This window comes from Elgaria multicarinata, chromosome 3 (genome assembly GCF_023053635.1).
Source record: "Elgaria multicarinata webbii isolate HBS135686 ecotype San Diego chromosome 3, rElgMul1.1.pri, whole genome shotgun sequence".
Lineage (NCBI taxonomy): Eukaryota > Metazoa > Chordata > Lepidosauria > Squamata > Anguidae > Elgaria > Elgaria multicarinata.
In genome coordinates, this window is record NC_086173.1 from 148,934,384 (window position 1) to 148,990,629 (window position 56,246).

Consider the following 56,246-nt stretch of genomic DNA (forward strand, 5'->3'; position numbering starts at 1 on the left):
CTTTTTTCTTGGCTGTGAGCTTCGGTGGGATCTGTTGTAAGCAAGCCTGACCAGCCCCCTCAAACCGCTCCCTTCTCAAGGGGGAAGCTACCTGGCTCTGGGCTAATAACCGCCCAGTCGATCCACGTTTCCAAAGGCCTCCTTTCCCGAGGTGCAAATTCAGGCCTGTAGCGATGGGGGTCCCGCCCCCCTTAAAATTTATGTGCCCCCTACATTTTTTACTTACAAGTAATTTAAAAAACTTTACCATGTTGTCTTTTAAAGAACTGCAAACTAGATGAACTACCCCCTGCTTTTTTGGGGGGGGGTGCGCCCCCCACCTCCCCCCCCCCACCTCCCCCCCCCCGAACATCTAGGCTGGCCACGGGCTTCCAATGCTAGGCAGCCTCCCGCCTGAGCCTCCCACATCCAAGGGGCGGTTCAGCCGGCTGACAGGAGGGGCCAGTGCGCCTGCGTTGGAAATCAGCTGGCGCCGGGCAACCTGCCGCAGCAGGCTCGCTCCTCTTCGCGTCCCGCGCATGCGCGGCTTCCCTGCCCGCCGACCCGCCAAACCTCCTTTCCTCTGCGCCGCGCGCCACGAGACCGATGCCCACCCAGCCGCCGGCGCCACTGGGCAATACCCACCAATCAGGACCTCCATCCGCCCCGAGCCCTGACTCTCCCTCGCGCGCTCATGCCCGCTAACCCGCCCTTTCCTTATTTCAGCCAGCCACGAAAGAGGCTTTTTCTCCAACCGGCCAATGGGAAGGCGAGGACCCGTCCTTCCTCCTTTCTCCTGACTCAGCTGGGCCAATCGGTGAGCAGCGCGCGCCGCTTGGAGCCCGGAGAGCAGCTTCTGCTGCTGCTGGAGCGGCGGCCGTGCAAAAAGAAAGAAAGGAAGGAAGGAAGGAAGGAAACGCAGACTCCCGGCTCCAGCTGCGGATGTGGCCGCTGGACGGTGTCATCCCCGCCGCCATCCTCGCCCAAGTCCAGGGCTCTAGAACCGCGTGGTTAAGGAAACCGACGTTTTTCTTTGCGTTGTCAAGGCGACGCTGGCCCTGGAGCCCGGGCCCGGAGATTCCTTCCCCCAGTTCTGGAACCGGGGAAAGAGGGGCGTGTCGGAGGTAGCTGCCTCAGGAGATCACCGAGCAGAGAGCCTCGTTGCTCGGAACCCATCAGGGAGACTGAGAAGAACTCAACCCCGAGTATCCCCCGAGCTCCCGCTGCTCCGAAGTACCGCTGTGAAGAGAAGCCGGTGTCAGGGCAACCCAGGCCCGCGTCCTCTCCCTGTCAAGGGCCGGCTGGGCCTTCTGGAAGTTCCGGAGTTGCTGTGCACAGGTGGTGCGAGACCTTAAGTTAGGGGACAAGGCAGGGATTTCGGGATCATTGCACTAGTGGTAGGGGAAGTGGGGGGGCGTGTGGAAGGTATCCAGAGGCAACTTGCAAGAAAAAGAAAAGGACATTTGAGCCCTTGAGTCAGTTAGGAGCCTTTGAGCAAATTGCACTTGACGAATGTCTGAAGCTACTGCACTTGTCGAGAAACAGAAGCAGGTTTAGGGAAGACTTCCAAGAGTTTCCTGACCAGAAACAGGGCCAGGTCTTTGCTTTTCTGTGCAATAAGTACGATCAGGGTAGTAGTTTTTGAGTTGTACTGACAAAACACGTCTATCACCTAGAACCTGCCCTTTGTGTTCAGGGGAACCCAGTTAGCCAAATCTTTCCTGTAGCAATCCCTATTTGCACTGTAGACCATTTTTCTTTGCACCTAATGCTGCTATATCTTCAATAAATGAACAGTGAAGAACTTGATATACTTCTAAAAGCTCACCATTATCACAACTGAAGGTGGATTTGGTGACTTGCTGTAGGGTTGGGTGAAACCTGCAAGTCCTCCTGTTAACTACATATTAATCATTACCATTGGACTCCCATTCCAGTCTATTAGAACTCTGTCCTGTCTTCGCTCCTGAGTGAAGTCAGGAGCCTTGACAGCCATCCCTTCTATGCTTGTGGAAGACCGAGGGAGCTAGCCATGCTTTCTGAGGCCCTGCCCTGCTTCCAGTTACTCCGTATGGGCCCAGCTTCCCCTGTGGATTCACCCAACCGGGATCTCTACACCTTCCGACCTGCCAGGCCCAGCTGCACCTATCGGTTGGGCCGCCGAGCCGAGGTCTGTGATGTCATTCTGGTGTCAGAGCAGAACCCGGCCTTGATCTCACGAATCCATGCAGAGATCCAGGCAGAGAGGGATGCGGACAGCACAGCCGGGGAATGGCGCGTGGGCCTGGTGGACTGCAGCACTCACGGTGAGTCTTTGGAAGTGTCTGCCCCTGAGGAGTGGGGCCAGGGCTGGTATAATAGGTAGGCGTGGTTGGGCATGTGCCAAGGGTCCACACCCCAGCAGGGGCCAATGACAAGAGCCGCCTGGAGTTGTCCCTCCTCTTCACCATTGCTATCCGCTTGTTCACCTGCCTTTCGCCCAGACAATGGTGGTGGTGGTGGTGAGGAGATACCACTGCCCATTTGCTCACTGGTTCTGTCAATCAGGCAAGTGGGTAGCCATGATGAGAAAGAGGATGAGGAGCAATAGCAGCTGGTGACAATGGCAGTGAGAAGGCAGACTCCCTAAGGGAGGGGTCTCCCTGAAGGTGTCTGGCCCAAAGGCCCTCACAGACCTGGAGCTGGCACTGGGATGGGGCTAAACTCAGCCCTACAATCTGAGCACCTAATCTTAGGTGTGTTGAGAGTATGCAGGACTGGACTTGTGTGCTCTATAGTAAGAGCGCAGGGAGGGCTGCAGATCTTTCAGGGAAAAACCAGTTTGAGACAAAAAGTTTTGAATCATTGCTAGTACTGTTGGGCATGCAGCACCAGCCTTTTCACAGAATTTGAAAGTTTAAGATCGCTCCTGAAGAAGGAACCCAGCAAGTGTTAGTTGTAATAACTCAGTATTTGAGAACAACTTTCTCCTTTCATTCTTTCTGGTTTCTGTGCCTCCCTCTTGTTTTGGGGTGATGTTAGAGAGGAACTACATATATTGCAAAGGAATTCAAACACGCAAAAATGTTCATCTGAACTTCCTTCTTCATCTATCCATTTCTGGTTACCTAAAGTACCAATGGAAGCATCCAAAAATATCTTTTTAATCTCACAAAATGAATCAACAGTTCCCTAGCAGTGGAGCTAGGGTCTCTAAAGGTGCCATGAAATTTGTGTGTGTGTGGCTTCAAATACTAATATTTATTTTGGCATAAGCTTTGTGGACTAGAGCCCACTTCTGCAAATGCATAAAATATTATCCTCAGTTTGTATGCTGATATATAAAAAGTTATATATGAGGGGGACTATAATTAGTGGGGCCAAATAGCCATGAAATGCAAGATATACTTTATTCCACTTTTGTACAAACGTCAGATGGCCTCTGGGCTCCACTGTTTACATTTTTCTTTCTATAATCACATGTAAACACGTGTGTGTGTGTGTGTGAGAGAGAGAGAGAGAGAATGAATGACCATGTCTGCATGTCATGGCAGCAAATTAATTAATGCATGACTTGCGGGGATGTGTGCTATGCATAAGCCACTTCCAGTTTGCATAAACAACCTGCGAACACCCCATTAGTAAGGTGCTATCATGATGTCCAAACCTAGACATTCTGGGTTGTTTATGGGTTAAACCATTTAGAGTTAACCTACTGAGTTACACTAGAGTTAACCTAGGTTCAACCCATAAACAACCAAGAGTGTCCAGGTCTGGACATCACACTAACAACCAAGAAACAGGATATTCATCGATTGTTTATGCAAACTGGGAGCGGCTAGCATCCCAACAAATTAACCCACGATTTGCCATTGTGATGTGCGAACTACCCCACTGTGTGTGTGTGTGTGTGTGTGTGTGTATGCGCTCACTTAGGATAACACTTCATGCATCTGATTCTACAAGGCCCTGCCACAATAAAATTGTTAGCCTTCAAAGTGCCACAGCAGTGTGTGTGTGTGTGTGTGTGTGCATGTTTGCTTCAGTAGACTAACATAGCTACACCTCTGGCTGTATGAAGGTACAGCCAACACATGAGGGAGGACCACTGTGCTTCAGAATTCTTCATGCAGAGTCATTCCTCTTGACTTTTAGCACTTAGTGACTATTGCACAAGTGCCCTGAAGCGTATACTTGATACCCACACTTTACAAGGAGATTGTACATGCAGATCCATCCCCAGTACTTCAAACCCCTGCACTGGTTGTATGACTATCATCTCCAGCAAGCTGAGCTAGGATGGTGTTGGGAGTTGTAGTCCTACCCACCTGGAGGACACCAGTTTGAGGAAGGCTGCACTATATAAAGGTTCCCTTCATTTTTTTTATCCAATTATCACTTCAGGTACCTATGTCAATGCCATCCGTGTGCCCCATGGCCGGCGGGTGGACCTGAATGATGGCGATCTTCTGACCTTTGGCCACCCCAACCCAGTGCCCGAGGGTGGTGCCCTGCCACCTCCGCACGGCAGCTCTGAGTTCTACTTCCTCTTCCAGAAGGTCCACGTTCGTCCTCAGGACTTTGCTGCTATCACAGAGCCAAAAGCCCCCTGGGCTTCCTCCTGCGGCTTTCGGCCGGTGCTGCCGTCTGGCAACCACCGCATCCGCCCGCTGTCTCGTCACTTGTCCACCTCCCTCTCCTGCCGCTCCAAAGCCACCCTCATCCTCAGCTCCATTGGCAGCCTCAGCAAACTCAAGCCGCAGCCCTTCACCTTCTCCCTGGGCCGGACGCGGTGCGTGGAGCCCCCTGCCCAGCCGCGGGCATCTCGGAACCGCCGCAAGTCAGCTCACACGCTGCTGCCTGAACTGGAGGACGAGATCACCCGTCTCGAAGAGGAGCAGCCGGCGGCGGCGGGCAAGGAGCAGCGACTGAGTAGTTTCATGCATTGCCACAGCAACAGCAACCACCCCTTGCGAATCCAGCAGAGAGTGCCAGAGGGGAGCAAGAACCTGCAGGAAGATGTGGGACCAAAGCTTCACATCACGCCCACGGGGTGAGCTCCCTTTTAAGTATTATTATTAATCGTAATAACATTAACATTGAACTATTTCCTCACCTGCTGGAAATGCCATCAAGGCGGTGCATAACAATTTAGTTTCCGGGCGAAGTACAAAGTGTCGGTCGTTACCTTTAAAGCCCTACATGGTTTGGGTCCAGGCTACCTGCAGGATCGCCTTCTCCAGTACAATCTGCCCCACACACTCAGGTCCTCTGGGAAGAATTTACTCCAGCCAACAAAAACAAGGCTGACAACTGTTACCCAGAGGACCTTCTCTTCCGCTGCTCCCAGGCTGTGGAATGGCCTGCCAGAAGAGATTCGTCAACTTAACAGTCTACTAGCATTCAAGAAAGCTATAAAGACTGATCTCTTCTGGCAGGCCTATCCAGTGGAATTTTAAGATGTTTTTAGGATATTTTTTAGAATGTTTTTAACAATGTATATTATGTTTTAATTATTATGTATTTTATCGTTTATTGTTGTTCCCCGCCTCAATCAAAATGGAGAAGCGGGCAAGAAATATATTTTTTTAATTATTATTATTATTATTATTATTATTATTATTATTATTATTATTAAAAACCCTGACACAATAAAAGCAAGATTAAAAACAAGAAACAACCCAGTAAAATGTGAAAACTATGTTATTTTAAAAGGCTAAATTAAAAAGATGTGTCTTCATACCATTTCCACAAGTCAAGCAAGTGGGAGCCAACCATAGTTCTGGAGGGAAGCACATTCCATAGTTTGGGCTCAACACAAGACTGTATTCAGCATAGCTCATGCCAGAAGACACCATCATGAGTTGCTGGTTTGGCAGGATTGGGAAAGTTGTCTGACCTCTGAGGCTTTGGAGGGTTGTTGCTTGGCAGAGTAGACTGTACTGTGTGAAATGAACTGATGGCTTCACTCTGTATAATTCAGTTTCATATATCCACGTCCAAGTGTATATGGATGTTGGTTCTAGTGCTGATTCCTTCACCCATCACAGCTGTCTTTCTTTATGCCTTATAAACCTCAGAAACTGCAGCTTCTTTCCAGCGACCAGAATTCTATTGCCTGCTGCAGGTGTGTTGTTGTTCTGGAGATCCAGCTCATAAAAATAGCTGCACGTGTAAAACTGTATACTTATGGATTTTTTGTTTATATTCTGTTTGAGCTTTTATAACACGTGATGATTTGGCAGGAACAGCACTTGGATTAAAAAAAGGGCCATAAGGGACTATACATGAATGAGGGAATAAGGCAGGAAGTCACAAGAGAGGAAACACAAGAGTCTTTTATGGGAAAGAATCTGATAAGAATATAAGAAGAGTCCTTCTGGATCAGACCAAAGGCCTCCCTAGATCGGCATTCTGTTCCCACAGTTTCCAGACAGATAGATGCCCAAGGGAAGTTCAGAAGCAGAACATGAGTGCGACAGAAGCCTCATGCCCATGTTCCCCAACAACTGGTGTACGTAGGCATAAAATCTGATAGTGGAGGTAATAAACAGTCATCATGACTAGCAGCCATCCTCCATGAATTTGTCTAATCCCCTTTTAAAGCCATCTAAGTTGGTGGCCATCACCGCATCTGGTGGCATTTGGGTTTTATGAATTATGTGTTGTGTGAACTAGTCCTTTCATTGGGCAGCTCTGAATCTATTGCCAGTCAATATCATTGGATGACCCTGAGTTCTAGCATTATGAAAGTGAATGGATTTGGGGGTGGGGGGAACGGACACTTCTCCACACCCTGCCCTATTTTATAAACCTCTATCATGCGTCCCTTGAGTCCATCCTTTCCCCTAAACTAAAAATGCCCCAAGCCTTCTAGGCTTGCCTCATAGGGAAGGAGCGCCAACAGCTCTTCCGTTCATTCTTGGTTGCCCTCGTCTGCATGCTCTGCAGCTCCCCACCACCACCAATCTTTCTCTCTGTCTGGTCTCTGCAGATACTTTCTGGCTCAACAGCTTTATAGCCTACTCTTCTAGAAAGGTGAATGCCGTGAAAATCTCAGCAATTGAAATTCTGCACCTGGGGTTGTATTGTATAGATGTGCAATTGTTGAATATAGTCTTACCTCATAGGCTCCTTAGTAATTCACAAACACACACACAGACATACTGTCTTTGCTTTAGTGACAGTGGGTAGGTATGTAAACTGAGAAGAGGGATTAGGATCAATTTACCAGCTGTAAATCCCGTCAGGGCAGTGTAACAAGTTCTTAACGCTGAAGCGGAGACATATGTGGCAATTTGCCTCTTCTCCTGTCAAACAGAAGGCAGGAGGATGAGGCCTTGGGCGTTTGGGACACTGAAGGCCCCGTTGCTGGGGCAACGCTCTCCACAGAAGGGGCAGAGCCTGCCGTGGCAAAGGAGGGTTGGGCGGTAAGCAGCCAGGGAAGGGGGCAGAGTGTGGCAGCTCTCCCTGGGCTTGGTGGGGAGTAGCTGCTTGGAACTGAAACCCTTTGACTATAAGCTGCTTCCCAGAGGACTCTAAATCCCTTTCTCTCCCTCCTCCTGCCCATGCACGAATGGGATGTACAAGAACAACTCAATGTTGAGAGCTTCCCCTCCCCTGACACCTCTGTTCCCCACATTGGGGTGCTGAGGACATGGTTTTCTATGGGATACGATTGGTCACCTCAATGGATTTAGGCTTAATTTTTGAATTAAGTGAATTTTTGAATTGTGAATTTTCATGTTGAAATTGCCCTCCGTTAACTGGTGTTTGATCAATACAGTTCTCCATACCAGAGTGAATCATGGAAACTTCCGAGTTTGACCTTTTTTTTTTAATTATTATTCACTTTTTTAAAAAAAAAAGTGAATAAATGTCAGGCTGATAAGAATGTTGTTGTGGTGACAATTGGAAAATTAGCAACGCTTAGTATTTATTCCTTTCTGTTCCCTTGCAGGAAACGGCGGGGTCGGCCCCGGAAGAACCCTCTCGGGGGCACCTGCCAGGTGTTCTCGCAGACTCTGTCTGCCTCTGAGCCATGTGCGGCGCCCCGGTGCCACCTCCCCGAGGACGAGATGGTGGAGTGGGTCCAGTGTGACGGCTGCGACGCCTGGTTCCACGTTGCCTGCGTGGGCTGCAGCTACAGTGCCGTAAAAGAGGCAGACTTCCGCTGTGCTGCCTGCCGCTCGTAACAGAGGCAGGCATGGCGAAGGAGCAGCCCCCAAATAATAGCAGTGCACCCAAATGGAGCATGCACGCACGCACATGCACATAGGAGAACTTTTTAATGGAAATGCCAGGCAGGCACACATGGACTAGTGAAAATTTGCACAAGGAGTATATTATGCTTTCATGGACAAACAAAATGGTGATCATGATGAGCAGTGTGCACGGACAAGGGACTGGCTGAAAAAATATAATCCATTTGAGTAAGAGTCTCTCAGAGGGAATTGTTGGAAGCTCTACCTGAGTTCCAGCAACCCAGATCCTGTCGACTCCTTTTGCTTTCTTTTTCTTGCTGGTGTAAAGGAATCACGTTGGTCAGTTGTCAACTACGTCTCTCTGAAAACCATTGCACTGGTGAAGACATGCAAGTTAAGCTACAGATATTAATGGGAATGTATTGGGCTGGCTCCTTCACCACAAGTTGCAGATTTCCAAGCACAGAGACCAATTGGAATCGGTTGGCTTGAACATGAAAATGTTTGCTGGGACACTTGGTGCAGATGCGCTGCACTGCTGAATCTTTCAGGCCTCAAAAGCTGCAGAGGATGTGCAGGGAAGAACATGCTTGTAGGTGGAGCGGTTGAGAAGAACGGCTTACGAAACTGAACATAAGAGCCCTGCTGGATCAGACAAAAGGGTCCACCTAGTCCAGCACTCTGTTCATGTCAGCTCTGATTGGCACAAGCTTTTTGACCCCACAAAGTGGTTTGGGTAAAAATGGTCCCCGTAAGCTCGTTATGCTAGTGTATTAGCGCTGTTGTCTGGGAAACCAGCCAAGCAGCCTCCTGCCCTTTCTGGGTCATCCTAGGAGAAACGCCACACAGCCTCAGACTCAAGAAGAAACGAGCTTGTGAGGGTGCAATGTAGCGACTGCGTCTCCTATAATGCTCTCACAGCCGAAGCTACATTAGGCTCATGTGACGAAACAGGCCCTGGAACTGTTGCTGGAGAGCAATAGTGAACCTACAGGGATAGTCCTGCCCTCGCAAGGGACAAATGGGGTAAGAGGTGAAAGTGGGGGTGGGTGGGAGGTGGGAATGTTAGAGAGCTAAATTCCCGAGCGATAGCCACAACTAGGCCTTAACCTGACCTGACGGGGAAGACACCATGTTTACGTATCTGTCCTATTCAAATCAAAAGTGTATGTGGATGTTGAATTTTACCCCAAAGGAGATCTAGTGAGAAGATCTGCTCCATCCACCTCTTTACCTCAACATTGGCTTGCCTCCAATACTGGGCAAGAACCAATGAAATTTGGCAGGGGGTGGGTTAGATTCGCCTCACAAATGTACCTGTTTGATGCTTTAGAAAAACAACCATCTCCTCACCCTCTCCTCCCACTTTGATGAACAGGACTGACACATGGACAATGGCATGTGCCCCCCCCCCCATCTAAATCAGCCCTTTAGTCTTTTGCAACAAAAGCAGCCGTCTTCTAGCACTTTAAAGGCTAACAGGTTTATTGTGGCAGCAGCTTTCGTGAGCCAGAGCCGACTTCGTCAGATGCATGAAATATTCTGTCCTCCAGTGGCGCGGCCCACCCGAATGTTGCAGAAGTGCCGGCACAAAATGCAGCTCCTCCGCTCTTTCTGCTATCTCAGGAGGCGCTACAAGGAGGTGCTCGTGAAGGCCCTGCCTGCTGCACTCTCCCACTGCAGTGAGAACAGGCAGTGTGGCTCTCCTGGAGGTTTCTCGGAGCGAGGCAGAGGGTGGGAGGCAGCCCTTGTGGGAAGCAACAAAGTGAGTTTGCGCTGTGGCTGCACAGGAGGGATAAGGACTGTTTGGGAGAAGTCACTTGCACGCATAGGGGAAAAGGTAAAAATAAGCTGCTCTCCCTGGCTTGCCAAGGCTACTGCAGAGAGGATGCTGTGAATAAGATAATCCCAGGATCTGTTGATAGCAGGAGCAGCGGGTCATTAGAATTTAAAAATCTTAGGCCTAACCGGGCACAACGTGTTGCCAGTGTTGTGCAGGAACCCAGTGGAAGTTGGTTTGTTAGATCAGGATTCTTGCGCTAGCTGGAAGACATTGCGGAACAGATGCTGCGCTTGTGTAAGATGCCACCTGCTCATATAGGGTGCATTCTGGACCTAACCCCCTATATCCTTACAGAGGTATAGAAATACATTTGGGATACCCAGTGAGGCCAAACACTTATGAAATGCAGCATGAAACCGGGGCTGTATGGTAGTCTTAGAGTGAACCCAAATCTATGCAGAAGAACGGAGTGACTCATATTGCAGGCACGGTGATGTTGTTTTCTCAGCCAACCTGGCAAAGTGTCTCTGGTTCACAAAAGCTTATGCTCCAATAAATCTGTTTAAGCAGTGTGGTTTCCCCCCCAGCTTCTTGCGTGTGTAGGAGAGACAGAACAGCTTTGAGGTTTCAGTCTTTTCACCAGTCTCACAACTACTCCTCTTAGTTTCCATTTTGAGCCTAGGGGGTTGGTGAACGTTTAATCCAGTAGCAAGGCACACAATAGACTTCCAGATGTGCACACGCCTGCACACCGAAGCTCCTCTCTAAGGGGTTGTGTGGAGTTGAGGGGAAGCGTCTGCCCCTGGAAATGGTGGGAAAAAACCCCACGTCCTCTTCTTGCACTTCATCGGATGGTGGGTTGGTATAGATAGTTGTAAGTGGGGGCAAACGTACTCCAGCTGCAGAATTGGGGGCCTCCAGGTGTTTTAACATGGTCTCTTTTAAGTTCTAGCCTACAGCCAGGCACCTTCTCTAAGGAACCCACCCAAAAGCCAAGCCCAGGCCTTGGAAGTCCTAGCCCCTGTTAGCAAGGGGGCACAGCATTAGACCAAAGCTGGAGGGGGGGGGGGAGATGCACCAGTTGCAAGGGCCATTTTGAAAAGGGGGGAATGGTGCTTCCTAGGGCCCAGCAGTGGGGCTGCCCCCCCTGTAGCTGGTGCCTCACCTTCCAAGGCAGTGTCAACCGATGCCCTTTGGAAGGAGAAAAACAAACCTATCCTGGTTCAACACCCCACTATTGCTATTTAGCCTGTGTGCGCACCTTTAAGGAAAGATCTTCGCAGCACCAGAGAATGCTCCCTTGCTTTTGCTCTGCCTAGTGTCCAGAGGCTAATATTAGACTAACTGAGAAAACTGCCTTCTAAAATGCCGAATCAAAAATAAGCTATATGTATAGGCCTACAGGGAACTTTCTGCAACAAAAATGAACAAGCAACATAACCAAAGACACCTGCAGTTTAGGGAGGGGAAACAGGGTTTACTCCTGCTAGCATATTCTACCAAGTTGCTTTATCTTTGGGGAAGGAAGGTTTATCCTTTCCCTGCAATAGGGCATCTTGTTTTGCAACAGACATGATCACATATACTGAAATAAAACCCAGACTGCGAACTCTTGTGTCTTTCATGAATCTATTTGTCTTTTTAAAAATCAGCATTTTCACTGGTTGATCTGAAGCATCCTCTTGCCTCACAGTATGAGGTGTGCACAAATTGGTTGAAAACAAAATTGTTAAAAACAGGTCAAACACGTTTCGACAGAGGTGTCTTCTTCAGTGGCCCCTGAAAAGATTAAAACAAGGAGAAACAAATTAGGAGTACTATATTAAGGGTGATAAGAATCAGAGAGATATCAAGCCCAAATTTTAGCCCAATAGGTCATATATAGTATGTTACAAGACTATACTATATATGACCTATTGGGCTAAAATTTGGGCTTGATATCTCTGATTCTCATCATCCTTAATATAGTACTCCTAATTTGTTTCTCCTTGTTTTAATCTTTTCAGGGGTCACTGAAGAAGACACCTCTGTCGAAACGTGTTTGACCTGTTTTGAACGATTTTGTTTTCAACCATTTTGTGCACACTTGTATACTATACGGCTCTTATTAGTTTTTATGTGCTATTTCTGCACTTTAAATGTGTACCAATGTTCATTATAGCCATCAAGCATTGGTGATAGTATTTTGTAAATACACCCATTTTCCTTAACTCTTGTCTTGTTGATATTAGCCTGTTTTGTTAAGGACCATACCCTTTTTTCTATACTATCTATGGCAGGTGTACATAACCTTTTAGGCCATGGTGGGGATCACATGTGTGTGCACATGTACAACTGACAACATACATTTGACAGACACACCACTCAATTCCAACCTCTGCTAGTGTTTCAAAGGCATGATCTCTGCTTTGATCAGCTAAAACCAACACTCCTCCTAGCAACCTCTTTTCAAACCACCCAAGACTCCTGAAGCCCTTCTCCTTCCTGTAATCCACTCTTTAATTGAAGGATCCTGACATCCCAGTCACCTTTTTCAGGAAACCAGAAAAAAATGCTCTAGGAACAGGCTCTATGGTTCCTGCCACAATCCTACTGCACCCTAATAAGCATGTAAGTGCCTTCAAGCACAGCTTCCTAGCACTCTGGGAACAAGGAATCTATGGCAGGGTCCGTAAAACCTCTTCCTAGAGTGTCTTCTAAATTTTGGCTCAAAATTATGGCTTGTCAGCCAGCAACCATTAGTTTGTAAGCTTTGTTGTTTCGTTTTTGAAAAAAGAAGACAACCAGGCTATTGGTCTTTATAAATGGAAGTAAAGCACACAAAATACTTTTCTGGGTTAAAGTAAGGCCCCGGTAGGTCAGGTGACTGAGTTCATGGAAAGGTTTGCCAAGCATTTAGGAAACATAAGAACTTGAGCAATGAATGTTTCACAGTGACAAGAAAGTTGTAAAGTACACGTACTGACAGGACCCTCCTCTAACTAGTGCCAAGCGATGGAAATGCTTGTTGAAATGTGGCCAGAACAAATTGGTGTGTGTGTGTCTGTCAGACCCAGCTTCTCTTCCTAGCTGGCTTTACCCCCTCCCCTTCTGGGGTACCCCCTGCCTTGGCCTCCCCTTCCCAGTGCCTGCACTGTCTTGCTCTCATCTGTGTATCCTCATTCATTCTGTGTACCCTTTCCATTAAGCATGCCACGCTTTGCCCCTCTCCATAATGTGTGGCAATTGCTGGACATGCATGATGATGCGAGGGACTGGAGTCTGTCGATGATGCTTGTCCTAAAGCAAGAAGACCAGCTCTACCATCTCTCAACCCAGCAAGTGAAAGATTGCAGCTTCTCCAAGCCTAAGTCCAGTTTCTCTTCATTGGATAGTGCCTCTCCCAATGTCACCAAAGCAGTTCAGAAGGAATGACTTGCCAAAGTAGATTTGGAAAGTAGCGGACATTATTGCACAAGTTCCTGTTCAGAGGCAACAGGGGACATTTTGAGTATGAAAACAACGGGGTGCTTGAACTGTGGTCAGTGTATTGACTCCAACCTGGCAGTAGAAAGTGTTCTCCTGGTTTTCCAAACAACACACACACACACAAAGACGCAGATGAGGGTTAGCAATTTTAATTAGGATCTCTAATGAGAAATGTCATGCATAAAATCAAGAGTGTCAAGAGAACATTATGAAAGTTAAATCAAGTACAGAGCCCAATTCATGATGATTTTTTATTCCTCTCCCATACTAGAGGCAATAGTAAATGCTGAATAGTAAATATTGAAGGGCAAAGAAGTGGAGAAGTAAGTAAGTAAGGAGACCCTAAATGCCTCCTGCTGGATTTCACCTTTTTCTTAAAAGCATTGCTTACAATGTCTGAGTGCAGCGAGGTAAAGAGACAAGGGCAAATTCTAATGCAATGGAGGGAGGTGTTATTTTAAATATCCTGCATCACATATTTTAGGAAGCAATACAGCTGTCTACAGCAACGGTGGGCAAAAAGGAGATCTCCAGATGTTTGGGACTTCAACTCCCTAAATCCCCAGGTAGCATGGTCAATGATCAGGAATGCTGGGAATTGGAAGTCCAAAACATCTGAAGAGCTACTTTCTGCCCACTCCTGTGATAAGAGCCCCAATTGTTATTATTTTTAGAAGGGAGAAGGCATGCATCCATAGATTCCTCACCTCAACCACTAGGTCTCCAAAGACAACACACTGGCTGTAGTTTTTCATCTCATCTGCTGTTTGGGTGAACAAGACCATTGCTAAGCATTTCTAAGCTTCACTGATTTCAACAGGAGGGTGTCACTTAAACTTGCCTAAACCAGATTGTACTTAGTCCCCTGAAGATTGTAGATACTTTCAATCTTGGAGACAGCAGGGGACACATGTCTAGATTTACAATTTCCTCTTAGTTTAGGTATCTGGTGCTGTAATGGAGATTAGCAGGCCTTGATGGCTCACAGAAACTAACGGCACAATCCTATGTACGTTTACACAGAAAAAAATATGCAGAGGATTGTGCCTGGGGGGCATACTTATAAAAAATGACAGTGAGTTTTAGAAGCACCCTTGGGGATATAAAAATAACCCAATTTGAAAAATCACGATTGCAATCATGCCTAAAGGTTGAGTACCGCTGAGAAGACCTGCATCCCTGATTGAGAGAACAAGGAGAGAGAGACAAAAACTAGACCCGCTCCCCATCCTAAAGGTTACCCTGATTAAAAAAAGAAATTTAAGAAGCAGAAAGTGGCAGAGGTCATCCTCTTGATTAAAAATGAGGAGGGAGAGGCTTGTTTGAAGAGCTCTTCAACTTGAATGCATTGGGTGGCCCATGACTGCAGAGCCTGATGTGGAAGGGACAAAGCCCTCCCCTTCATGAAATGGGGGGAGGTAAAGGGCAGCGAATGCAGCTGTATTGTAGCCCTGGGGCGGAGGGGGTAGCTGGTGGTGGGCAGGACTGTACCCAGGGGGTGGAGCTTGGAGTGAGCCATGAGAGAAGTGAGGTGGTAGAGCAGGACCATCATATTCATCCCGAGAGCCAGCTCCTGAACTGCGCTTGCCCTTCTGGCGACGATTGCAGAACCAGACACGGACAACCTACAAAGAGGGGGGAGGGGGGAACAAAGTTACAAACACGTGCTATTGTCAAAAGCAACTCCTGCCAGCTTCACACACACGCCGATATTCCGTGGCAGGCCTTGTCACCATTTCTCATCTCGCAGGTTAATCTCCAGAGGGGTCTACAAGCCCTTTCTTTAGATGTTTCACCAATTTCAGGAAAGCAGAGGCATAAGCCACCCACACTCCTTCCAATCCCTGCATCTGGTGAACATCACTGGCTGGCCTCGGGAAGCTGCACTCTCTCAGCCTCAGTTCCCATCTCTAAAATGGGAATAATAGGGTCTTGGGGGTTGTCGAAAATTTTGCATAATAAATTCGGCAGCTGCACATTGTTACAGGGCTGACATGCAAATATGACATTCTAAAGAAATGAGAGAGCCGTAGCAAGCAGGGAGCCATCAGCCCATGTCCACATCTCCCTTCCATCCCCAAGTAGTCCTGGGTGCTCCATTCGTCTCCCAGCTTAACTAACCTCAGAATTCTGGTGACAATAAAATGAGGCATCCCCAACGTCCTGACTGTTAGAGCAGTACGACAGTGGAAACAATTGCCTAGAGAGGTTGTGGGCTCTCCCACACTAGAGGCCTTCAAGAGGCAACTGGACAACCATCTGTCAGGGATGCTTTAGGGTGGATTCCTGCATTGAGCTGGGGGTTGGACTCGATGGCCTTGTAGGCCCCTTCCAACTCTATTATTCTATGATTCTATATATGCCTGAGCAACTTCGAACATTCATACGTACCGCACCCAGATATCATAATCCGATACCGCTATTTTGAGTCTTTTCACTATTTGAAAGCAAGCAACAAACACTTTAACTGAGCATCATTAACCGAGATCCTCATAAAGTCCATCCAACTCCCTATTTGGGAATGTGTCCTGCCCTAACTCAAATGCTGCATATAGAGCTAATGGGATTTAAATCAGTTGCAACTACCCAGAAAGCATCTTGGGGGGGGGGGGGATTGTGGAAAGCTCATTGGGAAAAAAACATCAGTCCATAAGAAGAGTGCTGCTGAATCAGACCAAAGGCCCTGCTGAGTCCAGCATTCTGATCCCACAGTGGCCAAACAGATGTCTGTGCAAAGCCACAAGTGAGACATAAGTGCAATAGTACCTTCCCACTCACTTTCCCCAGCAACATTAATAACTTTATAGTCCGTGTACTTGTCCAGTTCCATAGTTTAGCTATGCACTTTGTAAAGAAATTGATGATGATGATAATAATAATTCTTATTATTATTATTATTTATTACCCGCCTCTCGCCCTGGATCAAGGCAGGAAACAACAACTTCCTCTTATCTGTCCTGAATCTCCCACCCATCAGCTTCATGGGATAACCCCGGGTTCTAGTACTATGAGGGAGAAAAACGTCTCCCCATCCACTTTCTCCATGCTATGCATAATTCTGTGCACCTCGGTTGTGTCACCTCTTCCTTGCCTCTTTTCTAAGCTAAACCGTCCAGACGTTCCACCTTTTCCTCAAAAGGAAGTTGCTCCAGCCCTTTGATCATTTCAGTTGCCCTTTTCTGCACCTTTTTCAACTTTACAATGTCTTTTTTAGATGTACTGATCAGAATTGTGTATAGTATTCCAAATTTGGACGCACCATCAATTTGTATGTCGGAAGCATGATATTGTCAGTTTTATTTTTAAGTTCTTATTTAATTATGCCCAACATAAAATTTGCCTTTTTCACAGCAGCCACACAATGGGTCAACATTTTCATCAAGCTCTCCACCACAACCCGAAGATCTTTCTCAGTCAGTCACCACCAGCTCAGATCCCATCACCATATAGTGGGGATATTTTTTGCCCTAATATTGTACATATTGTACACTTGTTTACACACTGAACTGTATTTGCCATTTTAATGTCCGCTCCTCCAGTTTGAAGGGATTCTTTTGGAGCTTGTTGCTACCCTTTTTTATTTTAACCATCCTAAATAATTAGTTCATCGGCAAACCTGGCCACCTTACTGTATCATTTATGAACAAATTAAAAGGCACCAGTCCCAATACAGGTCCCTGTGGGACCATGCTGCTTACATCCCTCCATTGGGAGAATTTACCATTTATTCCTACTGCCTACTTTCTGCTCTTTAACCAGTTACTGATCCATAAAAGGACCTCTCTTCTCATCCATGTCTGCTAAATTTACTCAGGGGTTTTTGACTTTTGGAGTTTTTCAAAAGCCTTTTGGAAGTCCAAGTAAACAATGTCTACCAGGTCTCACTCCTGTGTCAATGAAACAGGAAAATTCAAAAGGGACGCCGCAAGTAACAATAGTGCTAGCCTATGATGCAGCCACATTTAGAATGTTGTGCACATCTCATGAAGAAGGAAACAGAATTGGAAAAAGTACAGAGAATGGCCACTAAACATAAATCAAGGAGTTGGACCACCTTTCCCACAAGTAAAGATTAAAGTATTCATGGATAATTAATTTAGGGAGGTATAATATGATTTAAAGGGGGGCAAGGGGGGTTTAGAGATTATTAAAGGCACAGAAATGGTAGACAGGGAAATATTTATACTAGCCCAGAGGTTCAACCTATGAAATCAATTGGCACTAGGTTCAGGAAGCAGTTAGCTGGACTAGACAGACTTTGGCCTGATCCATCAGGGCTGTTCCTAGGTTCTTATGACAACCCGTGGGGGAAGAGAGCATGGGAAGTGGTTACTTTCATGCCCCCCCTCATAGATTTCAGAGGCTCTTGGCAATTTGAAGTTGGAAACAGAGCCTGTTTCCAACATCAAGTAGCCTAGGAAGGCTGGAACCTAGGCTTGTACATGCAAGACGCAGCCATTTAAGAGCCAGAAGAATAAATTCAAGTTCTGAACGCTTAAGAAGCTAGAAACAATATGTTTCTGAGACTGGGAGTAGCATACAGCCAACAGGACTAGTAGCCGTTGAAAGCCTTACACTCCATGAAATTGTCTAATTCTGTTTAAAAGCCACCCAAATCGGTGGCTATCACTAAACCTTGCGAGAGCGAATTGCAACTATGGGCTGAGTGAAGTTCTTCAATCGGCCGGCCATTTGCCATCCCGTAGGAATCAAGGTATCCACAGTACATTTTATTGTTTCTAGTATAGAATGGGGGTCTCAAAGTGCTTCCCCCCCTTGGGCGGTTCACTGTGGCATATGATTGAACATGTCGCATAAGGCATCAAGACTTGCTCCTTGCGAGGGGCGGAGACTTAGCTCTCAGGAGCAGTGAAGTGGCAGACACTGGGTTGATGGCACAAGAGGGGTTCACTCACATCCTTGTCCAGGCTAAGGTCCTCAGCAATCTGAGTGATCTCCTGCAGGTTGGGCTTGGGGCAGCGCAGAAAGTAAGTCTCGAGCGAGCCCCGCACGTTGTTCTCAATGCTGGTGCGCTTGCGTTTCCGAGCCTGGATCATGGCCGTCTCCATGGAGCAGAGTTGCTGCACAGAGGAGGAGAGCGGTGTTCGGTGATGCTGCTTGGAGACCACAACCCACCCAACCGACCCCACCCCCATAAACAAGCCTTTCCATCCTGCCCACTATCGCATTCACAGCAGCCACAAGGAAGCACTGGAAGCCTCAGGAACGCTCTCATGTCATTCTGATGTATCCATTCCTGAGCCCCTTCCAATGGCTACAGGCTGTATTCTCCCGCGGGCCAGGCAACATGTCTACACACAACGTTGATCTTCATTCTGACAGTCCACAGAGCTCCTTCTCTACCTCGGATATCACTAAGGCCTGTCCCTCCGCTCTTCACCCACCTTTCTGCCCAGGAACTCCCTTTCTTAGAAACTGCAGTGATATGTCTCCCTCACTCCTCCTCCACATCCCTCAACCCTTCCCCTCTTCCTGCTAGCAAGACTCTCTTGATGGGAAAGCCGCTCTGCTCTGGTCCTCATCTAACCCCTCCACATGGCCCCTTGGTCCTCTTTCCTTGTGACTCCCCATTACTGTCACCCCACTATTATTCCTTCCTTCCATCACATCTACAGATTCAAACGTAGGCTTGAACCTCTCCCATTCCTAAAAAAACCCACCCCCTCTCCCTCTCTAAATGTTGATTGATTGGATTGGATTGGTACTCCACCTTTCTACCAAGAAAATGGCACTCATAGCAGCTGAAATACCAGCAGGTCTCGCTTCTTTCTTTTGCCTCCAAACTCCCGGAGCTCTTCTTCACTTGCACCACAGCGATTTTCTCTCTTCCAACTCCATTCTTGAACCATTCTGGCTTCCACCCTCACTGTGCTCAAGCGCCACTCACTAAGATCACAATCGTCTCGCTGCCAGAAAGGCCTCTAATCTCCACCTCTCTGCTACGTCTGACTCATTCAATCACTCTGCTGCTTGTCTCCTTCCATGCCTTAGATGTCCACAACCGCCATCCTCCTCCTATAAGAATGCTTATCCAACATTTCTGTGAAGAGAAGCTCCTCTTCCACCTTAACTCTCTCTGCTGGTGTCCCTCAAGGTTCTCCTTTTGGTCCACTAATATTCTCTCTCCTTGGGCAGTCTTCAAATTCCGTATTTTAGTGCAACCTATATGCTGATGACTCCCAACTCTCTCCTCCTCCAGTTCCGCATTTCTACCTATCTGATATATGCGCTAGGATGTCTCCATCGCCGTCTCAACATGAGATTTATATTTTTACAAGCAGGACTTGTAACTTGTTTACTAGCAGGACTGGAGAGCTCCCATTCACTGTTCTGAACAGCCAGACACAACAATCCATTTGCATTCACCCTCCCACAGCAGTCAATATTCCCTGGCTGTTGAGCACACAGAGATCTTATTGGCTGTTGTGGGGGCAGAGATTTCTCCCCTCCACGTTATGCTTCCCCCGTTAAAAATTTTTTTCCTACTTCTGCAAAACTTGGGGCTCCCCGCTCAGGCCTGCTGGTATCTCCTGTTTTGTGCATGGACAATGTTTTTTTTGGCTACAGAAGGACTGAGACATGGAGAACTAAGATTATTGCTATATATGAGTTGTTGCCACCCTGCATTTGAGTGGAAGGTGAAATATAAATGCCAAAAAGAGTTAAGAGTTGAAAGGGGCCATTTAGGGCATCGAGTCCAGTTTCCCCTCTGCTCAGTGCAGGACTCTAGTTCAAAGCTTCGCTGACAGATGGCTGCCCAGTCTCTGCTTGAAGACCTCCAGTGATGGAGGGCCCACCACCTCCCTAGGCACTTGGTTCCGTTGACTGACTGCTCTGACCAATAGGAAGTTTTTCCTTATGTTAAAACAAAATTCTTTACTGACTGAATGAAAGCTGCACCAGGAGGCCTTTTTGGGCTGAGGAGCGGCATAATACTTTAAATAAATATTTCATGTCCTACAGTCTGATGGATGATAAACAACAGGTTGTGTGGCCATCTTCTGTGTGACAACCCTTCAGGTACTTGGAAAGTGCTATCCTATGCCCACCACCGCCACCTCAGTCTTCTCTTCTCAAGGCTAAACATACTCAGATCCTTCAATCTTTGTTTGTAGGGCTTTGTTTCAGGGCTCCTGTTCATCTTTGATGGCCTTCTCTGAACTCATTCCAATTTCTCTGAATCCTTCTTAAATTGTGGTGTCCAGAGAAATATGGACTGCTTATACGAACATATATTTGAAATGTTAATGTTAATCTTTTTTCTTGTCCTTGTTTTCTTTCTTTTTTCCCTTTTCCCTCTAGGTCAGCCTTCCTCAACCTGGGGCGCTCCAGATGTGTTGGACTACAACTCCCAGAATGCCCCAGCCAGGCTTAGTACAACACATCTGGAGCGCCCCAGGTTGGGGAAGGCTGCTCTAGGTAATGAGTTTTGTATATGTTTCATGATATAAATGTTTGTTTGTTTGTTATTATTGTGTTGCAAATAAAACATGTTTTTTTAATGTGGTATCCAGAACTGGACACAGTATTTGAGGCAAGGTCTGATCAGCACACAGTAGTATGGAATGATTACTTTCCATGATAGAAGAAACTATACTTCTATTGATGCAACCTAAAATTGCATTTGCCTTTTTTGCAGCCACATCACACTGCTGACTCATATTCAGCTCATGATCAGCTACAGCTGTAATATATACTATTGCCAAGCCAGGTATCCTGCATCTTATACCTGTGCATTTGATTTCTTTTTCCTAAATTTAGAACTTTGCTCTTGCCTCTGTTAAACTGCATTCTGTTATTTCCTGCCCAATCTTCTAGCTTATCCAAATCATTTTTAATTTTGTTTCTGTCTCTTAGCTATCCCACGCAATCTGTGTCATCTACAAATTTGGTAAGTGTTTCCCCCCCCCCACACACACACACACACTTCCTCCAAGTCAATAAAAAAGTTTAAATATACAGGGCCCAGGGCTGAGCCCTGCAGCAGCCCACTCAATGCCACCCTCAAGTTTTATGAAGAACCATTGACAAACACTCTTTGGGTACGCTCCTCCAGCCAGCAGTGAATCCACCTAGTAGTAGTGACATCTAGTCCAGACTTAACCAGCTTGCTAATCAGAATACCTTGGGGCACTTTGTCAAATGCCTTGCTGAGGTCAAGTTAGGTCAATAGCATTTCCATGATCTACTAAGGAAGTTACCCAATCAGAAATTAGTCTGGCAGGACTTGTTCTTGACAAATCCATGCTTGTTTCTCGTGATCACTGCATTAGTGTCAAGGTGCCTACAGACAGAGCGCTTTATAATCTGCTTTAGAATCTTCCCAGGTATTGATGTCAGACTGACTGGTTTGTAATTCCCCAGATATTCCTTTTTGCCGTTTTTGAAGATGGCAAAGTCCAAACCTATTTCCTCCTAAGCCTCTCCTGTTTGGTCCCTCTCCATGTTTCTTAACATTACCAACATTATTAACACCAACATTATTATACCAACATTTGGTCAGTTACCAAACTGTACCTCTTTCTCCCTGGGCGACACTGCAGAAGTCCCACCTAACCTTCCTCTGTCCCTGCAACCTAAAAATTCTGGTTCATGCTCTGCCCATCTTGTCTGATGCAAGCTCCTTCTCTCTGACTTTCCACGCTCATCGTTCAGGAAGCTCACCTCCACCCAAAACTACACTGCCAAAATGGTCCACTTTGACAGTTGCTTGGAGCCCTCTTCAGATCCATTATTGGCTTCCCATCCCTGTCTGTATCCAACATGGATTTCTTGTCCTTACTTTGAAAGCTTATTCATAACCCCAGAATAGCTGTTTTTATACTGTTGTTTTTATGCTTTTTATGTTTTTAAACTTTGTATATTTGTTTTTAATGTTTACTGTTTTTAACTTTTGTAAACCACCCAGAGAGCTTCGGCTATGGGCAGTATATGAATGCAATAAATAAATATAAATAAATAAATAACCCTGCCCCAACCAATCTGTCTCCTCCCTGTCCCCATCCCCCATTTCTCATTCAACTCCAATCCATCAACTCCGCTTTTCCAGCACTTTCACCTGACCAAAGGTTTCCTGATCCTTCGAGTAACTCTACCCATTCCCCTTTGCTGCCCTTTACAAATGGAACAGCCTCCCTAAAAACATGTATATGGTGTCGCCTCTCTCCCCACTCCTTCCTCAAAGCCTATCTTTTCGTCATGGTCGCTGCCATAGCCTCCTAACCCACATTCCCCCCCGCCCCGGATCATTGAAATGCCTCTCCTTTTAGCTCTCATCTAAAATATGCTGGTATTTTTGTTATCTTAGCCTACTCTCTTTTTGCCTCTGGCCCCACTGAAATGTGCCCCCCACCCCCGAGCTTCCCCTGAAATAGAATTCGGCCTTTGGGCTGAAAGAGGTTCAACAGTCCTGTTTTAAGTACATGTTAAGAGTATTTGAACAGATTGCCCCCTACCTACCTTAATATTTCCCTCCCTCTGACATTTCCCCCACTGTCTATCTTTTGGCTGTGGCTTCTGTCATTGTGGTCTCATTGTCTTGTTTTTATGGCACTTTTAAGCTGTGACAGTCCCCTTTACTGAAGCGTGGTTAATATATTGAATAAACAGATAGATAAATAAAATAAATATTTTAGACAGGAACCTCCTTGGGGCAGAGACGTGTCTATTTTTGCCTAGGCAATTCTGTAACGCACCATGTACACTGCTGGCACTGCCTCGTTAATTCTATGGTTAATAATAATTATTTAGCACCCCAAAGTCTGGGAATGGCCTCACCTCCTGCAAGTTCTCATTGCTGTCTGCCTCTTCAAGCCAGCGCTGGAGGAGGGGCTTCAGTTTGCACATGTTCTTGAAGCTGAGCTGCAAAGCTTCGAAGCGGCAGATGGTGGTCTGGCTGAACATCTTCCCTGCATGAAGTGGGGGGAAAGAGAGGACAGAATTAGGTCAGAATTTAAAGACTGGAAATCTGATGCAGTAGAAACAAGAAATGCAGGTTGCTTACCTGTAACTGTAGTTCTTCGAGTGGTCATCTATGCATTCACACATATGGGCTTTGCGCCTGCGCAGAGACCAGACCGGAACCTTCTATAGCTTAGGGAAACGTTTTTGGCGGGAACCCCTCCCCCACGCTACCGCGCATGTCCATGGGGTTCCCGCCCTTACCTCAGTTTACAGGAGTCCGACATTGTGCCCCCACAAACATGAGTGTAAATTAAATAAAGTACATTCCAAATATACAACAGTGTCATTTGTAAGTTTCACACCACCAAGTGGGGATGGTGGGTGGGTTGTGTGAATGCATAGATGACCACTCGAAGAACTACAGTTACAGGTAAGCAACCTGCATTTCTTCTTCGTGGTCTCTATGCATCACACATATGGGCGAGTAGCAAGCTGACATACTCTTGGAGGTGGGTTGGTGCATCATCTGAAGATCTCTGAGAGCACTGTCCTTCCAAACGAGCAGTCTTGACTCGCGCGAGTGTCCAGACTGTAGTGCTTGACAAACGTGGATGGAGTGGACCACGTTGCGGCTCTACAGACTTCTGTCAATGGAACAGAGGGGTCCCCAGAGAGGTCCGCCTGGCGCCTACACTGTACTGCTTTTGTCGCCAGCTGAAGACCTTTTTATTCACTCAGTATTTTAACACTTAATTTTAACTTAAATTTAAATTAAACTGTTTTAACTCTGTATTTTAATCTTATATCCATTTTGCTGTGTGGTTTTATCCTGGTTGCGCTTTTTATGCTGTATTTCGTAATTGTGTTTTAACCTGTTGGGTGTTTTACTGTGGTTTTAATTTTTGTGAACCGCCCAGAGAGCTTCGGCTATTGGGCGGTATAAAAATGTAATAAATAAATAAATAAATAAATAAACACCTCTGCTGAAGGCAACAGATGTTGAGACGGCTCTAGTAGAATGAACTGTCACAGGCCTTAAAAGGTCTAGTTTAGAGGTAGAGTAGGCAAGTTCAATTGTCTCTACAATCCAACGTGACAGTCGTTGGCATGAAACAGGGAGTCCCTTAGAAGGCTCTCCATAACAAACAAACAATTGGTTTGTTTCCCCTAAAACTCTCTGTCCTAGCCTTGTAAAAGGCAAGAGCTCTCCTTACATCAAGTGTATGTAACGAAGACTCAACAGGTGTCGTAGGATTCGGGAAGAAAGCTGGTAGAGTGATATGCTGGGACAGATGAAAAGTTGACACTACCTTAGGCAGGAAAGCCGGGTCTGTGCGTAACACAACCTTGTCCTTGTGAAAGATAGTGTAAGGAGCATCTATCCTGAGAGCTTTCAGCTCACTTGCACGTCTTGCCGATGTAATGGCTACTAAAAAGACAGTCTTAAATGTTAGAAGCCGAAGGTCTGTTGAAGCCATGGGCTCGAAGGGTTTACATGTCAGTGCTTGTAGCACAACTGACAGGCTCCATGGTGGAACGATACACTTCACCGTCGGTATCGTATTCTTAAGTCCCTTTAGGAATTTTCTGGCAGTTGGATGTGTAAAGGGTGAAAACCCATCCATGCCACGATGGTAAGCCGTAATAGCAGCTAGGTGGACTCTGATGGAAGTGAGTTTGAGTCCCTGCTGAAAAAGTGTCAATAGGTAATTGAGGATCAACGATAAATGGCAAGATTCTGGTGCTTGATCGTTCTCTGAGGCGAACTTTTGAAATCTTTGCCACTTTGCTGCATAAGATTTCGTTGTGGAAGGCTTTAGTGCTGCTAATAAAATATGGTCTACAATTAAATTTTTGGTACGAGGGGAGGAGCGGCTGTTATCCTCCACGTGGTCATCTTGAGGGTCGACAGATCTGCGTGTCGAACCCTGCCCTGGTGTCGAGACAGTAGCTTCGGTATCGACGGGAGTCTGATGTAATCCCAGTTCGATAGTCGAAGGGCATGTGAGAACCACATCTGTCGAGGCCACCATGGCGTGATCAAGATGCAATCCGACTTGTCCGTCTGGATCTTGGCTAGCATCTTCGTCAGTAGTGGAAAGGGTGGGAAGATGTAAAGAAGATCTCCTTTCCATGTTCTGGTGAAAGCATCTCCTAGAGAGTGCTTTCCTCTTCCTGCTCTGCTGCAGAACCTGGAACAAGCTGCGTTTTCTTCGGTAGCGAAAACATCGACAGCAGGGCGGCCCCAGTACTGAAAAAGATCGTCTCGGACTTCGGTATCGAGCTCCCATTCGTGGTCGATGTGGAAGAACCTGCTGAGGGAGTCCGCGATGAAGTTCTCCTTCCCTGCTACATGGATTGCAGTCAGGTAAGTATTTCTCTTTATGCACCAGTTCCAGATTCTGAGTGCAGAACGGTTCAGAGGGTGTGATCTTGTTCCACCCTGCCTGTTGATGTAAGCCACTACGGTGGTGTTGTCTGTCGCGATCAGGACATTTCGGCCCTCGATCATTTGTGAAAAGGTCTTTATTGCATTTTCCACTGCTAAGAGTTCTAGGTGGTTGATGTGCTGTTCCATCTGAGAGAGAGGCCAACGACCTTGAGCGGTGAGGGAGTTGCAGTGTGCTCCCCATCCGGTTAAGGATGCATCCGTCGTGATCGTTACTGAAGGCGCTTCTTGTTGAAATGGAACGCCTTCCAGGAGAGTCGCCATCAAAAACCACCATTTCAGGGATGCTCTTACTTGCCTCGGGATCGAGAGGTAAGTTCGTCGGGCATCGCATCGAAGATCGAACGTTCTCAGAAACCAGGCCTGCAAGATTCTCATTCTGAGTCTCGCAAACCTGATGACTGCGGTGGTCGCTGCCATTAAACCTAATAGCCTTTGGATCGTCCATGCCGAAACCTTTCGACGGCTTTCGGTAGCGATGGCTAAATCCTGAAGAGTGGTTGCTCTGGTCGAGGGCAGGTATGCCCTGCCGTCTCGAGACAATAGGGTTACCCCTATAAAGTCCAGTCTCTGATGTGGGGTCAAGATGGATTTTTCCTCGTTGACCCATAGACCCAACGAGTCCAACAGGTTGAGGGTGGTTGAAATGTCCTCCTGGAGCGTGCCGCTGTTGTCCGCTACCAGAAGCCAATCGTCCAGGTACGGATATATGTAAATCCCTTTCTGTCTTAGATGGGCGCACACCAACGCCATCACCTTCGTGAAGACCCTCGGTGCCGTGGCCAAGCCGAAAGGAAGAACGGTGAATTGGAACTGGGACGAGCCGATTGAAAATCGTAGGTAAGCTTGATGCGACTTCCTGATGGAGATGTGGAAGTACGCATCCTTCAGATCCACCACAGCGAACCAAACTCCTCTGTGTAGGAGTTGCAGAATAGAAGTAACCGTTGTCATACAGAACTTCCTCGGGATGATGAATTTGTTTAATTGCCTTAAGTCCATGATCGGTCGAAGACCTCCATCTTTCTTCAGGACCGTGAAGTAGTGCGAGAAAAACCTCTGGTTGAGTTCCTCTGCAGGTACGGGAGAGATGGCTCCCTTCGCTAGGAGGGTCTGTACCTCGAGAAGCAGAGGAGGGAATGGTGCTGTTACTCTCACCCCCGAAGAAGGAGGGACGACATCAAGCTCGATGGCATACCCCGAGTTGATGATAGTGAGCACCCAGGAATCCGATGTTATCGACTCCCATTGATGGTAGTATGGTGCTAGGTGGTTCACAAAGGGGGGTGGATCTGGGATGGAAGAGTCAAACCCGCTGCTTCTTAGAGAGGTCGGGCTGACGCTTTTCTTGTTGGAATTGGCTTTGGTATGGCCGCTTCCTCTGGAGTTGCTGCTGCTGCCTCGGCTGTTGGTATTGAGGCCGCTGTTGTTGTTGCTGCTGCTGAATCGGTGGTCTCGACCAGCGCTTAGGCTTGTACTGCGGAGGTGGAGCGGTGAAACCCATCTTTTTCGCCGTTGTACGAGCCTTATATATGGTGTCTAGTGTCTCGTCAGTTTTTGTGTTGAACAAGCCCTCGCCATCGAAGGGCATGTTCTCGATCCTTGCCTTCGTCTCGTACGTCAGGTTCGCTGATCTGAGCCAGGCGTGTCTCCTCAACGCCACTGCCCCCATCATGTTTTTGGAGTGGCAGTCAACCTGGTGTCTGGCAGTCGATAACTGCTGCCTAGCTATGGCTGAAGCCTCGGCTTGGAAGACCCGAGCCAGCTCTCTCTTATCCTCTGGGAGGTGATCACATAGTGATCCTACTTTCTCCCAGAGGAAGAGTTGGTAACGAGCCATGGTCGCTTGGTAGGTCGAAGCCCTAATGCCAAGGGACGCAGAAGAATAAATTCTCCTACCCGTAATATCTAATTTCCTGCCCTCTTTATCCACCGGGGCGGAATGCGACCTCTGTGACTGGCCCTGTGCAGACTCCAACACGATCGAATTTGGTTTAGGGTGTTGGGTAAGGAAACCCGCATCCTCTTCTTGAATTCGATAAAGTGTTTCAAGCCTTCTTGAAGTGGCTGGTGTGGACGCTGGAATTTTCCATGAGAGTTGTCCGGTTTGCTTCACGGCAGGAGGAAAGGGAATCGCAACAGACGCATTACCCTTAGAGTAAAAAACATCGTAGATCGGGTCGTCCACTGGCTCATCAGGTTGCCGAATATTTAACCCAAGTGCTTGGGACATTCTCAGCATATGATCCGAGAATCTTCCCATGTCGTCAGAGGGCAAGGCGGGATCTTGTGAGAGTATCGTGTCCTCTGGTGATGGCACCGAAGGGGCGATCGATACCCTGGAGTTGGTATCCGAAGGATAATCATCCTCGGGTGACGACACCATGACTATGTTCAGCTGCTGTTGTTCAAGTTCAGGCTGGTCTGGTGGCACCGCAGCGGCCGCTGTCGGTACGGAGGAGGTATGACGTCGACGAGATGGCGATGGCGACGGGTGACGTGACGGAGCCGGTGGGACCTGAAAGACCCTTGAATTTGGCGGAGGATGGGCATAATAAGTTTCTGGTGGATATTGGTATTCCCTATCCTGTGGGAAATACCTGTGAGGTTAATAGTACTCCCAATCATAATATTGATGCCTGGGTTGGAACTCAGAGCATTGGGAGGTCCTATCCCATTCCTGCCTTGGTCGTTCTACTATCAGCGGTCTAGGAGACGGCTGAGTAATAGGCTCCTCCACTTGTAAAGCTTGCGGTGCGTCACGCAGTGATGTTACCGAGGTCGAATCTCTGATCTCGCCCTCTGAGAGGCTGTGCGGGCGTCTCGGTATCGAAGAGGTAGACGTCGGTCTCGACAAAGGCCTCGGTACTGAAAGAGTTGTTGGTACCGAAGGAGATGTTTGGATGGGCTTAAGGGGCCGAGGAGACTTTTTGGAGTGTTTTTCTCCATTTTTCTTCTTCTTCTTCTTCTTCTCGATTTCCGAAGAAGATTTAGGAGTCCGGGCCTTTTTAGCGATCTTTCTGGCCGCGGAACTCGCTAGTGACCGCCCAGGCGTTAGGGGTATCGATGCCCTATGTTCGCACTGGTAATGTCGCACTGGTCTGTGCTGCGGTCTTGAGCGGACTTATGCTGTGCCGCTTTATCCATTCTAGCCTCAGTTGGCTTTGAAGATGTTGGGTCTGTGGCTCTGAGTGCCTTCTCCCACAGTATAGCACGCAAACGATCTGTTCTATTTTTCCTCGTTTGTTTAGTAAAGGCCATACAGTGATGGCAGGCCTCCACTTTGTGACTCTCACCCAAACAAATAACGCACAAAGAATGCCCGTCGGTGGGGGGAAGCTTTGCCCCGCACCTAACGCATTTACGAAATGGCGCCTTAACTGCCATGCAGCTCAGGCCGCTGCGACTGAGAGTCGCTGAGGAGACTACTAACAACTATTAACAATTTTTTTTTTTTTTTTTTTTTAGGAAGAAGAAGATATTAAGAAAGGAAGAGAGAATATTGATGAAAAGGAAGAGATTGAAAGATTTTAAGAGAGAATAGGAAAAGCAAACGCTAGAGGTTGGTTCTACAGGTCTAGGCACAATGGCGGACGACGAAGAACTGAGGTAAGGGCGGGAACCTCATGGACATGCGCGGTAGCGTGGGGGGAGAGGTTCCCGCCAAAAACGTTTCCCTAAGCTATAGAAGGTTCCGGTTCGGTCTCTGCGCAGGCGCAAAGCCCATATGTGTGATGCATAGAGACCACGAAGAAGAACTGGGAAGGCAGCAAGATGAACACCACAATCTTTTGCATGTCTACTCAGAAGTAAGTCCCACTGAGTTCAAGGAAGTTTACTTCCAGGTAAGCGTGTATAGGATTTCAGCCTTAGAAGCTCAAGTTAAAAATAATAACAACAATACATCACCCCCTACTCATATCCAATGCTTACCAATATGTTGTTTTACTGGTACTATTAAATACCAACGCAAATGATTTTAGAGTTGGAAGGGACATTGAAGGTCATCTAGTTCAAAAGGCTTCCAATTTTATTTCCAACCAAAACAGACAAAAAATAACAGAATCTGTACTTCACTTCATTTCTCTATCACCTTATACAAACAAGACCAAATTAGTAGATTGATTAAGCTTTTAGCACACAGAAAACCTCTTGATGGGTGCATAGCCCCTGAAGGTCTACGGTTCTCAATGCAGTGTTAATTGATTAGATCAATCAATCAAAATATCTGAGCGACTAAATGAGTGCCCAGATAAATCAGTCAGAAAAATATCTTTTGTTTTAAAAACACAGCTGCAAGCAGGCCGCAAACATCACTTTGACAGAAGTATTTACTCCATTCTATCTCTCATCAGAGGAAATGTCTCCTAAGATAAAGCCTAGTCAAGCTGTAAGGAATCTCTAAACACTTCTCACTTCCGAAGAGTTGCTTTCCTTGTGTGTAAGATTTAATCAATAAAGCAACCCAACAACCAAGGCTCATCTGATTAACTCAACTAACTTTCGTTTAACTGGTTGACAGCATGCAACAATTTGTACTTTGGGAAGTTTGCTAAATGCACACATTGTTGCTCTTGTTGTAAACTTAGGGTGAACCTCACTCCTCCTCCTCCTCCTACAGATGGGGAGACAAGGACAGAGATGTAGTTTGCCTAAGGCCACCTATAGAGTTCAGGAAGACAAAAGATACAAACTGATCTTTTTTTAACCCAGTCTTCCCCGAGTCTGGTGCCCTCCAGATATGTTGGGACTACAACTCCTGTCATGGTGGGTGGGGTTGATGAGAATTGTAGTCCATCACACATGGAGGGCACCCGGTTGAAGAAAGCTGCTTTAGTCATTACACAGCAGGGTTTTCCACCCCTAAATGTTTCTTGAAATTGAAACAGTACAATGCAAAATTCAGTTATTTGGCAAAACCAAATAAAATATGTTGGATTTTGGAGGAAAAACTGTTTTGAAAAAATTCAATTTTGCAAACATAGAACATACATTTTGCAAACAGAACATTTCTGTTTAAGAAAGTGTTAGGAAGCAAGGGTGAAATAGTTCCATAATGGAGCTGTTAATGTTAATAAGAAACATTATATACGTCATTTGATCTTGGCTCTTCTGTGCACTATATTTCTTATTCTCTAAAGAACTTTTAATTATTGTAGGCCATTCTCAGCTTTTCCCAAAAACAACTTCCAGTTCAAATTAATGAAGAAAGAAGAGTAGGATCCTGCACTTCACTTTAACTCTACCCCCCTATATAAACAAGAGCAAAAGATTAAATTGAGTCTTCAGCCCACAGAGAGACTCAAGAACAGCCCACGAGGCAAGGCCTAGGTTCTTTTCCACCCACCTAAACAAAAATACCTCCATTTCTTTCTTTATTTATTTATTTAAAACATTTGTATCCCGCCCTATATCATTAAGATCTCAGGGCGGCGTACAGATAAAAGCATACAGTATAAAACAGTAAATTAACCATTAAAGGCTTTGTTAAAAAGCCATGTTTTCACTTGGCGCCGGAATAAAATCAGCGTTGGCGCTAGTTGGGCCTCCAAGGGGAGGGCGTTCCACAGTCGGGGTGCCACAACAGAGAAAGCCCTCTCCCTTGTCCCATCATAGCGTATGTGTTGTGCTGGTGGGATGCGGAGAAGGGCACCCCTTCAATATTCTCTGCACCCTCTAACTCCCTTTAGTGGTACCCACCATACAGCATACCCAGGGCCAGTCCCACATCTGCCTGAGTAAAGCCCAACGTGATCCTTTTGTGCTTCAGCTCCTTGGTAAACTGTTCCAGTTCCTCCGAAGTAATGGTCTCCTAAGGGAAAGCAGGGAGAAAGACGGCCTTATAGAAGAAAATAACAATCCAAGTTTCTCTGTGGGAAAACACATCAATTTAAAAACAACAACACCCATCATACATTCTTTTCCCAGAGACCCAGACTGTTATATACAGCTCTCTCCCCAGGATGGATATACCTATATCCTAGGTATCCATACCACAAAGCCTAAACCGTTGTTCATTCATTCCCACCCACCATTCACAAGCCCCGTACAGAAGATACCTTAAACCACGGCTTTAACCACGGTGGTTAAGCCAGAAAGCCGGGCTGTGTTCAGAAGACACCTTAAACCACAGCTTTAACCATGGTGACTAAGGCGAAAAGGTTTATTCACCATGGTTAAAATCATGGTTTAAGGTGTATGGCTTTCTGGCTTAACCACCAGGGTTAAAGCCATGGTTTAAGGTATCTTTTGAATGGGGCCACTATCTCCCTCTAGGTTGTCAACCAATTGCATTCTGCTGGTCTGACCAGAAAAATAATGTTCCATCAGGTAACTAGTAAAAACCAGAAAACACCAGATTCTGACCAGCTCAGCTGATCCGATCCGCAAGGGGCTTCTCGTGGGCCAGTGTTTTGCAAATTAGAAGTAGAACCCCTTGCAAATTAGAAGTCGGCAAACTCAGCAGCCTAGTCTCTTCAGCTCTCCGAGGACTTCAGCTGCTAAAAAGGTAAATCTATTACCACGACGCTTCTCAGTAACGATACTGGAACCCACGCCAGAAGGGATGCATTCCTTGGCAGCTGGACAGGCTTCCTACAGGTACAGATTTTTGTAATGGTATACAGTTCTTTCTAAAAGGACTTTGCCCCCAAGCCAAAAAGTATTGGAATAAAATAAGGACGCTTATGGAAGGAATCTTGGGATGTCCAATAAAGCCTAGATCCATTATTTGTATTAACATTCACAGAGATATACTAAAAAGAGAACATACAGAACAGGCAAGTTATACAGGAACAGCTGCACACATATTATATGTGAAATATTGGAAGCAAGCAAAAGAACCAAAGCTAGATGAACAAATTATTCCAATGTGGGCACATGCAATCAAAGCAAAATGGCCAAGTTATATAAGACTAGGACAGAAAAGTCAGAAATTAGATTCATTTATGACGTGCAAACCAAACATACAATTTTGTAATCAGAATTCCTTATTTTCAAGTTTTCATCTTTGTATTAACCCAATGTAAAGGGCAATTACTTTGAGAGTTACTATAGAACTTTTAAGCCAGAAAAAAAAGTGAAACTCCCCAGAATTTTATATCTTTGGAAGTGTGAGCTTTTCTCTGTTAAACTGTTAAAAGTAATGTGTGTGTGTCTCTGTGTGCGTCTCTCTCTGTATGTGTATTCTTGTTTTAAAAATTAAAAAAACAAATTAAAATGTCTGACCCAGTAGGCATCCTGGCTGGGGATCTGGTGTCCAACACATCTTGAAGGTGCCACGTTGGGAAAGGCTGCAGTAGAAGAACAAAGAAAGATAGCGAGGAACAGAACTAAAGGATTAAAGAGAGTGATTAGTCACCTAAGGCAGCGGGGTTCTCAGGACTGCCTACTGCCAGAGAACCGCTTTCCACACTGTCTGCAGAACACAACCTGAACATTACAGACAATTCTGGGGAGTGTTCTCAGGCATGTGTTCCACTCACAAAATTCACTCACTTGTCACCTCCACATGAACTGAGTGTGATCTATGCAAGGTGTCTTTGAAGGAAGCTGGTCCTCCATTGCTAGGGGAAGCAGTGTGGTGTAGTGGTTAGTGCTCTGGGCTAGGGGTGCTCCCAGCTAGGCAGCTCCTTAACACGATTCAGTCATTGCTCTTCTGCTGTGAGCTATATACTGAATTGAAATGGACATTCCATATTGCTTGGGGATATTGGGCTTTTTGCGTGTTTCCTCCTGCTATGTTCCATCCATGCCAGTGAGCGTGACATAGTCGCCCGTGGGGAAGGGGAGAGCATCAACTATGTTTCAGGCTTCCATCTTTGCTCTTGTAGATGCCTAGCAGATTGCTATGGGAGCCAGTGTGGTATAGTGGTTAGAGCTCTGGACTAGGTGTGCTTCCAGACAGGCAGCTCCTAAAGCAATTCAGACATCACTGTGCTCCTAAAGCAACTCAGGGCTGCTGCTGTTGCTGCTGCTGTCCTCCTCCTCGGGACACTTCCCTTCCCTGCTCCCTTCAAAAGAAGCCCTTTTGCTCACATAGGAATTAAAGTAATTTCTAGAGACAAAAACCAGGGTAGGGAAGGCAATGCTGCAAGACAAAGAAGTAGCTGCAAGGGGTATGGAGAGCCACTCTCCAAACCCCTTGCAATTATTACTAAAAAAAAAAAAATCACCCTTGCCATTTTAGCATCTTGGTTAACAGCGGTCAGGGCTGGCACGACGTTTGCCAGATCCGTCGGCAGCCGTTGCAAAGCTCCCCATCACCAGGTGGCAGCACTGAGAAAGTCTCCGCCCCGGGCAGCATCAACCAAAAGCAAGCCCCTCGTTTGGGGTGGAGGCAGGAGGCAATATCTCAACTCACCTCTGCTCCCCTTCCCTTGAAGCAAGCGGCACAGGCAGCAACACAAAAAAAAAACCCCAAAAAACAACCCAACAAAAACCTTTTCCCCACAACACCTCTGGGGCCCTGTTGAAGCATCGCTCCAGAGTGACCCCCAGAGACATTTGTGAGGAAATTAAAATGGCAGGAGATGGCAGCAATAGCAACACTTGCTGGTAATGGCCGTTTTTTGGTTTTGGGAAGGCGAGTCAGTGTGAGCCCTCCAGAGGGATCGGGTCACTAGTATGTCCTGGACAGGACTGACCTCTGACCCTGGGCTTGATGGTAGTGACAAGAGAGGGCTTAGCATTTTTTTAAAAAAAGGATTATACTGCTATAGATCTCTATTACTTTACTAATAATTTGATTTTCTTTTAATTATAGCAGATAAAGCATTTGAGAGCCAATTAAAAGACTGATTTAAAAAAAAAACAGGGTAATAAAATGGTGCCCACTTAGAATCATAGAATAGCAGAGTTGGAAGGGGCCTACAAGGCCATCAAGATCAACCTTCAAAGGTTATACTCTGCAGCTGGTTATACTGAATGCATGTTGGGATGACAGGTTCACCTGCCTGATCCACAAGCCCACCTTGTGAAAAAGATGGAAGAGTGACATTAAGGACATCTACAACCATGGAGAATGCACTACTCTTCCATTCGTCTAAAAAAGAAAAAAAAGTTGGATGTTCTGTGGTGCGTTCTGATAAAAGATAGGAAAAATTCCAAGGAAAATATAGCTTTCTCATAAAATGTGAGTGAACAAAACATGGCAATTGCCACATTTAACTCTTCGTGTGGATGCACCCCAGAACTGGGGAGATACAGGTTCAAATCCCAACTCAGCCATGCCCACCAGTTGGTCTTTCTTTAATTTAACCTACCTATGCCCTATGACTTTTAGGAGCGATTAAGCTCGGCCCCACCAATTACTCAAAACGACAATAACAAGAAGAGAAAAAAAAAAAGATTTAGGGCTCGTGCAGGTTACACAAACCTGCCTTCTGTCTATTACAAATTTGCCAAACAGAAAACAGGAGTGGTTTTTCCCTCCAGGTGGCATCCAAAGCTAGTAGTTAATAATGTCATCTAAGGACAACCTTCTAACTGTAAAATCATAAGAGTGGGTTTTTCTAATAGCGATTCCAACATACACCCACCCACACATACTGCGCTCTTCGAAGTCTTCCACTTGTTCTCGTGATCCGATTCCTTCTCGCGTCTTTATTAATCTTATTCCTGCTATCCTCCCTTCCTTGCTACATATTATTAATCTTTCTCTGTCCTCTGGTTCATTTCCTTCTGCTTTTAAACATGCTACAGTCTCTCCCATTCTCAAGAAACCTACTCTTGATAGGCTATCTCTGTCTAACTACCGACCTGTCTCTTTGTTGCCGTTTGTTTCAAAGATCCTGGAGCGTGCGGTCTACTCTCACTGTCTTGACTTTCTTTCTAGTAACTCTGCTTTGGATCCATTTCAATCTGGATTCCGTCCTCTGCATTCCACCGAAACAGCCCTTACTAAGATCACCAATGATCTCCTTACTGCCAAGTCTAAAGGCCATTATTCCGTTCTTATTCTCCTTGATCTAACTGCAGCCTTTGACACGGTTGATCATGATCTTCTCTTAGATTCCCTTCATGACCTTGGATTTTGTGGCTCTGTCTATAACTGGTTTGCCTCCTATCTAGCGGGTCGCTCTTTCAGCGTGTTGACTAATGGCAGCTCGTCTTCCTCCTTTCCCCTTTCAGTAGGGGTTCCGCAAGGCTCAGTGCTTGGCCCGTTGTTGTTTTCCTTATACATGTTGCCCTTGGGCAAGCTTATTCAATCTCATGGCCTCCAATATCATCTGTACGCCGATGATACACAACTATATCTGTCATCTCCGGAACTTTCTCCTGATGTTCACGATCGTATCTCGGCATGTCTTTCAGATATCTCAGCTTGGCTGCTTCATCATCGCTTGAAACTTAACATGGCAAAGACTGAATTGCTTGTTTTTCCTCCTAAACCTTCTCCTCATCTCTCATTCTCTCTTACTGTCAATGATGTTACGCGTACTCCGGTCAAGGAAGCTCGTAGCCTTGGCTTTATATTCGACTCCTCGCTCTCCTTTATTCCTCATATTGAGGCAGTAGCTAAATCTTGTCGATTTTTCCTGTATAATATTGCCAGGATTCAATCATTTTTGTCTGTCTCTTCTGCCAAAACGCTTGTTCATGCACTGGTTATTTCACGGTTGGACTACTGCAACCTTCTTCTCTCTGGCCTTCCTTCTTCTCACATCAGTCCGTTGGTTTCTGTTCACCACTCTGCCGCAAAGATCATCTTCTTGGCTCGCCACTCCGACCATGTTACTCCGCTTCTGAAATCTCTTCATTGGCTTCCAATTCACTTCAGAATCCAATATAAACTTCTCCTGTTAACCTTCAAAGCTTTTCACGGTCTAGCTCCTTCCTATCTCTCCTCTCTCATCTCACACTATTGCCCCGCTCGTGCTCTTCGCTCCTCTGATGCCATGTTTCTCGCCTGCCCAAGGGCCTCTACTTCCCTTGCTCGGCTTCGTCCATTCTCTTCTGCTGCCCCTTACGCCTGGAACGCTCTTCCAGAACATTTGAGAACTACAAGTTCAACCGCAGCTTTTAAAGCTCAACTAAAAACTTTTCTTTTTCCTAAAGCTTTTAAAACTTGATGTTGTGCAGACTTCTACTGTTACTTTCTACTGCTAGTTTTACCCTACCCTGTGCCTGCTTACCCTACCCTGTACCTGTTTGCATTCTCTTCCCCTCCTTATTGTTTTACTATGATTTTATTAGATTGTAAGCCTATGCGGCAGGGTCTTGCTATTTACTGTTTTACTCTGTACAGCACCATGTACACTGATGGTGCTATATAAATAAATAATAATAATAATAATAATAATAATAATAATAATAATAATAATAACACATGCCAACACACCTGTGCTTGCTACCATCACAAAACGTCACAACACATCAAGCAGCTAAAGCTGACCCTGCACAGTTGAAATTGAATGCCAATACATCTTTTGTCAGGATATTCCGTCAAAAATCGAATAGCACTATTTCCCAGAATAGTGCTTGTTGGAAGCTATTTTACTTCTGCTATGTATTATATAGCTGAGAATGCTCCATTTCCCCACTATTTTTATAAATGAGAAATTACTAACAAGTTGTAGCCTTTGGTTAATAAATAACTTTTCATAATAAAGAAATGGTCCTCTTCCTTCAGGATGCTCAATAAGGTAAGTTAAATTATATGTCTTACCGACATGTAACACACATTGGTAACTTAAGCGGGGTCCCGCAACAAAATGTTGCAATGCTTACTTGGCCACCAATAGCTTCTGTTCAGGGCGTCTGCCAGCCTGGAACAGGAGCCACCTCACACTGAGGCCCAACAGATGAGGGAAGGGCGTTTTGGGGGTGACAGAAGGGAGGCATCATCCGGGCTTATAAGCCAGTTTTCCCCAACCTGGTTTTCTCCAAATATTTTGGACTACAACTCCCAGCTTTCCTGCCCATAGGCCATGGTGGCTGGAGCTGATGGGAAATGGAAGTCCAAAATGTTTGGAGGGCACTGGGTTGGAGAAGGCTGCAATAAGCTCTTGGCCATATTATCATAATATCTTTTTTAGATCAACCAAAAGTTCAAACAAATTGTGCAAGCTTTTGGAATGTTTGGCTGACTTAATAAAGATATTACACTAATAGGGATTTTGGAATTTTCTTACCTTTGCTGTTGTTTTTAATAGGCTATTAGGGCTCAAGCAGGCCAGTCTCAAACCTGCAATTTTTATTTGTTCTTTTCTTCAGCTGACACCCTCAACTTTTCTAGCCCTGGAAGTCCACAGATCCTCATCAAGTTTTTTATTAAAAAAACAACCTTGTACTTTTAACTCTCTCCTAAATGTACAAACTAATACACTTCTGCATTCCTGGGGAGTCTCCACCCCATCCCACCCCACCCCACCCCCAAAGATGCTGAAACCATTCCTTTATTCTGGGGACATCCATGTTTTGCCTCCAGAGAGGCATGGGACTATCCAAGCTCAGTATTGGAGACAATTAGTTTCAAGTGTCATCTAATAACCAAATCAGTCTATTAAAAAGCCAGACATTTATATAGATAGACCTTTAAATGATCGACAGCCGAAGTGTGGACCACTCATTAGACCCAAAAGAATCAAATGGATTTTCTTTGAATCCTGTAAATACTTAACATTTATGAAGTGCCCTAATCCAAAAGTTCTCACTGCCCCTTTCCCCAAAGTCTGAAATCTCAGCCCTCCCACATTATTCGAATTCATTAGCTCTTTAACACAGACAGAGCATTCAAGCAAATACACAATCTCTGACTTCTCTTAGCATTTGCAATGTCATCATCTTTGATAAGGAGCCTACAGACAAAGGTCATGTGAAAAGACCAGGGAAACCCCAGACAGGTTTTCAGTGGGGGATGGAGGGGGGGAATAATGAAACAACTGATTATTTTACCCTTGGGCAAGATTTCCAAGTGAAATCAAGCAATGTTTTGAGCATTCCCAGCCTGATGGCCCATCAGAGCTAATCACAAGAACCTCATAAAAGAGGGCAAAGGAGCCTGGAGGACTCCTAGTTTTTCAACCCCTCATTCTTAAAACGCTTTGATTTTTACAAAGGATTCTGGTTTCAGGGGAAAATGTCATCATGTCAAGAGCATTGTACAAGTTCAAATGTTAAGCCTTTTCTGCTCTTCACAGAACACAGCAGTGGCACTTTGGAGAGAAATGACCATACTTAGGAGCAACACGGGAACGACCTTGCAAGGTTGAACCATCTAGCCGACACAATCTCCAGCAGTACCTAGATATCCAGGGAAATCTAAAATCCGGGGACAGTGGCCATAGCCATTCCCTGTCTTTCCCCAGCATCTGAATTTAGAAATACACCACCTGTGAACATGGAAGTCCCATTAAGCTATCACTGATAGTCTGACTTTTCCAATAAGTGTATAAAAAGAGCCCTACTGGATCAGACCAAATCTCATCTAGCATCCCACTTCCCATAATGGCCAACAGGAAGCCCACGAGCAAGACATGGAATACTTGTATCCCATCTCAACCTACTGTATGCTTGAGGTGACCAACAGCCATGTTTAACATTACAATCTAACTTCTGGGCAAGGCTCCTCAACTTCCCACCACCACCTCCCACCCAAACTAGGATTGCAAGTTTTTCATCCTCAAAAGGTCTGCTGTGTCTAAGCAAGTTTTTGTTTGGCCTACAATGACAGTAGATTGATCAGGAAAGGCAGGGAGAACCCAGCTCAGTAGCAGTATATAGCTGGAGAAAGGAACGGAACCTCCTTCTTCCATCCGCCTAGGACCCCTCATTCACTCATCTGAAAGGCCCAGCACTATCTGGGGGCCTGACAGAGGACAGCAGAGCTGACCAAAAATGACAAGCGAGAGAGAGAAAATCCTGCTCGAAAGCTTGTAGGATGGTCCGCAGTAGGAGGAAGAACTGAGTACTGATGAGGTCAGAATCCTGTCAGCCAAAAGGAGGGCATTTCCAGAGTTCCCTGTTGCCGCCATTTTCTTGGTGGAAAGCCAAGATATGAATCAAATAAAGAAATACATTTTCTTGAAAACCTAATAGTGACAGATTCTTGTTTATCTAACTTTTGAGTATTTAACCGAAAGCTTCGGAAACAGCAACAGGAGACACATACAAAGGGTCTCTTGTGTTCTCCCCCCACCACTGCCGATATCTCCCAGTTGGATAGCTCTGGGTTCGGCTTTTGCTGCTGATAAGCTCTCTTGCACCCAGGGAGGAATGTTACTCAATAGTTCATTGAAACGGATAACACTCCTTTTGTCCCTTTCTTTTCTTTTTTAATAAAAGTATGAAATCGCCTCTGGAATGGGCCAGATAAAGGACAGCTGCATAAATTAATGGTGTGAGGCCCTCAGATCTGTTTGAGATTACAGGAGGCCTTCACTCAAGGCCAACCTTACTCAGGACCAATCCTGGTTTCCAAAGTTGCAGCAGGATTCATTACAAGTCGCCAGGCCAGGATACTTACACTGCCTCATAACACCCAAACTATCACAACTGTAAAGACAAAATGCTTGATGTCTCGGCATCCAACTAGTAGGCCTGCCTGAACCCTGGCTAAAGAAAACTGAGCCATATAAAGAGAAAGCCTTTGTCACCAACACATCCACACTTCTTATTTATTTATTTATTTATTTATTACATTTTTATACTGCCCAATAGCCGAAGCTCTCTGGGCGGTTCACAAACATTAAAACCACAATAAAACAACCAACAGGTTAAAAGCACAATTACTTCTTGACTTGTTTCTCCAACTCATGGAAACTGGGGACCCTCTAGATCAGCCTTCCTCAACCTGGGGCGCTCCAGATGTGTTGGACTAAACTCCCAGAATGCCCCAGCCAGCTCTGGCTGGGGCATTCTGGGAGTTGCAGTCCAACACATCTGGAGTGCCCCAGGTTGAGGAAGGCTGCTCTAGATGCAGGTTGTACATACCCAGCAACAATTCTCAGCATCCTTAGGAATCTGAAATAACCTAGAAATTCTGTCATTCTATGAGGTAAAAAAGCAGCCACTGCCACAAAAACATGGTGGCGGCCAGTGGGGGCATAATGTTTCTATGCTTGTTTGTTTTTACCCATAAAGCTCCCGAACAATGGAATTTCCAGGGATTGTATTCTGGTAAAACTAAGATGTCTGAAGCAACCATTGCTGCTGGAGGCCCATCAGCCAGCACCCTGCCGAGGGGTCACTAATGAGCCATCCCTAAATTTGTAAATTAAAAGAATAAAAAACGAACAAAAAACAGAGACCTATGCGCTTCCAGGATCTACCAAATGGGCAGTTCACACAACAACCCATGGGGTGTCAGGGACGAGTGGGAGAGCGTGGACTTGCTGCCAACAGCACACCTGCTTTTACTCAATACCCATCATCATGGAGCTCCGGGTTGTTTGGGGTCTAAACAACCTAGCTGTTAAGCCAACAGCAAACCACGGGTTAACCACTAGATTTTTTAGCCCCTAAACAACCCAACAGTCTGGGTTCAGACAACACACAAACAATTGTTTAACCCATGGACTGTTGTGTCGTGCGAACCAGAGCATAGAGACTGGATCTGAAGAGGTAACTATTGGATGCACCTTAAAACTAGAAGTCCTGTCTTCGCCATTTCCTTTTGTTGAAGGAGATAGAACATTCTGCTGCCCAGTTACAGCGTAAAAGAGAAAGAAAGATCTAAAGCAGGGGTAGGCAATGTTTTTGGGACATGGGCACATTTAGCAATTTGAGAAACTGTTGTAGGCACCCATGGCTGCCATGGAAGGTGTGTACTGTCACAAAAGACAAGTAACCTGCCCAAAAGGCTGAGTACGAGTCAGAGGCAGGAGCTGAGACCCAACATTTAAACAACTTCTTTGAACCAAAAGTTTTCAGCATCAACAGAAACCTATTTCACAGCAATTCCACCTGCTGGTAAGAAAATGTGATTGATAGATAGATAGATAGATAGATAGATAGATAATAAAGTAGGAGGGATAAGGTACCTTGGCAAGTGCTAAGGAAAGTGTCCAGGGGCACTTGGATTTAAAGGAACCAGAAGTCAGGGATATTGTACAAGTTTATGGGCCATTCCCCATGACTGCTGCAGCCTGCCATGGCTTATTTAAGCCAAAGTGGGCTGCGGTGTGCGCTGGTGGCTAGTTTGAATGTCTAAGCTATGGTGGACCGTCACTGTGGCTCATTGTGTCTTATGAGCCTGGCAAGGTTGGCTTATCAAGGGTTAAACAACTGAGGGTTAAACAACAAAAGGTAGCTTGTGTATAGCACAACAAAGGATGTTTCAAAGGGAGGTGTCCTTTCCAAGCCTCAAACAAAGCTAGTAGACTCCTGCTCCAGGAAGGCTGGAACTCTAAACAGGAACGCCTTTGCTATGAACTAGAGATGCACTCTTAACTTTGGAGGTTTTGCCATTTGTCTTTCCTATTTCCTTCTGCATTGGTTTTTATTTGTCTTCATCAGTTTAAAATTAGTTGCTTGCCTTGACTAGAATCTCTGGGATAGGGGAAGCTAAAAAATATCTAAATTCTACCTTCATGTCAGGAGAACACCTCTGAGCATGTACAGAGTGATTTTCCCTCACCATTAAGTAGCCACAGCCAATTCCCCCCACATACGTGGGACTGAGGCATGAGATTCCTGGTTAATCTGGAATCTCATTTTAAGAAAAATGCACCCAACCCCCTACTTGCATTGTAGAGAACACAGTGCTCTGTCTCCTTCCTTCCCAGTTACAAACATCTGCCTTAGATACCAGTTGGGGGTGAGGGACATCTGCCGAGAGAATAGGGTGGGGATGTGGAAGATGACTTCTCCCCAATTTGTAAAAGGGATGGAATTCAGATTACTGCCCCAAGAGAAAGCATACAAATTCTCAGAAGATGCTCGTACTCGGTCATCAAAATCCTTTATTCTTGATTGCGCAACTTTGATAAAACTCCAATGTTGGTTGTTTTATTATGGTTTTAATTTTTGTGAACCGCCCAGAGAGCTTCAGCTATTGGGCAGTATAAAAATGTAATTAATAAATAAATAAATAAATAAATAAATAAATAAAATGATGACAGCTGCTCTTTTGTAGGCCAACTTGTTTGCCCAGAGTTTGCTCCCCTTTGCTTTCTTTTGTGCTGAAGTGGTTATTTCATACCTCTTCACATTTGAAAAGGACATTGGCCACCTGGAAGCCCAGTATTGGCCACCTTGAGGCCTAGTATTGAGCAAAAGGAGGGATACAAATAAATAATAATAATAAGCCAACTCTTGAAGACAGAAGAGAGGAAGAAAGAACATAGCCAAGATAGCCGACCTGATCCATGGGGCAGGGGAGACGAAATCCACTGTTGGACAATACCTTTATTAGGACCATCAAAATCCCCCAAAAGAGTGTGAAAGCTTTCAAGTTCTGACCTCTTTAGCAGACTAGGTGGTTCCAAAACTGGAAAACTCCCAAAATTAGGCTAAATGTTGTGTCCGTGAGGTCTGTAGTTTAGACCCAATCTCAAGATGGAGACAGAAATTTCTTTCATGCTCTTTCCCTTAGAAAGACAATAGGCTTCAACTGGGAGCTGCCTTGTTTCTTTTTTCTAGAACCCTGAGGCCCACCACATGGAAACAGGGGCAAAACAGGGGCTCAGGAAAGCAAACCTAGAATTACAGAACAAGGTGGCCCTCAGCACATGCTCAGCCCAGGAATTTGTTCTCAAGACCAGAACTTACGCTCACACACAAACCATTTCACACACAAATCTGCTCCCAATCTACCACTTTTGCAGCAAACAAAAATGAAGAGGGTAGTAAGAAGCTATACTATGAAAGTGGAGAGCAGGTTAACTATGGTGAGGGACGCCCAGGCCCCAAATCTGCTTTGCAAGCAGCCCAGATTTATCAACACTCTCATAAAAGCTAGCATTCCTTGTGGGCAGGGCAGGGCAGGAGAAAAAGAAAAGGCAGTTAAAGGGATTGAAAATGGTATAGTTTGAAGTGGAGATGCTATCTTTATTGTATAAGTCCTTAAGATAATGAACTGGGAGGGGAAGGAAGAGAAAGGCAGCCAAGAATAGTGGGCAGTTTCAGGTCCAACTTGTACCCTACACATGATTTGCAGAGCTTTATTTGATTTTCTGCAGACTCTTCCTCTCCCGTTCCATCTCAAGATTGTAATAGTGCAGACACCAAAGCCGGATTCGCACCATTGTGGGTGTAAAGGAAGCCATTGTGGCTTCTCCCCTTCCCCCACTCATGCGTTTCACACCCCAAACTTTGAATTGTTAGTTCAAGACTTTCTAGTTCTATAAATTGTCCCTATTCAGCTCCAATTCAGAAGTTTTCTAGTGTTTTCCCTTTTCCCCTACTTCCTTCTAACACTGAAAGTTGATAACTCATAAATTAGTATTAAGATACCATCATATAACATGGTCAACACCGGAGCCCAGCTTCAGAAAGCCTCATGTAAGGAACCTCTGCCCAACCTAGTCCAGAAATCAATATTGGATTATTATGACTTTAAGTCAGGAGAAACAGAGTTAGCTGAGAATGAGTACTGGATAGATCCAGATACCGCAATCTCATTTTTAAACGAAAAAGACGGTACACCAAATGGTGCCTTCAGAGAATCAATGGTAGGGGACACTACCTCTCAGGAGGAAGACTCAACCGTATATTCCTCTAATGAGTTTTTAATAAATGAGACAAATGATCCTGCACTCATAGAGAGAGGAACAGAGGGTCTTTCACCCTTAGAAATACAAACTCCCTTATATAAAGAGGCATTAAACACGCTCAGAAAGAGGTTAGGCAAAGTTGACTCAGTAACCCAAAGAGTGACTCCACCACCTTGTGTGGGTTATTAAGAGATCAATGTTTTTTATCTAAACAAACAGCAGAGAAAATATTCCTCAGAAAGGATGTGCTACAACAGGAAGTCTCTGGCCTGAAAGCCATTATTGGAACTTTGGTTGGATTAGTAGAGCTTGGTATTCTGGCTGCAGCACCCCAGACGGGTCTGATGTCCCAGGGAAGGCAGATGGAAGACAGCCTGGAGGACTACCAGAGCAGAGGCAAGCAAAAGGATGACAGGCTCTCCACCGACTTAGTGATCAAAGAACTAAATAATATATTTCAAGATTGGAAAACCAATGCAGAAACACTTTTCCACCCCAATCAAACAGAGCACGAGGCCGGCTCTGATAGCTCCTTCTCCATTCTCAATTTAACTCCATCCGATCCAAGACTATTGCTAATTGATGAGTTTCCTGGCGAGGATTTAGACATTTCCCAAGTGAACAACAGTACCACGTTGTTAGATTTGACTCAATTAGGCCCAGATCCTACGTCATTAGACTTGGATATTTCACAGGAGCCTCTCTCCTTCTCAGCCGAGAAGGTAGGGCAACCAGCTATACCTCAAATCTTAGAGAATAGGGGGACAAATTCTCTCCTGGAAAATGGCTCTCCTCGGGAGAGATCTCTAGATGATCTGCAGGTAGTAATACACAATTGGCCACTCAGGAACTCAGGGCGGATAACAAGATTAGAACAAGAACTCATAGCAGAAATTCAGTCTATTCTGGGGACATCACTGGACAAAGGAAGTAATGTACGTTGTAAACGTTTGTCACAATATGGGGATAGTGGCAGTTTGGAATTAACTTTTTCAGACTCTGATATCCGGAGTAAATTTTGGTCCTTACTGCACAGGTTCACTGACAAAGAGCTATTGTTTGAACTAAAACAACCTCGATATGATTCAGGTGGGCTAGATATGAATTTCACACCATCTCTACAAGAGAGAGGAAGAGAAATCCACCCAAGAGCTGGAAATGAGGGGGACAGGAGCTGGGAGAACCACAGATATAAGATCCCTTCTTTCATCACCTACCCAAATAATATACAAATATATGACCACAGAAATGGAAGGAAGATCACACATTCCAACTCAAACACTAGCCATGGGAGATATCTGAAGAGACCTGAGGATCGAAATCATCAGCTCATATCAAAATCTTCCCACAGAGTCTGGGCTGATCCCCATAGGCCGAAACCTCCAGGAAATCCCAGATCTTGGGATTGTTACAAAAGAACAAACTTTCAAGATCCAGAGACTTATAAATCAGTCCGAAGACATCAGTTCTGACTAGGCACAAATCAAAAAGTGCTGAATATAATATCTTGGAATTTAGCTGGCTGGGGAAATAAATTGGTGGATAAAGAATTCATTAGAATGCTCCAACAATATGACATAGTCTGCCTGCAAGAAACTTGGTGCTGCGAACATAAACACACACCCCTATCCTTTAACCAACCAGCCACTCATGTGTTTACATATTCACCCATCTGCAACATAGGTTGTCATGTTATCTGAGTGTGGTGTACAGAACTGGACAAAGTACTCCAAATGAGGTCTGACTAGTGCAGACTTGAGTGGAACTATTACTTCCAGTGACTTGAAAACTATGGTTTTATTAATGCAGCCTAAACATTGCACTATTCTGTAGCCGCTAAACACTGCTTACTCATGTTTATTATTAATTATAATCAGGCTGGATTTGATTTAAATCATGATTTAAATCACTACTCAGAAAGTTTCGATTTCATCATGTGACTTCCCCCCACCCTCCCCAAAGTGCACTGCATTCACTGATTTTTTTGAAACTTAGCACTTAAGAGGTAAGGAGTTGATTCTGTGTACATAGATTTGCAAAGGGACAATGGGATTGTGATCTATGCAGACACAAATTCACAGTTTTGAGAACAATAAAACCAAGCATCTGTGATCATATCTTCTAGATAGAAAAATTGCCCAATAATCTTACAGAAACCTCAGGAAGAGCATGACATTGTAAATGGATTAATGGAATTCATTTACCAAAAAAATTAAACATTGCATGAATATACAGCCTCATGCTACATAATTAAAAACTAATCCTTATTTCATGATGAATAATCCGTATTTCATGATGGACTATAATGTATCTTAAATACAAAACTTTTTAAAGATATTTTTCCTCAAAAAGCATTTTATTAAAAAAATTCAATTTAAATCCAAAAAATCCAATTTAAATTTAAAAAACTGATCTTTTTTTGTTTGTTTTAAAAAATCATTGATTTTTATCCACCCTGATTATAATTATATTTATTTCTTACAAAACACCACAAAATAAAAATAAATGATTAAAAACATATAAAACTAATACATTCTTAAAAGGCATCTTAAAATTCAACTGGGTAGGCCTGCCAGAAGAGATCAGTCTTTACATCTTTCTTAAATTCCAGAAGACTGTTGACAAATCTCTCCCGGCAGGCCATCCCACAGTCTGCGAGCGAGCGGCAGAAGAGGTCTTCTGGGGAACAGATGTCTGCCTAGTTTTTGCTGCCTGTGGAGTAAATTCTTCCCAGAGGACCTGAGTGTACAGGACGGATTGTGATTGATTACTGTCCTATGATACTTTGCATATGTACTACTGCAAAGCCTGTCAACCTATACCTGTGCATTTGATTTTGCCCACCTCAGCCCCCCCACCCGTCTATATGCAGAATTCTGAATCTCTGCTTTGAATTTAATTTTGTTTGTTTTGATCCAGTTTTCCATTTTATCAAGTCCTCGCTAACCCTCCTCCCAGTCATCCATAAGTTTAATGACCCCCTTCACTCCCTCATTTAAGTCTACCTTCCCCAACCTGGTGCCCTCCAGATGTTTTGGAGAACAACTCCCCTCAGCACAGCCAGCATGACTAATGCTCAGAGGTAATGAAAGTCGCAATACAAGGTATCTGGAGCGCACCATGTTGAAGAAGACTGATAAAAGTAATTGATTTTTAAAAATGCAGGGTAAATTGCCCAGGGCACAGCTCTGTGGCAACCCACTCAGAACCTAAGTCCAGTGGTGAGGAACCATTGATTTGCTCTTTTTAGTGTGGTTTTCCAACCAGCAATGAATCCATCAGATGGTACCATTACTGAGTCCACATTTAACTAGTTTGCTAACCAAGTTATCATGGGAAACTTCAAATGCTTTGCTTAAATCAATATTAAGTTACAGCCACAGCATTCCCCAAATTCACTAAGCCAGGGTTCATCAGAAGGTAGATTGGGATATACTGGTAGCTCTCTGGGTGATTAGCAGTAGATCAGCAAGAGTTTCCAACTCCCAACAACAGCAATACAAAAAATGGCATTTTCCACCTAAATTAGGTTGCTGAAATAAACAAAGTGTACGGTGACCATGAGTGTTGTGTAGCTTTGTGTTAAAGAAATGTGAAAACAATTCAGCTCTGCTGGTATTGACGACAAATTCCTAGGCTAGACCCAGAGTTAGATACTTAGATACACCCTGTTCTTTTAATCCTACATCTTTTGTGACTGGCTCGAATTGGTGAATCTTGGGATTCTAGTAAAAAACAGTAGATCCAACGACAAGGCTGAAATCTGCCTGCCCCTGCACTAAGCTAGTTATGCAATCAAAAAAAGGGAGAAGGAGAGGAGAGAGATAAAATTAGTCTGACTGGATTTATTCTACACAAATCTATGCTGACTCCTTCTAGCCATATTACATTGTTACTAAGATGCTTACAAACTGACTCCTTTATAATTTCTTATAACTTCTTCCCTAGTATCAAAGTCAGACTGGCCAGTCTGTAGATTCCCAGATATGCATTATCTGCTGCCTGAAGACGATTGGGACAACAGTTGCCCCCTTCACGTCCTGCAGCACCTCACCTGTTCTACAGATGTCACTGCAGCCTTGTTTTCTCCAACCCCCGGCTCAGATAGGCTTCAATAGGACCATGGTGATGTTATTTATTAAATTTCCCCAATGGATGTCTAAGTATAACGGCAGATCATCAAGGTAGCAGGCCTTGACTCCCCCACACCCCAAAAACATTTCTTAGATTTTAGTAAGAATATTTGCACCACAGACGGTTCTACTGAGGGTTCCTAAACTCAGGAGCTGTTTACAACTTAGCTCCATATGGCTTCAACAGTATCTCCCAATGCATAAAGTTCACCATACTACATCATTGCAAATACCCTTCCCCTACCTCTTCTACCCTTCCCCTACCTCTTTTGCCCCATAACCCGCAGCTAACTACTCCTTCCATTTTACTGTACCCCTGCCCAAGGCAAGCCAAATTACTTTGGCACCACGGGCAGAAAATCCTACAAACATCTCCCAACCTCCCTAGCAGTAAAAAGTACAGTAATAAAGAATTAAGTTAACTAGAAATCTGCTGCCATTTCATGTCATCCCCAAAAAACCAGCTGCCTGAAATAGCCACCTCAATCCACCACCCATCAACACTCCTGATAAAAGATTCCCCAGGACCACTATATTGAAATCCCCCAACTATCAATGCACTGACCTTGAAAAGAGAGCAGGGGTGGGTGGGGGTGGGGAAGCAACTGTTAAGTCTGAAAAGCCTTCATTCCTCTTAGCCTAGAAACCATTTCTCTTAACACCAATGTAGGCAAGTGTTCCAGGGTGCAAAGGCAGACAATTATGCGTGTGTTGGGAGAAATGCACTCTGCGCCTCCTCCAGGGTGCTCTCTTCTTCATTCATGCCACAAATTCCAGGAATGGGAACAGGTTCCAGAGCTAGGGACCTATGAGCTGTGATTCCTATTAAGATCAGGATTTACATCTGCCTCAGTATGTGGCCAAACACACAAAATTATGAGATGCTCCCGTGAAATTTAGGATAAAAGGCTTGCTTTTGGGTCATCCTACAACAGAAATCCAGCTGTTGTAGCAATCTATAGATTTTCTGAAAAATTATTATCCCAGAGCCAAAAAAAGGGCAACGAATTGATCAAGTCCTTGGAGCATATGAATTATCTTTCCCAAAGATTAAGATGTTTGAAGCTTTTTAGTTAAGAAAAAAAGAGAACTGAGAAATTGCAACAACAAATATGGTATAGAGAAAGCAGGCAGGGACTCCCCCCTCCCCCCTGTTAGGGCTCAATCCTGTGCATGTTTAGACAGGAAAAAAGTCCTACAACTCCCAGCATTCCCCAGACAGCATAGTTAGCTGGGGAATGCTAGAAGTTGTAGTACTTTTTTTCTGTCTAAACATGCATAGGATTGAGCACTTATAATACTTGCAACTATGAATCATCTATGAGTCACCAGTAGTTGTCGCTTGACCACAAATTCCAACAGTTAGTGACTTGAAGAAGCACTACCTTTTGTCATTCCTGAATCTGTTGCCAAACAATTGTTTGGCAGCAGATTTAGAACTGACAAAAGCAACAGAATCATAATTAACTGTTGGAATTTGCTGATATGGCAACAACTACTGGTTTAGATAAGCGGTATAAAGAATATGGCTCTTAGCCATGACAGCTAGGTAGGACCTCCCCATAAGTCTACATCAGAATACCATTTGCTTTCAGCAGGGTAGAGAGGGCTCTTAGTTTTCTTGCCCTGCCAGTGGCCTTCCCAGAGGCATCTGCCTGGGCACTGTTGGCTCCTTGCAAGGGAGACTGGAATATAAATCAAATAAATAACAACAACTACTACTACATAGACCTGATCCATCAGGGCTCTTCTACATAGTAACGTCTAGAAGCAGTAGGAACATTCATAACTTAATTTCTAAAGTGAGAGGTACCGGAGTTCAAATGCCTAGATTCATGGACATCTGACTGGGAAACCCTAGAGGGAGTAGCAAAAAAGCACAACTGGAAGTCAGGAGATCCAGGTTCTAATCCTCACTCGGCCATGGAAACCCACTGGGTGAATTTATGCCAGTCACAGACTCTCAGCCCAACTTCCCTCACAGCATTGTTGTTGTGAGGATAAAACAGAGAATGGGAGTATTATATACACCGCCTGGAGTTTCTTAAGGAGAAAAAAATGTGGGACATAAATGTAATAAATAAATGAAGTTATCATCATGGAGCCCCATCCTGAAGTATGTTCAGTCCGGTCATCATTTCTAGAAAGAAGACCAACTATCTGTCTGACCTCGCTTGGCACCTACTTTGTTTTCTTTCCGTTGCCAGCTGAAGACCTTTTTATTTTCTCAGTATTTTAACACCTAATTTAACTTAAATTTAAACTTTGCTGCTTTAATCTCATATTTTAATCTATATTATTTTTTGCTGTGTGGTTTTATTCTGGTTGTGCTTTTTATATTGTATTTTGTATTTGTGTTTTAAATTGGTTGGTTGTTTTTATGCTCTTCATGGTTTTAATTTTTGTGAACCGCCCAGAGAGCTTCGGCTATTGGGCGGAATAAAAATGTAATAAATAAAGAAATAAATAAAAGGCAAGAGTGTGGGACTTGAATCAAAACAGTCCAGGTTTGAATCCCTGCCTAGCTCAAAGCTTAAGAGATGGTTTTGAGGAAGTCACTTGGTCACAGATGCAGTTTATCCCTCTAAAAGACAAACTAAAAACTGTTGCTACAAAGCTGAGTGAGATAGTTTCCATAATGCACTTTGCATCCTAAAACAAAGACACTAAATAATGTGATGAGAAAAAAATAACTATTATACTAAGATTGTAAGCCTATGCGGCAGGGCCTTGCTATTTACTGTTTTACTCTGTACAGCACCATGTACATTGATGGTGCTATATAAATAAATAAATAAATAAATAATAATAATAATAATAATAATAATGTTAAGAAGTGAGGTAACATTCACACCACACTGCCCTTGCCTAGGGGCTCCTCTCATTTCTCTCCCCACCTTTTTATAGAAGATTGTATACTCATGCAGCAAGGGTTCCCATCTGTCCGTTTTTCTTCATTTTTTGCTGTGCTACTCTGCAAAGTGCATGCAAACGGATGCTGCTGTAAACAATCATTAGAAAAGCAGCAACTGTGAAAGATGAGTAAGAAAATAAAACCATCAGCAGACTTAAAAAAAAAAAAGCAGGGAACATCCGTTTACTATTTCAGATAATCCTAGAACTAAGGGAATCCTAATGAAGTTAATGGACAGGATAAACCCATCACAAGGGGAACAAGACACAAACATCACTGGACCATTGTCAGTAACAACTTATTTACTGATTTTTCTAGCACTTCTCTCATTTCCTCTTCAGTAATTCGTATCCACCCTTACATTCAACTTGTGCAGAAAACAGCTAAAGAATTTTGTGACCTTAAAGATGAATAAATTTACTGTGTCATAACTTTTTGTGGATTAAAGTCTACTTCATCAGATGTGTTCTCCAGAGTTTCAGGGGTGTGTGTGTATACGTAGTACACATGGTTGAGGGGTGGGAGAGAGAGTGATTATAAACAGTGAGGCGTGAAAAGAAAATTAAATATATGAAGGACAGACAGTGCAATTATGTTATGAACAGTAATCATTCCTAAAGCCACTCAAGTTCAACTACCAGGTTCCAACACTAAGAGAGTTCATACACCTTTAAACGCTAGCAGCAGTTCCCCTGTCACTGCAGCAGTATGCCAGAAAACCCTGCAACGGTTTGCAAACCCTTCTATACAATGTTTAAATAGTTCAAGCTGAGAGACAGCATCTGAGTATCAGATACTGGATCCTAAGAGCAACAGAGGAAGGGTTGCGCTTGTAGGCTTTCCCAAGCCATATGGACCGCTAACATTGGAGCAGGGCTGTTCAGCACGTTCTGGCAGGCTTCCAGATTTACATTAATCACAGCTGTGTCTCCAGGAGCACAGTATAGTGGTCATGGCTTATCCCACTTTATTCTGACTGACAACTAAGCTACCTGTTTGAGGATGGACTTGAACTCAAGCCTTCTGGAGTCAAACATTCCCTCCTCAACTTCATGCTTGTTCCCTACCACCCAGAGAGTTCTTTCTAGAGTCAAGGTTTTAACCTAGAAGTTTTTCCAAAGCCAAAAACCTGGTCCTACGGTATCAGCGGGTTAAAACAAACACATCAGACAGAATTCGTTTTTTTACATCGGTAAAATTACCGATGTAAAATTCAATGTTCCCAAGCAAGTTCACAAAACAATAGCCATTAACTATTAGAAGAAATCACGGCATATTCAGTCTTGCTAGGGTTTGTCCCAAAGAAAAATGACTGCGCTGCTGGAAGGCAGTTTAGACCTATACATTGCGTGTAGGTGCGAATTACTCCAGAATGACTTGAGGAGTCCCAAACATTTCAAGACTCGGGCTGGTACAGTTGACCTCTTGGGGTCCCCCAGCCTCCCAACACATAACGCCACAGCATCCTTACTTACCTCATCTCCGCTGCCGCTTTCCTTGGCTTCTCCAGAGGCCATCTGTCCGCTGGGGCTTCGGCTGCCATCGCTCTGAGGGCTGCTCTCGGCGCTGCCCATCTCCTCGGGCTGGCTAGCGGGGCTGGTGGACGGCTCAGGCTCGCGGCCAGGTGAACCAGCAGCCTCCTTGCTATTGCTAGATGTCACACGGGCAGCAGCTGGAGGCAGATAGCAGCCTCCTGCCCAGGAGGGGCCATGGTAGGGCCCTGGCTGGTCGAAGTCTCGCTCCACCTTGATGTCAGGCTTGGGGCCTTGGCAGGCCTCCCCAGGCGGAGGGACCCCATAAGCCCCCATCATCACCCCAGGATGGTGGCTCCAAGCATCCCCACCAGTAGGAAAGGGGTACCAAACTCGGGGAGCTTCACCACCGCCAGGGTGGGACTCTATCACCCCTCCCTGCGGCCCATAGTCAGGCTTGAATCCAAAGGCCTGTCCAGGAGTTGCCCCGTTAAAGGCTTCCGGCAAGAAGCCCCCAGTTGATTCATGGTGAGGGACGACAGCAGGGATGTTGTTGAGGTGAAGGCCTTGGACAGGGAAAGGGTACGGGCGGCCTAGCTCACGACCCAAGTGCCCCGCCATGGAGATTTCGTTTCCAAGGGTGAGGAAACTCAGTTGTCCAGAGAAGTGCAGCTCACACCTTTTGGTTTGAAGATTGACTATCTGGGAAGAAATTGGGGCGAGGGGCACCCAAAGGCTTCTCTAAAATGTCTATAATGCTATCAACAGAGAGAGACGTCGTTTCCCAAATCAACTCCTTCCTCATCCAAGCGTTTCTCCGGACCAGAGTCTCTTCCTCGCTTCTTCAGGTCAGCACAGCTATCAAAACGATCTGCCACTCAAGAGAGACCCTCCTCAGTACGGAGACCCTCAATTAAAGCCAAGTTTGGGGTGAGAAAGCAAAGAGCTTGAGGTAACCAGCTGTCCAGCGGGTAATTCAAAGGCGAATGGGAGATCCGCCACGTCCAAGAAGTAAGCTTCAGATCCTCACAAGTTGTCTTTTTAAAAAAAGAAGAAAAAGGTGGGGAAACAAGAACCCAGGAATCCGAGGGGGGCGAGTGGGGAAGCAAAAGACCCAGGAAAAGCCAAGTGCAGGGTTGGGGTGAGGAAAAGTTGCAGACTAGATTGAAAGCGCTTAGCTCCAGACTGTAGCAAGAGTCAGTATAGGAGGTTCTCAAGGGAGACTGGAAACAGAAAAAGCAAGAAGTTGAGCCCCAAAAACACCCAAAGGAGAAGGAAAGATCCTAAACGTCCTACAGAAATAGGAGGCGGAGGCGGGTTTTACCCAACAAACGCAAACGGTTGATTGATTTGAAAAAAAATTCTTGAAGCCATCCTTGAAGTTGGCCCACCCCCAGCTTAAAGTGGCCCTGACCACTCCTCTTCCGCAGGTATCGGGTAAAAAGGGGAGTGGGCGTCGGGAGGGAGAGAGACCCCACTCGCCTATCTCTTGGGCGTGAATTGGCCTCCAGCTCCTCCCCACGCATGGCTTCAAAGCTCAGTCAAGGTTGGCTTCCAATGGAACCTCTTCCCCTGCCCCACCAAAGCCCTGGCCCATCAACTCAGCGGGCTGAAAATCCCCAGCCTTTCTTGCAGCCCATCGCGGGCCCATTCAGGCTTAGACAATAGATCTCAGACCTACTCTAGGGGGAGAGGAAAAAGGGCTGGGGATCGTGTGTGTGATGGCTGGGAGGGAGAGGAGAGGATTGGGGCGAGTGACAGAGGACTTCAAAGCCAAAGGGGGAAAAGGAGGGAGGAGACCAGAAGGCTCAAAAGATGGGACTACAGAGGGGCCACGATCCCCGGGATGGGAGGGGGCTATTGGTTAGGCGGTGGGGGGGATCAAGTCCTGGATTACCAGGTTCTCCAAGAGATGAGGGGTGAATATTAATTAATGATTAGCAGTGATCAACAGTACTTAGAACTTAGCTTTTGAGCTTTCAGAGACCCTCCCCTTACCTTAGTAATGCTATAGTTTTCTGGGGTTTGTTTGATGTGTTCCATCAACAACTGAGTAACAGGCAGCTGTTCAACCAATAAAGATTCCCATCTGGTTACACTTCAATTCTGGGGAAATGGCTGCATCTGTATGATGCCTGTCTGACATTCAGCTGTTAAAGGCATAGGAACCTTGCTGGGGGAAATAAAGGTGGCCATCCTATGTGAGAGGATAGTGGGGCTTCCCTCAACAGAGGTAGGGGAATCATAAGGCCATCGAGTCCACCCCCTACTCAGTGCAGGAATCAAATGCCAGGACACCTAGGTTCCTTGAGGAGGAGGTGATTTCTACTGGCCAGAGGTGGGCCAGATAACAAGGTCCTTTGAAAATGTATGTATTCATTATATTTATATTCCACCTTTCCTCCATAGAGTTGAAGGCGGAGTACGTGGTTCTCCTCCACACACATTTGATCTTTGCAACAACCCTGTGAGGTAGGTTAAGCTAAGATATGGTGATTGGCCCAGGGTCATCCAATGAGCTTCATGGTTGATTTGAGTCTGGGTCTTCCCAATACTAGTCCAACACTGTAATCATTATATAAAGGAGGTCTGGATGGATCTGCATATCAAATGTAAGAGCCTTTAGAACTCACATGATATTGGTGACTTACAGCCTATGTGGAGTTTGGGATGTCAAAACTGCTTAACTTCACCTAACTGCATATGATGAGACAGTTTGACTACCAATCTTTAGGGATCTCCCACCCACCCCCCATTTTTATTCAAATAAAGAGTTAATTCACTTTATTAACTACTTACCACCCTGTCCTAAATATATTTACTCAAGACTTAAATCCCATGCTGTTCAATGGGTCTTACTTTCTGGTAACAATACTTATGTCTCAAACTTTCAGCTGCATTCTCATTTACTGGGAAAAAGCTGCTTCAGTGGGACTTACTCCTGAATAAACACAGTATTAGGTTCTTAGTATCATCCTATAAATGATTACTCAGAAGTAAGTGCCACAGTGTTCGATGGGGTTTCCTCCCAGGTAGCTATGCGTAAGACTGTATCTTTACACGCAAACCTATACATGTCTACTCAGAAGTAAGCCCCACTGAGTTCAATTAGACTTACTCCCAGGTAAATGTGAATAGGATTACTGACTTAACCCTTTAGCAAATGTGTTTGGGATTGTAAGGAAATCCAAAGGGACTAACCATACAAAAGACAACCATTTTTTTTAAAAAAAAACCAAATCAAGCAAACAATATGGGCAGAGGCGGGGGTGGGATCTAACAACA

General features: G+C 45.2%; 2 protein-coding genes across 2 annotated transcripts; one reads left to right on the top strand and one right to left on the bottom strand.

The window, feature by feature from the left end:
- Positions 1-2,011: 2,011 nt before the first annotated feature.
- Positions 2,012-8,197, top strand: TCF19 (transcription factor 19). The gene is made up of 3 exons (XM_063123500.1): positions 2,012-2,285; positions 4,363-5,011; positions 7,919-8,197. Exons 1-3 carry the CDS (start codon positions 2,012-2,014, stop codon positions 8,151-8,153), a joined length of 1,158 nt encoding a protein of 385 aa, XP_062979570.1. The 3' UTR covers positions 8,154-8,197.
- A 6,550-nt stretch (positions 8,198-14,747) lies between these two features.
- POU5F1 (POU class 5 homeobox 1) lies at positions 14,748-53,582 on the bottom strand. Its single transcript, XM_063123501.1, has 5 exons — positions 52,965-53,582; positions 31,487-31,598; positions 23,212-23,342; positions 18,330-18,494; positions 14,748-15,038 (listed from the first exon to the last, which is right to left on the bottom strand). Exons 1-5 carry the CDS (start codon positions 53,580-53,582, stop codon positions 14,748-14,750), a joined length of 1,317 nt encoding a protein of 438 aa, XP_062979571.1.
- Between the last annotated feature and the right edge of the window lie 2,664 nt (positions 53,583-56,246).

Bases quoted from the DNA above. Each gene is read 5' to 3' on its own strand.
- TCF19 (XM_063123500.1), top strand. From the start codon at position 2,012: ATGCTTTCTGAGGCCCTGCCCTGCTTCCAGTTACTCCGTATGGGCCCA. The intron at 2,286-4,362 runs GTGAGTCTTTGG...TTATCACTTCAG, and splicing joins GGTGGACTGCAGCACTCACG to GTACCTATGTCAATGCCATC. The intron at 5,012-7,918 runs GTGAGCTCCCTT...GTTCCCTTGCAG, and splicing joins CTTCACATCACGCCCACGGG to GAAACGGCGGGGTCGGCCCC.
- POU5F1 (XM_063123501.1), bottom strand. From the start codon at position 53,582: ATGGCGGGGCACTTGGGTCGTGAGCTAGGCCGCCCGTACCCTTTCCCT. The intron at 31,599-52,964 runs GTAAGTAAGGAT...GCTTTCCCTTAG, and splicing joins AAAGCGGCAGCGGAGATGAG to GAGACCATTACTTCGGAGGA. The intron at 15,039-18,329 runs GTGAGTGAACCC...CCCTCTTTGTAG, and splicing joins ACCTTAGCCTGGACAAGGAT to GTTGTCCGTGTCTGGTTCTG.